Source organism: Pinus tabuliformis, chromosome J (genome assembly GCF_031772625.1).
Source record: "Pinus tabuliformis cultivar Carrire ecotype Pingquan chromosome J, CPIR1, whole genome shotgun sequence".
Taxonomy (NCBI): Eukaryota; Viridiplantae; Streptophyta; class Pinopsida; order Pinales; family Pinaceae; genus Pinus; species Pinus tabuliformis.
Genome location: NC_142295.1, coordinates 70043100 through 70115188, shown reverse-complemented (window position 1 = coordinate 70115188; position 72089 = coordinate 70043100). Strand labels below are relative to the sequence as shown.

General features: G+C 37.8%; 1 protein-coding gene across 3 annotated transcripts; it reads left to right on the top strand.

Moving 5' to 3' along the window:
• Positions 1–32050: 32050 nt before the first annotated feature.
• LOC149225562 (transcription termination factor MTEF1, chloroplastic-like) lies at positions 32051–54934 on the top strand. Of its 3 annotated transcripts, none has more exons than XM_089377143.1 (2): positions 32051–33283; positions 54454–54934. In XM_089377143.1, the coding sequence occupies exon 1, from the start codon at positions 32180–32182 to the stop codon at positions 33278–33280; it is 1101 nt and encodes a 366-aa protein (XP_089233269.1). In that variant the 5' UTR covers positions 32051–32179; the 3' UTR covers positions 33281–33283; positions 54454–54934. The 3 variants fall into 3 exon arrangements, with proteins under 3 accessions (XP_089233269.1, XP_089233268.1, XP_089233267.1); XM_089377142.1 differs by lacking the exon at positions 54454–54934 and adding an exon at positions 33368–33501; XM_089377141.1 differs by lacking the exon at positions 54454–54934 and adding an exon at positions 35715–36299 and having other exon boundaries at positions 32052–33283.
• Positions 54935–72089: the final 17155 nt, after the last annotated feature.

The following is a 72089-nucleotide window of genomic DNA, read 5'->3' as shown; positions in this document are numbered from 1 at the left end:
TTGTGCTGTTATTTTCTTCAATTGGGTTCCCCTCATCCTGGACAGCCCACTCCCTCCATTCCTGGTCGCAACTGTTAGGGTTCCAGTAGTGGTGGACTGTGAATTTTCCCCTGTTTTGGCAATCTGTTTTGAACTCTTCTAGCTCTGGTTGTTCTAGTTTTGGGAGCTGCTGCCATGCATCTTCCCAAAAGAGGGCAGTTTCTCCGTTGCGTATCTCCCAAAAGCTATGGTCCTGAATTAAGTTGCGGTTTCTTCTGGCTAAGTTCCATATTGGAGAGCCCTCCGGAGTTTCTTGTATCCTGATTAGGTCCTGATTGTTGTAGTGGGGAGTGTATTTCTCCTTCCAGTGTCTGGCCCACGGAAGGTTGGTTTCCTTCAGCCAACGCCACCATAACTTGGCTCCACATGTCTTGTTGACTATATGGGGGTCAATTAAGTTTAAACCTCCAGCTACTTTCGAGGTGCAAAGCTTGCTCCAGGCCACTAGTGCCCATTTTCTTTTTTCCGCATTACCACTCCATAGAAAGGATCGTTGGATGTTTCTAATCTTCTGCATGATGCCGCTAGGGGCTGGCATTATGGACATCAAATACTGCGGGATGGCCTGCAAAACAGCTTTGGTTAGGACCAGTCTCCCTGCTAGGTTAAGCGCCCTGTGAGTCCAATGCTTGCATTTTTTCTCCAGTTTTGCTAAGATGTTTTCCCAGTGAATTTTTTGCCAAGGCTTGGTGGTGAGAGGGGCTCCCAGATACTTAGAAGGGAGAGAGCTTTTTCGAAACCCCAGGATATTGGAAAGATGAATCTGGATGGCAGGATGAGTGTTGAAGAAGAAAATGGTCGATTTGGCCTGGTTTATCTCCATACCTGAAGCTTTACTAAAGAGATGGAGGATACTTTTGAAGGTCGTAGCCTCTTTGACAGTAGGGGAGCCATGTAACATTGTATCATCAACAAATTGCTGGTGCGTAGTGGCAGGAATGGAGGGGAAAGGTCGTAGGCCAGAAAGCTTTCTCTCCTCTCTTGCTTTGTGAATGAGCCTACTGAGCCCTTCCATGAGGATTACAAAGAGGAAAGGGGAGAGAGGGTCTCCTTGACGAATACCACGGGATGGGGAGAAAGGAGCAGAGGGGGATCCGTTTACTAGGATGGAAAAGTTGGAAGACTTGATTAGGGCGAGGATCCATTTGATCCATTGCGTGTCAAAACCGAAGGCCTTTAAAATGGCCTCCAAGTAATTCCAGTTTACTTTGTCGAATGCTTTTGAGAGGTCTAGTTGCATTAGCATACCTGGAAGTTTCCTTGTCTGCAGGGTGTGGATCATCTCCTGAGCTAAGAGGATATTGTCTAGAATCTGCCTACCTTCCACATACCCTGATTGTTCTTCTGAGATGAGGTTAGGAAGAACAGGCTTAAGTCTGTTTGCAATGACTTTAGAAATGATTTTGTAGATCACATTGCAGAGGGCTATAGGCCGAAACTTGTTAGGGGAATTGGCTTCTTCTTCCTTGGGGATAAGCGCTATGAAGGTGGCGTTCAGGGATTTGAGAATAGAGCCTGAGCGTCTTGAGTCTTCGACAATTTCCCAAACCTCTGTTTTGATGGTTGACCAGCAAGCTTTGTAGAAGTTGATTGTAAAGCCATCCGGTCCCGGTGCTTTATCCATTGGCATGCTTTTGACAGCTTCCTCCACTTCCTCCATTGAAACTTTTCTGAGCAGTGCAGAGTTTTGTTCTGAGGTTATGGTGCGTGGTATTGCTTTAGTTAGTTCCTCTATGGCCTCGGATCTATCTTCTTGCGTTTCCTTAGCTATGTGCTGAAAGTGCCTGGTGAGAAGCGTTGATATGTCCTTGTGGTTTTGAAGGATTTCCCCTGTTTCATTTTTGAGTCTAAGGATTTTGTTTGCTCCCCTGTAGTCCATAGTTGATCTGTGGAAGAATTTTGTATTTTTCTCTCCCTCCTTCAGCCAATGGATCCTTGATTTTTGTTTCCACAAGGTTTCTTCCTGTTGGCAGCGAAGTTGCCATTGCTGCATCAGAACCTTCTCCTGTTCTTTTGAGTCTTCTTTGTAGGTCCCGGAAGCCCATTCTGTATGAATTTGATTTAACTTTCCTTCAATAATGTTCTTTTCCTGGAAGATGTTTCCAAACTTTTCAGTGTTCCATTCCTTGATTCTGTGCTTGATGTGTTTTAGCTTGCTTTGAAACTTGAACATTTTGGTACCTGTTAGATTCAATGGTTCGTGCCACCATTCCTTCAGCAGATTTGGGAAGTCGGGATGAGTTAACCAAAACTTTTCAAATCGGAATGGCTTGTTTCTAGGGGTGCCAAGAATGGCTGCTTCCAAAGCTATGGGCCAGTGATCCGATCCTCCACTGGGGAGGATATCAGAATCCACAGTAGCTCCTCCGAGTAGGATGCTTTCCGAGATCAGAAATCGATCTAGCCGGGAGGCAATCCTATTGTCTCCTCCTCTTCTATTGTTCCATGTGTAGGAACCATTTTTGGGGAGGATATCTACGAGCTTTGCAGCTTCTATAAAATCAACAAATAGCTCTGAATCTTTGTTGAGCTTTCTGAGACCTCCCTTCTTCTCCAGCAGGGATGTTATCATGTTAAAGTCTCCCCCCATGATGATCTTAGAGGTGGGGTATCTTAACTTTAAATTCATAAGAGAATTAAGAAAAGAAAATTTGTCCTCTATTCTTTGCGGGCTATAGACATTAATGCATAGGTAGGTATCAGAGTTACCTGTTATTTGAACTTCAGTGGCAATAAACGAGCGTGCAGCCTCCATTGAGATGATGTTTATTGCTCGGGTGTCCCAAAATGTAGCTATGCCTCCTTCCCATCCGTGACTGGCTACCTCTATATATTTGATTGGTTTGCCAAGTCTCTTGCTGATGATCTCTATTTGGTTGGTGGCGCATTTGGTCTCCTGGATGAACATGATATCTGGCTTTTCCTGTTGGAACTTTCGCTTGAGTAGTCTCTGCTTAGCTTGGCTATTTAGCCCTCTTGCATTCCATGAGATGACCTTCATTGGTAACTAAAGACTTATTGGTAGGTCTGGAAGGCATGAAGAGCCTTCATTTTCCCAGAGTTAATCATTAGAATCCCTAGGTCATGCAATACCTCTCCGCTGGTTCTTCTGCCTCTTCTTTTATTTGGCTTTCGGCCTGTAGGGTTGAGAGCTATGAGTTTTGATTGCTTACTTGTACCTTTTGCGATGCCTAATCTTCTGTTTTGCCTTTCGATTTCCACTTTTTGTCTTTCTATGAAGAGATCACTGATTTTCCTGATTTCTTCTTCAGGTATGTTGTCTAGCCCTTGGGATTTCCAGCTTTTTTCCAGAGCTGGGAGGTTGACTCCTTCTTTTTCTAGGATTGCATTGAGCTCTAGATCCTCGCTTCCCCCATCGCTGGTTAACATATCAGTGTCTTCATCATGTACCTCGTCGTGCTCTTGCATTTGCTCTTCTGTTCTGAGTGTATTTTCCTCCCCATCCTGAATAGTATGTTCTGTCTGGTTGTCTGGTGCTTCAATGCGTTTTGTGTCTCTGTTAGTGCCTTCTGAGTCTGTGTCCGTTTCCAGGATGCTGAAGCTGTTAGTGATGATGCCATGTCCTGTCTCTGCTCTGTGTATTCGTTTCCTGTTGGCTCTCTGTCGTAGTTTTGGCCTTGTGAAAGCCTCTTTATTCTTTGTTGCTTGTTCCGGTTTGTGTTCATCCCCTGCTTTGTTGAGAGGGCATTCTCTGACTAGGTGTCCGTGCTCATGGCACTTCCTGCAACGGAAGGGGATCTGTTCATAGTCGATGGCCTGATAGTAGTCTTCATCTCTGAATTCCAGCCACAGTCCTTCATGCAGGGCCCCCGAGACGTCCATCTCAACACAAATGCGCGCACAGGAGGTATATCTTCGTTGCACTGTGGCTTCAGATGCCTTGATGAAGGTTCCGAGCCGGTCTCCAATCTGCTTGAGCGTTGCCAGTCCCCAATAGTCTATGGGTAGTGAAAATAGCCTGATCCACACTGGAACTTGTGTGAATGTCTCTTGTTCAGGTACAAAGTTTGCCTTCCATGGCCTCATGTAGAGTCCAGCGGAGGCAAAGAAGTAAGGGCCGCCATCGAAGATTCTATCCTTGTCTTCTAGGTTTGTGAAGACAACCGTGAAGAAGCCTTTAGCTCCAAGGTGGAGTTTAACGTCCCCTTTTGGCTTCCAGTGCTGTTTTATCCATTGGCAAAGAGTGCGTTCTGTTGGCCATAGTCCCATAAATTTGCAGATAACTGCGTGCTCCATCATGTGGTCTCTGTAGGCCTGAATATCTGGATCTGAGAAAACGACACGGAGGGTTTCCTTTTTCTTAGGTTTGCAAGCCCCTTGAGTTGGCTGTTTTGAGCCGGGGTTGTCTGTTTTTGCTTGCTCCTTTTCCGCTTGTGATTGCGGCTCTTTATCATTTTCTTTCCCGCCTTCATTGTGGGCTGTTATTGGTACTGTGTTCCTTTGCTCTGCTTCCGGTCTTTTACCCTCTGTCTCCTGTTCATTATTGACTTTGCCCTTCATCGAGGGGTTTTTTCCTGTTTCTTTCTGCAGCGGCTGTGTCCTTTCTCCTCTGCTGCCACTGCCATCCTTACGGTCTCCAGAGCCATTGATTTTAAACCCTTCTAACGTTTTCTGCTTGTGCATGACGACCTGCTTGAAGGTTGGGGTCCCAGTGGACCCCTCTTTTACCATTTGTCGGGTCAGTCCTCGACCTCTGTGGAGTAGATCTGCTAATCTGTCCCTTTGTGCTGCCAGAACTGTTGCTGAGGTTACAGGTTGCAGCTGCAAACCCTAGGTTGCTCCCGCCATTTCCTGGACTCGCTCAGGGCTCAAGAAACATCAGGCTATGAATAAGAGGCTTAACTTGTAGACATCTTCCTAATTAAAGTTATTAGGATGCTTTTTTATTTCAATGGCTTCTCAGATGATTCGAGTGGAATATAAGGGAGCGAGGGTAAGGATTTTAGCGTGATCAAAACATATAAGGTGCTTTGATTTATAGGAGTGATCAACAACAATTGATTTAGAGAAGTGATTGTGAAAAGTATCGGCTTTGTGTTCTTTTAGATGAGATTTTGTTGTTCTACCAATTTGACCAATATAAGAATTACCGCATGAGCATGGAATTTTGTAAACTCCCGGGTCATCAATGGATCCAATTGATCTTTGGGAGATTTGAATAATCGATTTAACATCTTGTAAGGTTTTAAGAGAGTTTTAATATTTTTCTTGGCTAAAGTTTTGGAGATGTGATCAGTGGTTGCTTTTATATATGGGAGTGAAACCATAGCTCTAGGGGGGAGGGATTGATCGGAATCTGGATTAGGGGCAAAAATTTGCTCAAAAGTCAAAGTGCTTGAAATTTCTCAAAACTTAAATGACCGCCTCCGTCTTGGTGATATGATCCCAACACAAATTGTTTCACTCAAAACAGAGCTTGTATGAGAAAGATATCGCATTTTGTCCGCTTTGCCAAATAGAGGAATTTTGAAGAAAAAAATGTACAGTCATTGCATAGTCAATAGCCCGTACTACTGACGTGGTAGGTGACTATGCAGGTCAAATGTTTGGTCAACGGCCAATGAGGTCACGCCAAGTGGTGCATTTTGGTTGGTCTACAGTTTAATGAGTTGGCTTTATTTCATTGGACAAGGGGGGACCAATGAGAAGGAGACATGTAGCAAGCCTAGAGGCCACCACGTGTCCCTCCCCAAAGGTCTATGAGCATCAGCGCGTAATGGAAAATTTTTATTGGCAGGCCAGGGAATCAAACTCGCGACCTTGCCCACACAAGACCAACGCTCCACCGTTATGCCGCCACCATGTTACTTAACATATGGTGGGCCCAAATTCAATTTAAATTTTAAGCACCGACGGTTTGGGGAAAGAGATGGCCAACCCCCTCCCATGTGACCAACTTCAAAAACCGGAGGCCAGCGCTAACACTAACCGCGCGGATTAATGTGATAAGTGGAGGTTATTGCTAATTAAACCATGATTATCACTTAATTAAGTGTGGGTTTAACTTGTCGATGGTTTTGGCGAGTCTGACAAATCCGGCGCTAACTCCAAATTTGGCGGGGTTAGCTGGAGTTTCTCCAATTTTGGTGGAGTTTCCCTAGGGAAAACTAAAGAGGCCATAACTTTGGCATATCTCGACCAATTTTGGCTCAGAAAGAGTCATTCTTAGATGATTTGGATGCTTTGAACACAATAGATCAGGTTGCAGAGGTGGAAAGACACTTATTTACATGATTTTTCTACGTTGAAGTTTAAGGAAGCCTAGGGCCACCAGGAGAGGAGGTCAAGCCTAGATCAGTTGAAGTCTAATTGCAGAGCTTGGAAAGTCATTTTTGGGGTTTTTGGGTCTTCTAAATCCAATGGAGCAGGTTGCAAAGCCATTGAAGCAGGTCCAAGGAGATGTATCTTAGGAGGGGTGAACTCCTTTATCAACTCTATGTTATGATTTTGTTGTGTTTTATTTCTCTATATTTTACTTGTTGTATATGTGTTTTAAACAACTAATTAACCTCATAAATTGTTCATAAAAGACACTCAATACTTGACACATAATTCCTCACATTTTGGTTAATTTTAGATCATCCTAAACACATTTTTTAATATTGATGAGGGAGCTTGCATAGCATTAACGAGTTTGCCCAACATTCAGATCAAGTTGGTATCAGAGCATTATTAGCTCAGTTTAACCCTGAGATGGTTTGCCAAATGTTAGCTAGAAAATTTAGCTATTGGTTTTGTATTTGTGCAAGGAGAATTTAACTGTGTGCAAGTTTATGTGTGTAAGCTGAAGAAGGGAGATGCTTCTTTGTTGAGAAACTTTTTGAAGATTTGTGAAGCTTTTTGATGCATTACAAGTGTGAAGGCAACTTCAACAAGTGATGTTTCTAATCCATCTTCCTTAGACAGACTCTTTGATTTAGAGATGTTGCAAGAGCTTATCATCATGAGAGATATGGTGCCAGAGATTAATGAATATAGGAAGGAGAACACTATACTTCAAGAGGAGTTGAGGGCCATGAAGGAGGAGAAGCAAGAGCTTCTTGAAAAGATGCATGACATGGAGATTCAACTCCATGATGCCAAGGAAACCCTAGCCAAGTATGTGCATGAAAATGAGGTATGCAATTCAAGTTTATCTTCAATTTCCTCTCAAAATGAATGTTTTGGTGTTTTTGAAAGACACACTAGAGGAATAGGGTCCAAATTATTGATGAAAATTGGCAATGAAGGTAAAGGGTTAGGCAAACATGCACAAGGCATAGTTGAGCTAATTGTTGTTGATGAAAGGCCTAGGTATTTGGGTCTTGGTCATGGACAACATGATGGATAATGCTCCAAAGCCAAGGAGGCACATGAAGGTGTTCCAAGAAGGAATTTCATTACATGTTCATTACCTCAAGCTTGTGAAGTTTGTGTTCACGAGGAATGCAAAAGTTTTATACCCACTTTGCAAGAAGATGCTCATAAGCATGTAACTAGTGGAAATGGCAAACAAGAGGATGTTGAAAGATCTAAGGTCATTGAAACCGTTGTTGGTATTCCAAAGAGAGCCAATACCTCATCAAATACACCTCCTCAAGAACGTGACAAAGTTGAATGTGCAAGGTATTAATCTGCCTTTATTCAAGTTTATTTTGATTATGATAAACATGGTAATCTTCACATAAGATTTGGAGAAAATTTACATGTTCCTTTTGTGGTTTGAATAGCCATATTGTTTCGAGGTGTTAGAAGAGGATAGAAATACACATGGAACTTTCAAAACAAAAGAGATAGAAAGCCAAAGGTCCATTGGATAATGGAAACCATGTTGAAATGAAGATGCAGTTATTTTGCACTCATTGCCATAAGCAGGGTCATCTTGTCGACAAGTGTTGGACTTTGCATCCAACAAGTCATCCATGACATTTGAAGAAGGTGGAGAGAGATTTTGATAATTGATTAAAATTGTGCCTTATTAATGCATTTCCTTGTTATTTGGATGCATTTGTTTTCTCCCGAAAGTATGATGCATATTTCATGAAGCAAGATGTTGGAAAATTAGAGTTATGTTGACTCACTTAGATGCAACAGAGATGGAAATTTGCAACTACAAATTTGTATGCATGTTGCATTCTTGAACTTGCATGTTTACGCCACGAAGGTGTTCTAAAGTGGAGTATGTTGACTCACTTTATTGCAGCAAATTTGGTCATTTCAGCTCTTTAAGTACTCATACATACCAATGGGATTCTTGTACTTGTGATTATACTTGTGAGAGAGTTGAGAATTGTTATACATGCATGAGAGTTTGTGTGTGTGAATAGTGGAATTCTTAAAAGTTTCATTGTGCTTGAACATGGATGAGTGTCGGCTTGTGTGGTTGATTGATTGTTACATGTATGTTGTCAACTTGAGAATGTTGATCATTTGCACATGCATGAGTGTCACCTTGTGTGTTCAATTGATTGTTACATGTATGTTATATCAACTTGGAATAGTTTATTTTGTCTCCAAAGATGAAAGGGATATGTGATGAATGTTTCATGAGAATGTGGAATTCTTGTTGTAAATCATCAAGTTGTTGTCAATGCTTATGCTTGACTTGAAAGTCAGTTGTTTGAAGAAGCATGTTTTGTCAACTTGTGTTTAGTCGATGGTTTATACACCAAAATGTAAGAGTACATGGCGATGTTCATATGATGTGACATTTGTTGCTTTGAAGAAGCAAAAGGAAGAGGTCATCAAGTTATATTCTTGCATGAGTGTTTTTCAAGGTTAATGGTGTTTCTTGTGACAAGATGTTGCAGGATTTTGGAAGGTCCACGCTTGAGCAAGAGGCTCGTGATTATCCTTCATCCTCAAATCATGACATGAGCAACATGTTAATACTGGAGGATGATGGAATCAAGAAGCGAAAGTGGACAAAAATGCTAAAAAAAATTGTAGCCATTATAGACCAATTGATGTGTTGACGCCAAGAAGCGAACGAGATGGCGAATGCATTCTTTGAGATGTGGAATTTGGAACCGTGGAGGTAAAAGAATGGTCATTTATTTTCTTGTTATTACTGATATTGGAACTCATTGTTGTAGTTCACTCAAATGGGCTTAACTTGGAAAATTGGTTTCCAAGGAGAAGCTTGCATTGAATGCATGTGTTGTAAAGGAGGAACATGACTCTCAGTGGGAAGGCCATCAGTCAACTTTCCAAGCACTGAAGGATCACTTTGGTACAACAGGGTGTTTAATCAGCAATCAGCCAACAAGTGTTGGATTGGGTCAGTAGAAAAAGGAGAACATTGGTTGAAGTGCAAAGCCATTTGCAAGGAAAGGCATGTCAGTGAACCCAAGTGGTTTTCATGGAGATTTTTCCAAGTAGAATCAATTGATATAACTTGGGAAGGAGAAGAGTATTTAGCTCTCATCAGATAACCAACTTTTGTGGGTCCAAAAGCCTGTCAGTGGGAAGGAGTGACATGAATATGGATTAGGGGCAAAAATTTGCTCAAAAATCAAAGTGCTTGGAATTGCTCAAAACCTGAATGACTGCATCTGTCTCAGCTATACGATCCCAACGCAACTCATTTCACTCAAAACGAAGCTCGTATGAGAAAGATATCACGTTCTGTTCACTTTGCCAAATAGAGGAATTTTGAGAGGAAAAAAAGTACAGTCACTGCACAGTCAGTAGTTCGTACTACTGACGTAGCAGGTGACTGTGCAGGTCAAAGGTTTGGTCAATGACCATTGAGGTCATGCCAAGTGGCACATTTTGGTTGGTATATATTTTGATGAGTTGGTTTTATTTCATTAGACAGGGGAGGACCAATGAGAAGGAGACATGTGGCAAGCCTGAAGGCCGCAACGTGTCCCTCCCCAAAGGCCTATGAGCATCGACGCATAATGACAAAATTTTATTAGCAGGCCGGGGAATTGAACCCACGACCTCGCCCACACAAGACCAACGCTCCACTGTTATGCCGCCACCATATTACTTAACATATGGTGGGCACAAATTCAATTTAAAGTTTAAGCACTGACGGTTTGGAGAAAAAGAGGCCCAACCCCCTCCCATGTGACCAACTTCAAAAACTGGAGGCCAACGCTAACGCTAATTGCATGGATTAATGCACTAAGTGGAGGTTAATGCTAATTAAACCATGATTATCACTTAATTAAGTGCGGGTTTAACTTGTCAGTGGTTTTGGCAGGTCTGACAAATTCGACGCTAACTCCAAATTTGGCGGGGTTAATTGGAGTTTCTCTAGTTTTGGTGGAGTTTTCCTAGGGAAAACTGAAGAGGACATAACTTTGGCATATTTCAACCAATTTTGGCTCAGAAAGAGTCATTCCTAGATGATTTGGATGCTCTGAACACAATGGAACTGGTTGCAGAGGTAGAAAGACATTTTTGTATGTGATTTTGCTACGTTGAAGTTTAAGGAATCCTATGGCCACCAAGGGAGGAGGTCAAGCCTAGATCAGCTGAAGTCTAATTGCAGAGCTTGGAAAGTCATTTTTGGGGTTTTTGGGTCTTTTGAATCCAATGGAGCAGGTTGCAAATCCATTGGAGCACTGCAGGTGCATGCAATCATAGAAATTACCATTAATCCAAAGAGGGCCTAGCCATTGAAGTGGATCCAAGGAGTAGGAGGGGTGAACTCCTTTATCAACTTTGTGTTACGAGTTTGTTGTGTTTTACTTCTATACATTTTACTTGTTGTATATGTGTTTTAAACGTCTAATTAACCTCATAAATTGCTCATAAAAGACACTCAATATTTGACACATAATTCCTCACATTTTGGTTAATTTGAGACGATCCTGAACACATTTTTTTAATACTAATGAGGAAGCTTGCATAGCATTAACAAGTTTGCCCAACATTCAAATCAGGGATGGAGTATGTTTAGGGGAAGAAAATTGAGTTGCTCAGTAATTTTTATTGACTAAGTTGAAAGAATAACCATTGTTTTTTAGGGCTTTTTTGAGATGAGATTTTTCTTTGGAAAGAAATTGGGGGTCAGAAATGCAAATTTCCCTAGTAAAGAGGGTATTTAATATGGTATATTTTGTTCTGGATGGTGATGGGAAAGGGGATGGAGGTATTTGATCAATTTATATCGTTATAGTCTTGCAAATACTCAATCCCCCACTTCATATTCCCTTTCACTACGATGTTGATCTGCTTGTTATTTCATCTTATTTTGTGCCATAACTAAGTTGTCTTCACTAATTTGAGAACCTCTTGTTGGTATCATATGTGGTCCTCTGTTGCTAGAGCCTTTATAGTACCTTTGAAAAGTGATGTGATGGACGAAGGATGATATGCATAAAGTAACATAAATGGTGACATTTTTGATGAGGTATGGAAGGATGTGTTGTATCACTATTTTTCCAAGGTAAACCATTTGACCCATTGTGTTTGTTTGTTATATGTAAAGCAATGCATATATCCTTCTAAACATTTATTCACAATCTTAGTTTTCCCATCAAATTAAGGATGGTAAGATGAGCTGTGAGCCAATTGAGTACCCAAACAAGAAAATAATCTAGTCCAAAAATTTGTTATGGAAATTGGATCTTTGTTACTTACAATAATATTTGGTATTCCATGTGGCTTTTGGATTATTTTCATGAATGATTTTCCCACTGTAATTGCTTTAAAATGATGAGAAAGAGAGAAAAAATGGGCATACTCACTACCATAATGATACTTTTTCCTTTAGATTTTGGTAAACCTATAATAAAATCCATTGAAACTTCGTCCCAACACTGGCTTGGTATGGCTAATGGGCAAAGGAGCCATGGGGTCTTGATCGTCTCTCCCTTGCTTTGTTGGCATACCACACATTCCACCATGAAAATATGCACATGTGTCATAATACCTTCCCCAAAAAAAATATTTCTTAATCCTATGTTATGTCTTCAAGAATCTCGAATGTCCTCCTATAGGAGAAGTGTGTGATTTTGAAAGGATTTTTTGTTTGAGTTGTGAATTCTTACATAAGTATAAGCAATCTTGATACCATAACAAATCATTTTTCCACATAATATTTTCTATTGCATAGTTGTTGAATGATCTTGCATATCTTCTCATCTTGCTCCATTCTATTGTTGCTTCTTCCACCCAATCAGATTGTGGAATGGAAATAGCACACAATAAACCATTTGTGTCTTCCTCTTTTCTTGAGAGTGCATCTACCACAATATTTTGTTTTCCCTTTTTGTAGATAGTTTCAAATTCATAAACCAAAATCTTTGTGACCCATTTTCTTTGCTCTTATAAAGACTGTAACACCCTCCTCACACATCTACCCAACTAACCAACCAACCAGGGTAAACATGCAACAAGAGGCTAATGTGATTAGATTTGACCTCTATGAGACATTAAGGAAGTGGAATCAACAGAACACATCAACCAACCTTTCCACATCATCAACAGAACCCTCAGGAGACATGTCAGCCACTCAAACATCCTGTCATTGGGTCTCACTGATGTTCTAGACATTTTAAGCCTCAGTCGCTCCCATGCTATAGGCATGAGAGAATCCGGAAACCAAAAGTCCCTCTCACATTCTTGCCCGCCAGCGACCAGAGACCCAATTTTCCAATTATGTGCCATCGTCCCCAGGATTTGAACCACTTTTCGGGCCCATAGCCCAGGTCACTGCCCAGAATGGAATGATAGCTTAAGATTAGTCAAAGAACAGGGAAACAATGATGAAAAAGAAATAAGTTAAACAAGACCTTAATCATACCCCTACTAATCATGACAAGCATTTTGTCAAACATATCGTCAACATTTAACCTACAGGTGTAAACAACATAATTAAGTGTAGGAATCTCATACTTATCTGAGAATCGATATGAACCATTGTTCCCTCATGTCACTTGTTGCATTATCATCTATTAGGCCATAGATAGATTATCCATTCATTTACAAGTAAAAACATGCTAAGAGCCATACATGGTTGTTGTCATAAAACATACATATAACAAACATAATAAGGACATAAATATCATAAACATATCAGCCATAAAATCCACATATACATCAATACATTTACACGCGAAAATCATGGGAATGAATTTCTCATTAATGAATGCAATAAACAAACCGAAGATGGGACTACCACGTTCCACCGACCATAGATTGGCTAAGCCAAGTCTCTCTTCATCCAATCACGCTTGTGCCATATTCCAAGCATGAATTTGGGACTCATATAACACACCAAAAATAACCAATAAGTCTGGATGCCACCAAAGTTCTCTGCCTACACCATGAGGAATTTTAGTGCCTACTAGTCTCTCATGCTTTACCGTAATCCACAGTCTGATCCAGGTATCACTAGGCCCTACATCGAGACACGCTCTCCAGGATTTACCGTACATACCATCCCATGACTACTGGGCCCAATGGAGAGAAATCCACCTCTTGGATTTACCGTATATCCTGTCATTCACCGACAAGGATTCCTAGGCCCACCGAGGCACACAATCTGGCTTTACTACAACCCATAGTCCAGTCTATGGGTTACTAGGCCAGTGGATTTACCATGATCCACAGTCTGATTCAGGGACCACTAGGCCATGTGTTTTTCAGTTTGAAGATCCACCCCACTCAGCTTCGAATCCATCCGACCATCCCACATTAACTGAATATGAGAACCCATCTCATCAAATCTATAAGGAAATAACAAGGCTAGGCTAAAGAACATTGTCACACCTGGCAAAACCCATGCCATGATAGAAAAGAACCACATGAAATCCCATGCATGCCAAATCTAGTAAGGAAAATACACATGCAAGTTGATACCTGCAATGAAGCCTGTTGTAGCTGCTTTATCTTGCCTTTCCCTGCTTGATCTTTGCTTCCTCTTGCCTTCTTTGCCTTTCTTGCTCCAATGCCAAAGTTCTCCAAGAAACTTTGTGTCTAAGAGAGAGAGAGAGAGAGAATAATGAGAGAGCTCCAAAGCTAAACTGACAAAAGGTCAACACTGACTAAGCTTGAGCCAAGAGCTTCCACTGACTAAGAGCTTGCCAACTGATCCTCATAAGCCTTTTTATTAATGAGGCCTCTAATTTCTTCATTTTCCATTATTTTCCTTCAATTTCCTCCTCACATGCAACCTGTGACCTTTTACCTTCCTTTTCTCCTATTTTCCTTTATTTTCATAAATAAATGTGCCAAAAGTGCCTTTGCCATTGCCAATTTCCTTAGCCAAGAACACACATCCAGTGATGCCCACTAGGATATCTTTGCCCAACATTCATCTTGGAATACGTGTCCCTTACCCATGGTCTTATTTTGTCTTTGTTTACTTTTATTACAGGAACTTTTCACCAGGGCTATTACAAAGATAGTATTTTCTCCAAGTACTTTAGACTATCATTATATGTTTTTACTTTGAAGTGTCTTCCTATTAGGTATGGACACCATTTCTTAATTGCATGTAGTTTGAATGTCATTTATTTTTCATAGATGGGTCTAAACAAGTTCTTTCCTTTAAGTTTGACACTTTCAAAGGCAAGGGACCTTCCTTATTGCTTCAAACTTGTACAAATTCCATGGCCCGAGGCACCACACTCCACAATGAATGTTTTTGTGAAATCAAGTGTCACCAAGATGAGAGTTGTATGCATAGCCTCTTTAAGTTCTTCAAAATATTTGGTTGCTTCTTTAGTCCAAGAAAATGCTTCCTTCTTTAATAATTTTGTTAGAGGTGTTGCTATTTGATCATAATTCTTGACAAACTTGTGATAATATTTTGTTAATCCTAATAATCCCTTGAGTTTATTCAAGTTATTGGGGATTGGTGATTCCCTCATAGATTTGATTTTGTTTAGATCCACCTTGACACCCTCATGTGATACAATATGACCCAAATATTCTTCTTGAACCCAAAAGGAACACTTTGAAGGATTTGTATATAGTTTTTGCTCTTCCAATAATGTTAAGACCCTGCCAACATGTTGTACATGCTCTTCCCAAGATTTGTCGTAGATCAATATGTCATCAAAAAATAAACTCAAACTTTCTAAGGAGGGTTTGCAAATAGAATTAATCTAAATTTGAAATGTTGAAAATGCATTCGTAAATCCAAATGGCATAACCAAAAAATCATAATGACCTTCATGCATTGTAGAGGCTATTCTGGGAATTCCTTCTTACCTCATTATGATTTGATGATATCTATAATGAAGATCCAACTCGGTAAAGAAACTTACTCCATGCAATTCATCTAATAAGTCATCAATGATAGGACTAGAAAACTTATATTTGATTGTCATTTTGTTGAGTTGTCAATAACCTAGACACATATGCCATAAAGCATCTTTTTTTATAACCATCACCATTGGTGAAGATAAAATACTATGGCTAGTTTGAGTGATGTCCACCTCCAACATTTCTTGAACTATATGTTAAATCTCTCTCTTATGTGCACGTGGATAAAGGCAAGGCCTAATGTTAGGTGGTACACTTCCAAGTTGCAAATGAATAGCATGGTCACGATCTTGAGCAAGTGGAAGACCCTTTGGTATCTCTCCAAATACCCAAGAATGCTTGTTGATAACTTTTCTGGGATCCATTGGGACAAAGGATATAAGTGTTTGAACATCTAGTGAACACAATTATGCAATTACACTTTGGTGTCCCCTTTTTAGCAATTTTATCATGTTATTAGAGCTTATCACTTCACTAGGTTTCCCTTGAATACCTCTAAGCTCAATTTCCCTTCCTTCTAAGAAAAATATTATGAAAAGATCTTGAAAATTAAGGGCCATTATTTCCAATAACTGTAACCATTGAACCCCTAATACAACATCAACACCACCCATATGTCAAAGCTTGGAAGTGCAAATAATTCACAAAGCATTCCTCAAATATAGGCTACAAATGTTAGGAGAAACCTCAGGTATGTATTATGCTAACCCCATCTTGGAGTGCATATTCATTCCTTTTAAGATCATCCCAAACTCTCTAAAGAGGATAAGAAAAGGGGTTGTAGAAGAAACATGTAGCTTCTCCAAGATCTAGGACAAATTCTAGTCTACCTAGGTTGTATAATGCTCATTATGAACACATTCTCCTTTAGACATCCTAATCGCATTGAAGATAATCCCATGGAATATCAAGGGCCTAAATTGTGAAGGTAAGAAAAGGCTCCTTGGAAATAGGTGTAGAAAGGATCAATCGACATCTATGATGATACATACCTCCTCCATTGAACTTCATCAAACTAAATTTTGATGGTGCCTCAAAAGGTAAACTTGGTACAAGAAGTTATGGAGGAGTTTTTCATAAATTCCATGGCCCAAATTCTACATATTTATGTAGGATCAATCAGACATAATACAAACAACACAACTGAGCTATGGGCCCTACAACTTTTAATTTCCATCTGCAACAAGTATAATAAAATTATCAGTGAGGGAGAATCTCAACTTATCATCTCCACTTTTCAAAAAATTCAACGTGGCACCAATCCTTCTAAAGTTTCCCAAAGTTGGCTTATGACAAACAGAATTATGAAAGTTTCTTCCCTTTAATCTCTCATTCAAGCACCCTTGTCGACTCATGTTCGACGCGAGGGCAAGAAAATCACAGACAAGCTTGCAAATTTTGGTCTTAGCATTGGAGAATCATCTCTAGACCTATCTTGGGATAAAAACCCCCCCCCCTTTATTGCGATCAACTTTAAAAATCTATGCTTGGTAGGACTTCTTTTCCACAACAAGTGTAAATACATGAGGATCCCCAAACAACTACCCTCCTTAGTAAGCTCTATGCATCAAGACTATAGCTTTTTTCCATACTTTTTATCAGATTATCTTTTTGTTTGTATCTCTTGCCTATCATCTTGCAGATATGAAAATCTGGTTAAGCAAGGTCTCTACAACCTCAAGACTATTGAAAATGCAACAAGAGATTCCTAATTTAATTTTTCCTTTGATTAAATTAGGAGAAAATCAAAATTTCACATCCCTAGACAACTTGAATGAGTTAACTCAGTTGAAATAGTTTTAATCACTTAGTTAGCTTAGTTAATTCGAGTTGAGGGCATGGACTTAAGTTGTGTACAGTGATTCCTAAATTTTAGGAGCCTAGGTTGAGTTTAAATTGAGTTGTAATAATTTAATTCAGTTAAACTGAGTTAAAGTTAGTTAAATTGATTCCAACTGTTGAAGGAACTAGGAGGAGGTCTACCAGTGGGGTGCAACTTCAGTGTTCAACAAGTTAACTGATAAATCAGCCATAATTAACTCATGCATGCATGAAATTTGAGTTACCCAGTTGATATTGGAGTTCAAGGGAAGTTATGGAAGGGCCTATAGGGATTGTACAATTATGGATGAGGAACTTCCCTAAATAATAGGGGCTAATTCCCAAGGAAACAACTCAAGGAAATAGGAGCTTGGCAGGTAGCAAAATTGGTTAAGTATTGACTACAGGCAGCTTGTGTAGTAGAGATATAGATTACACTTATGCGAGATAGATTATACTTGTACAAATATTTTTCAGGCTTGAACAAGTATTATATTTCTTCTCTATTTTTTGACTAATATAATAAATATAGGAAGGGGTTTTGAGCAATTTCTTTCCCCTTAGATAAATCTCTGAGCATATGTGATTGAATCTTGTCTCATGTTTATGTTGTGATTTCTCGATTGATTAATTTTTTCCACTGATGAGTAGAGTAGATTCAAGTATTTTTGTTTTAGCATATTACATAAGCAATTTGAATCTACAAGGAATTTCTACATGTTATCAAAGCTAGAATCATAGTAGACAAGAAAATTTGAAGTTTGTGCAGGAGGTTCGAATTACAAGATCAGTGTTGCAGGTTTTCTCCAAGATTGAGAAGATGACTTCCACCAGACTCAGGCTCGAGTATGCTCTGGAAGGAACCACAAATTTTGTGGCATGGAAGATCTATATGGAGGCGATATTAGATGATAACGGGCTACTAGATTACATCAAGACAGATGTAGTAAAACCCACAACAACTGATGCCTAGGATCTTTCTCAATGGAAGAAGGATGTAACTAAAGCGACGAGGATCATATTGGAGGGAGTTCGAGATCATATTGTCTCAAATCTCCATGGGAAATAAACTCCATTTGCAATGTGGAAAACATTGACGAATTTGTTTGAGAATAATAGTGACCACAATAAATTGGCACTAAAGGACAAGCTTCAAAGTATCAAGATGCATATGAATGACACAATTCCGTAGTACCTGAGAAAGTTAACACAATGTTGTGATGAACTTGGTGGGGTTAGTGTGACTGTCCCTAAAGAAGATTCGGTAGCTCTAGCTTTGTTGGGTCTTCCCAAGAGCTTACACAAATATCGGGATTTTGTGAATGGTAGAGACAAACTACTGAGTTGGGAGCAGTTATGGTCTGATCTATTGTAGGAAGAAATAAGGCGGGACAACCGAGGTGGGACCTCATCCAAAGAAGAAGAAGATGACCTTGCATTACTCATCAAAGGAAAGAAAACTAAGGGAAAGAAGTACCAAGATGAGGAGGGTAAGAAAAAATACTTGTCCAACATCAAGTGCTTTCACTGTCATGAATTCAAGCACTATGCCACAAAATGTCCACAGTAGAAGGCAAGCAAGAAGGAGCTTGGATTAGCAGCAACAGATGAAGCTCTAGCTTCACAATTCGAGCTTGATTTTACTCTCATTGCATGCATGGAAAGCACGGTAATGGGAAGCATGTGGTATCTCAACAGTGGTGCCTTATTCCATATGACAAGAAATAGAGATCTATTTAGTGAATTAGAGGAGAAAGATCTCAAGTAGAACATTGAGTTTGGAGATGACGAGAGGTATAACACTACTCGTATCGGTACAATTATTTTTCAGAGGGAGTCTGGCTCCCCTCTTAGGCTCAAGGATGTGATGTTTGTTCTGGGTCTAAAACATAATCTTGTTTTCGTTGCAGTATTAGAAGACCATGGCTATAATATGATATTTAGCAAAGGAAAGGTTTTCCTTAGACACATCGCCACAAGACAAGTGAAGCAGATCAGTGTGCGAGTCAAGAACCTGTATGCACTTGAGGTCGAAGATGCATGAAAATCCTTGAGGAGCGAGGAAAAGGTTAGAGAATTGGTGGTTGAGAGGGAGCATAATTTACCTCTCAAAATGGAGCCTCAGAAACCACCTCAACAAGTTGTGGAGCATCCACAATTGGAGACGCAGAGAGGAGACAAAGTTGAAACATCCACTCAAGCAGAGACCTCCAGTAGGGGGAAATTTCGAGCTTAGTGGGTAGACGGAGCAAATGCAACCATACCTCTAGGTGTGAGGTGGGGTGATTTGAAGCAATAGTCCCAAGAGTTACAGAAAATTGGGTAGGGTCCATTGAGGTGCTTTTGTCTCATGGATCATTACCTTGCTACGGGTTCCCATAATATTCAATAGAAGGAGGATCAATGTCATTCAAATATTGAGGAGTGAAGAGCAGTGTTGACAATAGAGCAAGAGGCTCAGTAGTAGAGTCAGCAACAACACATTTTTCCTAGCAGACGGTTGCAGATTGATTCAATGATTATTATTTTTATGCTTCTCAGTTGCAGATGTTGCAATAACAGTGACAACAGTGAGAGGTGTTGCATGTAGTACATTCCACGGGTGCATGATATGGGTGGTTGATAACCCCTTTCTTGCTGAGAGGGAGTGTTGAAAATGCAGCGATAAATTCCTAATTTAATTTTGCCTTTGATTAAATCAGGAGAAAATCGAAACTTCACTAGACAACTTGAATGAGTTAAGTGAGTTGAAATAGTTTTTATCACTCAGTTAGTTTAGTTCATTCGAGTTGGGGGCATGAACTTAAGTTGTGTATAATGATTCATAAATTTTAGGAGCCTAGGTTGAGTTTAATTTGAGTTGTAATAATTTAATTTAGTTAAACTGAGTTAAAGTCAGTTAAACTAGTTCCAACTATTGGAGGAACTAGTAGGAGGTCTAGCAGTGGGGTGTAACTTCAGTGTTCAACCAGTTAACTGATAAATCAGCCATAATTAACTCATGCATGCATGAAATTAGAGTTACCTAGTTTAGATTGGAGTTCAAGGGTAGTGTACTACCGATTGTATAATTTTCTGAGTTGTACAAGTCGTGCATGTAGTCAGAGAAGGGCCTATAGGGATTGCATAGTTATGGATGAGGAATTTACCTAAATAGTAGGGGCTAATTCCCAAGGAAACACCACAAGGAAATAGGAGCTTGGTAGGCAACAAAATTGGTTAAGTATTGACTAGAGGTAGCTTGTGAAGTAGAGAGATAGATTATACTTGTGCAGAGATTGTTTAGGCTTGAACAAACATTGTACTTCTTCTCTATTTTCTGACTAATGCAATACAAAGAGGAAGGGGTTTTGATTAGTTTCTTTCCCCTTAGATAAATCTCTAAGCATATGTGATTAAATATTGTCTCATGTGTATGTTGTGATTTCTCGATCGATTAATTGTTTCCGCTAATGAGTAGAGTAGATTCAAGTCTTTTGTTTTAACATATTTCATAAGTAGTTTGAATCTACATGGAATTTTTACAAAGACTCTAAATTTATGATATTGATGTGATTTCCCTTCAAGCAAACCAAAAACAACTCATTTTTCCATATACCATCTCTTTGAAGTAATATAATTGCCTAGCTTTACCAAAAAAAAAACATTCATGATGATACATGAAACCAAAAGTTCTAGTGAAAATATTTTATCGACAACCCCAAAATGTTGGAGTAGTTGTTAGTCAATAGCAATAGATGCATAAGGGTGGTCAAGATGATTGGAAATCCTTGTTGCATATTTTGAATATGTTTGCATCTTCCAAAATGTTAACAATGAAGTTTCAATCTATTAATGTTGTAGAGGTTTGATTTCTGTCCAATGTATATGGGCCTTCATTTCAAAGGGACAAAATGAACTTTCTTAAATCTATCTGCAATCTCAAACCCCTCATTGGGGATGTACTTTGTATTGGAGGTGACTTCAACATTATTAAATCCTTGAAGGAAAAGAAGGGACGTATTATGCGCTTGGATGACAAAGCAGGATATTTCAGGATATTTTTAGGACTATGAAACAACTATAACTTCTAGACCTAAATATTATTAATGGGGTTTACATTTGGAAGAATGGAAGAGGAGGTATCAACAAATAACATCACGTTTGGAATGCTTTATAATCTCAAAGAATATGATGGAAAGATATATTCATGGAAGCCTTGATTCTGTTGTGTGGGGGTTCTTATCACTAGTCCATTAGTCTAGACTTAGAAATTAAATCCAACCGAAGGAACAATATCGAGGGATGTGTCATGTATCACTTCCAAAAGAATTTGAGTTATATGTTATGTATTGCTTTAAACAAAAATTAAAGTATGTCAAGGATAAGCTAAAAATTTGGAATAAGGAGGAATTCAGTCACATATTCCTAGCCCAACAGGAATTGGAGGACCGCATGATTCAAGTTCAGCAAGTAATAATTAGGGAAGGTAGATTAGAGGAATTAGTTAAGGAGGAAGCCCCCATATTATCACAATTAGAGGATAGGAGAAAGCGATAGGAGCTACTTTGGAAGCAAAATTCACATATTCGATCGCTGAAGGAGGGTGAAAGGAATACATCCTTCTTCCACAAATCAGCGTTACAACATAGGCATCACAAGCGGATAACATTGTTCAAAGATCAGAATGCTCATAAGTTCTTAGATCATAAGGAGATGGAGAAGGAGCTTGTTTGCAACTTTAAAGATCTTCTCTAGGATCCCATGTCAAACAAGGGGGAAGCCATAACTAGGGTAACTAGGCATATCCATGTCCTACTTTCATGGGATAAAAATGAAGCATTAATGCATACAATCTCTCTAGAGGAGGTAGAAGCAACTTTTATGGAAATTCCTAAAACAAGGTATTTGGGCCAGATGGCTAGTAGGGGAATTTTGAGATCTAAAATGGACCTCCTAAGGGAAATAATAGTAAAAATAGTAAAATAATTGTATTTTCTACTTATCTCCTTATAGGTTTACCGATATTTCAAATGCAAGCATTAGTTGGATGTAGAATTAGATTCCACATCCAATGAGTACCCACTATGCATAATTTTGAGTAGACCCACACCAAGAAAAATGAAATACATGAAAAAATATGTTTATTTTTTAGTAGACCCATGCGAAGAAAATCGAAATAGATGCACACTAAGGAAAATTAAAATACATGAAAAAAATGTTTCTTGAAAGAAACATAAATTGTTTGTTTGTTTTTGTTTTTGTTTGTTTGTTTATTTGTTTGTTTGTTTGTTTTTTTTTAATGTATTTCAATTTTTCTTGGTGTGGGTCTACTCACAAATATGTAGAGTGGGTACTCATTGGATGTATAATCTAATTCAACATCCAACAAGTGCTTGCACTTAAAATTTGAGTAAACCTATCAAGAGATAAGTTGAAAATATGATTTAAAAAAGTAGTTTTTCTCGTTTCCCTCCAAAAATATTTACCCCTGGGGATGACATCACCATATTGAATCTTAATGGATCTTTTCAAGTTGATTTTGTTGGTACATTTTTCATTTTGAGGCCCATTTTTTACCTTGAAATTCCCCTAATGTCTTACAACAAATTTCTCCCAACCCTGATGGTCAATCATAGGTGAAGAAATTTGGGAAGTGGTTGAGGAATCAAGGAGTATGTCATTAGTCCTCATAGCAATCAACATCACCTTCCTCACATTGGAACCTAAATAGGAAAGAGTGGATGATCCACGTAGCTTCAGATCTATTGCTCTTTGTAATGTGATTTATAAAATAATTACAAAATTTATAGCCAATTGCTTAAAATCTATTCTCCCTCATTTGATTTCTCTAGAATAGACATGACATGTAGAAGGAATGAAGATCTTAGATAGGATAATGGCCGCTCACGAAGTCATATACTCTGTCAAAATCATTCAAAAACCTGGTATGCTTATTAATATGGATCTCTCAAAAGCTTTTGATAGGTTAAATTGGTTATTGATTCTTCAGTCTCTCTTTGCTTTTGGCTTTGCAAATGAATGGGTTGGTTGGCTTAACACAATAATATCAACAACCTTCTTCTTGTTGCTGATAAATGAATCTCCCATGACCAATTTTTCTCCATTGAGAGGAACTTGCCAAGGGGATCTCTTCTCCCTATCTATTTTTATCATAGCAACAAAAGCTCTAGGTAGAGCCATCAAAGTCATTGTTTCAAAAGGAAATATGAAAGGTATTCTAATATTTTTAGAGGACCTCCCAATCTCTCACCAATAAAATATTGATCACATAATTTTTATGGGAGTCCCTATGGTCAAAGAGATAAGAACCCTCAACAAGGTACTAGATGAATTTATGGATGCATTAGGGACATAAATAAATCAATCCAAATCACAAATGTTCTTCTTCAACACTCCACTAACATTCTAGACTCATGTTGTTGGACTATTCGATTGTAAGCATAACACCCTTCCTTCAAATATTTGGGTGTTCCTGTAACAACCCTGGTGAAAATTCCATGTAATAAAAGTTAATAAAGACAAAATAATAACCACGGCTGATGGGACACTTATTATAAGTTGAATGTTGGACAAAACATCCTAGTGTGGGTGTTCATTTGGTTTATTATGGCTAAGGAAATTGGAAAAGGTAATGGCTAAGACTTTGGAAAGGAAAAATGACATTTTTGGCACATTTATTTATGAAAATAATGGAAATTAGGAGAAAAGGAAGGTGAAAGGTCATATGTTGCATGTGAGGAGGAAAATGAAGAAAATATAGGCCTCATTAATAAAAGGGATTCTCAGGATCAATTTGTAACCTTTTGTCAGTTTAGTTTTAGAGCTCTCTCATTATTCTCTCTCTCTCTCTCTCACATTCTTGGACACTTAGAGTTTGCTTGGAGCACTTTGGCATTGGATCAAGAAAGGCAAAGAAGGCAAGAGGAAAGAAGGAGTAAGCAAGGAAGAGCGGGATCAAGCAATTACAACAATATTCTTTGCAGGTATCGATTTGCATGTGTGTTTTCCTTGCTATATTTGGCATGCATGGTATTGCATGTGGTTCTTTTGTTGTTATGGCATGGGTTTTGCCAGGTGTGACAGTGTTTTCAGCCTAGCCTTGCCATTTATGTATAGCCATGGTGTGATGGGGTTCTCATGTTTTGGTTGAGATGGATTGTCGGACGGATTCGAAGCTGAGTGAGGTGGATCTCCGAATGATAGAACACATGGCCTAGTAACCCCTGAACCAGAATGTGGGTTGCGGTAAATCTAGATTTTGTGTTGCCTTGGTGGGCCTAGGAATCCTTGTCAGCGAATGGCGAGATATAAGGTAAAGCCTAGAAGTGGTTTCCCTTAATTAGGCCTAGGAACCCTTGCTAGTGAATGGCAAGATATACGATAAAGCCTAGAGGGTGGTGTCTCGGTTTAGGGCCTAGTGATCCATGGATCAGATTGTGGATTGTGGTAATGCCTAGGAGACTAGGAGACATGAAAATTCCTTACGGTGTAGGTGGAGAAATCCGGTGGCATCCATGCTTGTTTTTGCCTAGTGATCTTGTGGAGATCACGGTAAAGCACATTATTACGTGTTTATTGTGTTGACCTAGTGATCTGGGATGGATTATGGTAAAGCCTGGTTTATATTGATAAGGGTGAGGTGGTTTAGCCTTGGGATGCCTTGGTTAGTTCTTTTGGTTTGAGTCCCACATTCATGCTTGGAATATGGCACACGGGTGAATGGTTGAAGAGAGATTTTCCTCAGCCATTCTATGGTAGAGAGGAACGTGGTAGTCCCATCTCGGGTTGGATTTTGCATTCATTAATAAGAGGTTCTCTCCTTGATATCTTATGTATAAATGTACTGGTTTATATGTCAATTTTATGGCTGATGTATCCTTGATATTTATGTTGTTATTATGTTGGTTATAAGCATGTATTATGGCAGTGATGATGTATGGATTTCCTCTTTTTATTTGTAAATGAATGAACAATGTATCTATGACCCAATAGATGATAATGCGGCTAATGAAATAAGGGAACAATGCTTCTTAGTGACTTTTAGATAAGTATGAGACCCCTATGCTTAAATCTGTTGTTTACACCTATAGATTACATATTTGTGATATGTTTGACGAAATGCCTGTCATGGATAGTAGGGGTCCAGTCAAGACCTTGTTTAAGTAATTGCATTTGTATCATCATTACCTTGTTATATTTATGTTTTGAAGGTGTCATTTAATTATGGGCAGTGACCTGGGCTCTGGGCCTGAAAAAGTGGCTCAAATCCCAGGGAAGCTGGCACAACACTAAGAAAAATAGTCCCTGGACGTTAGCATGCCATGCTCTGGGAGCATCCGGAGCCCTCTAGACATAGGCATGCCAATGTCATGGGAGGATCAGGGGGTTAATCGGCCTAAAAACTCAGTGGGACCCAGGGGCTAGTGGTCGGAAGGGTTGGGATGGTTCATGGGAATCCTCATGTTGATGTGGAAGGTATGTATGTTGTGTTTCCGTCAATTCCACTTCCTTAAGGTCACATAGGAAGTTGAATCCCATCATAGTAGCCTCTCATCACATGTTTACCCTAGTTGGCCGATTACTTGGGTAGATGTGGGAGGAGGGTGTTACAGTTCCAATGGTGGAAAACTCTCTGAGAATAGGTTCATGTTTAAACTGACTCATCAAAATGAACAGAAAGCTTGCTAGTTTGATGTTTAGTTCTCTTAACATCATAGGTCATGTCATGTTCCTCAAATAATTTCTTCATGCTCTCCCTTCTTTTCTCTTTTTGACAAAGTTGGCCCCCAAGACAATCCTTAATTCAATTTGTAGCCTTCAAATATCCTTTCTCTAAGGTGGAATTGTGAAGGAAAAAATTGACATTAGTGGCCTAGTAAAAGTTATGTTTACCCAAACTTACAAGGGGACTTGGATTGAGAGACCCAAAAACTCTAAGCACAATTATGGGAGCAAAAAGATGGTGGCTTTGGATCCAAGGAGGACAAGCTCTTTAGATACAAATATGGCATTGAAAATATAGAAGTGGAGCTTCCCCATACAACTAATTTGTATGCAATTCACCCAACCTAGATCATCCATTTGGACCCTTGTAAAAAAAGTATGCATCTCATACAACAACATTGCTTCTGAGAAATTAATAATGGTCAAGAAGCCTTGTTTTAGGAAGACTCATGGTAATAAATTTCAATATTCAATCCCCGAGAACCCTTTTGGGAACTATGAGCTTGTATGATAGTTAGGGATAAACACAAAGTAGTAGATTATTAGTTACAAGAAAATTCAAATGGTTAATGGAGATAACGACTTCAAATGGAAGTTTGAAAACGACTACAAGAGATTGACAACCCTTTTGGAATTTTCTACAAAAATGATTAATTCCATTTTCTAATGAACAAGACAAATTATGGTGGGGCTACAAACCCAAGCACAATTGACAAGTGCTAAAATTGACAATTTTTATTACTTGTCTAATACCTTTCTACACATATTTTTCCATTTCCATGCCACTTCATCACCCTTTTTGCTTGCAAGAATGTGTTTTTTTTATCAAGGTATAGTTATCTTTTGATAATGCCATTTTAATGTTTATTCTTGTGCATTTAGGGAACAATTTGCCTTTTTGTGCTAACTTGTGGAAAATCATGCGGAAATATTTCAAGTAGGTTGTGCATGTATAGTTGTTGCAATACCTCTAGCATTGTTGCAACACCTTCATGTTGCAACAACACCCTCATATCACTACAATGCAAAGTGTTGCAACACCCCTGTGTTGTTGCAACTCCCACAGGTTTCCACGAAATCACTAAGACTCACTATTGCGACACCCTTGTGTTGTTACAACTCCCTTGAGCATATTGTTGCAACACAATTGTGACCTTGTTGCTGCAGCATGACAGAGTCCAGAAGCCTTGCTACAACATGCCCTGAAATGAATGCTACAACATGCTTTACTCAGTGCTACAACATGCTTGTCCTGCTTTGTAACTCGCTTGAGGTTTGATGTTGCAACTCACTTTGAAATCATTGCTACAACACGCAGACAGTTAATTGTTGACATAATTGTTGCAACTTCTGAGTAGCTGGAACAACTTAGTGGTTGGTCAACATCCAACATAGAAAAGCTTACCACATTAGGAAAGCGACCCATATACCACATGTCGTACAACTAAGAGAGTCAACATTGTTTAGTCTTTCGTATATTTTTGGACAAAACATTGTAATGGAGTGAAACAACTTGAGAATATGAATATTTTCATGGTTGCTCCTCAATTTCCTGGATAATTTAAGATAATAAGTGACAATTATAAAACCCATCTCCACTCAAGCCATGGGGGAGGAGGATATAGATGGAGAGAAGATAGGGAGAAGATTTTGATTGTAATATGCATTTTGAATTCTTAATATAAACTCATGTCCCATTTCCATTTCATCTACTTGAATGGTGTGTTGATTAATTAGCATTTTGTTACTCTTATAACTAGTGCCTTGCCTAAAGAGGTAGGCCCCCCTCCTTATCTAGGTTAACACTGTAACTATATAGTTTAGTTTCCAATATTTATTTATATTTCAATTAGCTCAAGAACTATTATGTTTCTTATTTCTTACAGTGCTATGACTCACTAATCATAAAAGTATAATACTCTATTTTCAGGATTAAGTTTATTCTATTTCGAGTACTCTATCTATTTACTTTTCTTTATAGGAATCAAAATTATTATTTATGTCTATTATTGGATTCCTTACAACATAGTTGTGGTTTGAATCTTTTACATACAACTTATGGTTTAATTTCTTTATATTGCAGCTTGCTAACATTGCATCTCATGTGCATTTTGTTACAAAATTCAAGATCATCTAAACCTTGAGCAAGTCACCTCTTTGATGCCTTTGTGATTTACTTCGTACCTATGTGATGTGTTCTACCTGTGTTGGTGGTTACAACAATAAGCTTCCTAAGCCCATTAGGTAGAGGAGTGACATTTTCTTTCTTGAAACTTAGATTAGTAATCCTACTTATGTTCAAGGTTACAACAATAAGCTTCTTAAGCCCACTTGGTAGAAGTGTGCCATCTCAAATTAGCATGCGTGGTTTGGTTTTGTTGGTGACATGTGAAAGAAATTTAATATCTTGCTCTGTGACATTCATTTAGAATACTACAACCTCATCAATTATTAACAATATTATACTAGCATATGTAGTGCACAACAGTTCACAAGTTCATATGAACATTAGATTGACAATCAAATGAACAATTCCTTAATTATCTCAATTCTGCTTGTCTGGTTTGGTTTTGTTTGTGACATGTGAAAGAAATTTAATATCTTTCTTTGTGACATTCATTTAGGATACTACAACCTCATAATTTATTAACAATATTATACTAGCATATGCAATGCATGACAGTTCACAAGTTCATATGAACATTAGATTGACAATCAAATGAATAGTTCCTTAATTATCTGATAGATAATTAAAAGGTAATTGAAGAGCCCGTTAACACCCTCACAATGAAGGAATCCTATTATTGAGAGGCAAGAAATATGGACCTTCTAAAGGAAGAAATTTGGAAGGTATTTTGGGGGGAGAATCACTAACCGAAAATATCTATCTTCCTCTGGCTCATGATCTGAGGTAAATCCGTCACACGGGACAAACTTGTCAAGCACGACTTTCATGGCCCCTCTTTCTATCATATCTAGCATTGAACCAATGAGGAGGCAGAGCACCTATTCAACATTTGCCTATATGTGAACTTCTTATGGACATAAACAACAACACAAATTCATAAGTCAAACTGAGATAAGGCTAACATCTCCACCATTACTAAAAATTGGTAAAAATTGCCTTATTAAAATCCCATTTTCAATAGAATTTGGACTCTACTACCAGTTTGTATACACTAGGAACCGTGGAAAGAAAGAAATAGGAGTATTTTTCACAATAGTACATAAATGTTGTCTGTCATCTAGGAAATAATCTAACGAAATATCAAGGAGACGATGCTCTCTAAGGTCTAGGTGGAAAGTGTTTGGTAACCTAATGATTGGGATGCCACTATCTTCTGAGCATGGCTCTCACTCTTGGTCCTAACTCAAAAATCATCCCTCTATCCACGCTACTTGGTAGCCCCCTCCCCGTAATTTCATAAAATTGAACTTTGATGGGGCCTCAAAAGGAAATCTTAAGATTGCTGGTTTTGGAGGGGTATTATGGGACCACTATGGAGAGATCACTCATTTGTATGCAAGCCCCATGGGTTTCAACAATAATAATGATGCAGAGCTCAAAGCCTTGGAATTTGGATTACAGCTAGCCCAAACACAACACTATTCTAAATTAATTGTGGAAGGAGACTTGCAGGTAGTCATTTTCATTAATTTATTTTCACACGGAATTACCAACAATAAAGTCTCTATGAGTTGGCTTCTAGAGAGCAGTTTGGAAATGTGACAAACGTCTTCCCTTTTATCATAGTGATCATCCCCTCGCACATATGATATACGAGAAATAAATTAGCAAATATTCTGGCCAATGAATGATGTAAGAAAGACACAACACTTCTCAATTCTTCACGAGAGACTATTCTAGACTCATCTTTGAAATGAGAATGTACAGATTTAGTGCAACAAGACATGGTCTCCTCATATTGAGGGTGATGAGATGTGCCAGCTGGGAGGGTGCATGACAGTGGTCCCGCTGAGAAAGAATAGGTGAGGATGTACCATGACAACTTCCCTTGGGAATGTAGATTAGAAAGAATATGAGGCATGATTCACTGTGTGCTTTGATTGCTCTATGGCATTGCACCACCCTAGTTATGATACTTGTGATTATCGCTAAATGATGTGTGAGATGATGTTGAAGATTATGGTTTTAATGGAAACCAACCTTCAAATTTTGGAGTTGTTTGTGGGCACCACCCTTGCCAATCTCTCCATGTTTGGCTACGATGAAATTCAGTCGCTATTAAACGAAATTATCTCTAGCATTGTGCGTGGGGATTTATTCGATTCAATTCAATGCGTGATAATGGAGTTCTTACATACAATTGCTATCATGGCTCTCTTCCTTCCATTTTCACTACATAGAGGAGTAGAAGGCTCTTGGAGCGCCTTAAGGAACAACTTTGGAACTCATAAGCTTTTTTTGGTTGTTTTGTCCCTCTCTTTTATGCAAGTTGGCTAACAGGAATTTGGCTTATGCTCTTTCCATTCCTCACCTTGCTTTCTCCCATCACTTATCGTGTTTCTCTATTGCTTCTCCATGGGCAACATGTTCTTGTCTTTGTCTCACTCTTGAAGCCACATGCTCCTCTCTAATCATTTGCAATGATTGGTGCATTTTGGTTTCAAGGTAACAACAATGCCACAACAAAGAACATGTTGTCGTCGGGCATCTACTTACTATAAGAATAGAGGAGTTCATGCTTTCCAATGAGTGAAATCCTTCGCCCATCATTATCATAAGCAGACTCCCTAGTGCATTCAAGAGGATCTCAACGATACATAATGAGATATCATAGGTGAGCGAGGGTGTTTTTCAAAAACATATATCATGGTAGGGGTGGCCTCCTAGATACATGACATAAGTCGTACCAATACATGTGTGTAAACAATTTTAGACATTGGATCATAATTTATAGAGAATCGAGGACCATCTGGGCCTCCGATCAAACCTAGGAAGCTCCAATTCGCATAACAAGGAGCCAATCGAGGTGCAGCCTTCAGATTCATCCTAGACCCATGTTATATTATTGTTGCTTGAATTTTGTTCTTGGTTTTTAGTTTAGTATGGACAGTTGGTTAGAAAGCATCCACTTATGGATAAATACTTTTTCAATTTTGGACATTCATTTTGATTACTAAATTCAAAAAGTTAAAATTTATAGGTTCTACCATTGGTTTGGTTTCTCGAGTAGTAGACCAGGGAAAACCAAGACCATGAAGCTTGTAATTTTATGATGAATAAAAATAATATTAATTTCACACACACACAAAAATCAAGTAAATTGAAAAGAATTGAAATTTGTATCAATGGAAAAAATAAAAAGTTGACCATACAATAATAATAAAAATTAGCATTGCCCTATCTTGTCATTTGATTTTATTTTTGAAGCTGATACAATGTAAGGCATACAAGGGGGAAGAAAACATTTTAGGTACTTATAGGTTAACATCTTGTATTTCGTTTGATTCCTCTTACTGCTTATTAGCTTTAAGGTTAAGATGGATTTATGTTGATAAATTGGTAATGATATTATAACATTACATAGGCGAGGATAAAAATAATTTGCCATATGCTAAAGGGACATGAGATTTATGCATTGAGGGTACATCAATGCTTAACAAGGGGTATACAAATATGTACATGCACTATGACAATGGTGTAGCAATACACCAATGTGTCATACCAACATTATACCCTAACTTATATGTAAGAAGGCACACCTTGTAGGCATACAACATATGAACATGACTATCTCCTTGTAACTCTAGAGTGAGAGTGGACTATATATCCTTGTTTTTATTCATCAACATAACCAACCACTAAATTCCATACTACTTTTGAGTACATTTCATTGAAATTTATTCTCCATCAAGAGAATTAGGTACTCAGTAAGTCTATGGAATTGGTTTAGATAGGGTTAGTTTTCGTTAGGACATTGGTTCAAATCTCATGGAGATGGGTTGAGAGTGAAAACCACTTGTGTGCAATAAAAAATGTCATACAAGGTAGACCCTCATACAACCTTAGTGACAATATTCAACAAATAGGTAAATCATTCTTTTATCCAAAATTAAAATTACCTCAACTTAATAAAAACACTAATTTGTAAATCTAATCAAATAACCAATTTGCAATTATATTTCTTACAATCGTGGTAGGTGTACTCATTATCTTAGTGAAGATTTTTGAAGGATTGTGACATTTCAACGAAATTATTCTCCAACATAAGATTTGGGCACCCGATAAGCCCATGGAAAATGAGGATAAGTGGCGCGTCCATGACCCCAATCAAACCAATGTTGTTTAGTAAGAGCCAAATGCTTGGATCAATGTACCGATATCAGTCTGCGTTTCATGCGAAGGAGCATGGCTCCGGCAGAACTTATCCACCTCCCCCGTCTCAGACCAATGATTGCACCACAGGTCCACTCTATCACAACCAAACTGCCATTCTCCCCATCCCTACCATACTTTCTCGCAGCATCCAACTCTTTAAAGGCATTTCACAAAAAATTTAGTACCAGTACACACAGCTTCCTTTCAAAATCCACAACGCAAGCACTTGCAAACCCGAATGCCTCAAAGCCCAATGCTGATCTCAGAGACCCAAATGATCCATTTCGCGAAATAACAAACCCCACAAACCCTACTCTCCATTTAGCAGAAAACAGTCCCCTACTACTTGGGTATAGATCAGATTATGGACGTGACAATTTTAGAGAAAAGCTCTCATGGCTTGAGCTCATGGGGGTGGACTTCAGAAAAGCCCTCGAAATCAACCCTTCTATTGGTTCCACAAGTTTGCAAAGCATGCATAATGTGGTACACTTCTTGCAGCAAATGGGTATGCAGCACAAGGACCTGGGAAGAATATTTGATATGTGTCCACGTGTCCTAACTTCCAGCATTGATCAGGATTTAGTGCCAGTCTTCAATTTTCTACTTTATGAGGTGAAAATCCCCCAAGAACATATCAGAAAAACCATCAACAGATGCCCAAGAATATTAACTTCCAGTGTTAAAGACAGGCTTAGGCCAGCCTTGTATTATCTGCTGAGATTGGGATTCCCAAACATACGTCTTGTAGATTGTTCAAATACCATTTTATTGGTTTCCAGTGTGGAAAATACCCTTATACCTAAGCTCGAGTATTTGAAGAGTCTGGGCTTTTCACACAGGGATGCTGTGAAAATTTTAAAAAGGTGTCCTCGGCTTTTTACATACAGTATTGATAATAGTTTACGGCCGAAGTATTATTATTTGATAAATAAGATCGGGGGCAGTCATCGGGATTTGAAGAAATTCCCACAGTACTTTTCTTTCGATTTAGAGAAGAGGATAAAGCCCAGGCATAGGCTGTTGCTTGAGTACAATGTTTCCTTGCCTTTGCCTACCATGTTGAAGGCAAGTGATGGGGACTTCTGGGATATATTACAGAAGCTTCACGCCGGCTAATCTGTAAGTATCATTTCTAAGTTCTTTTGTACATATTGTTGCTTAAAAATAAATCTGACCAAAGACCATTGGCATTCTGAATTTCAGCCTTTGGGGGTTTTGCCATCGAACAAATTATTAATAATGATTTGTGTTAACTTCTAAAGTCGCGGAATGTTAAGCAGTGGTGATTAAACTCGCCATATTCAGCATGTTTGTCCTGAACCTGTTTCATTCACATATTTCTATTATAAGAACTTTTAATCAGATATTAAAATGTATTTCTCATATTTTATAGTTTTTTTTTTCTCTTAAATTAGCATTTTGAGATAGATATTAGAGAGTAGTTAAATTTTTATCTGCTTTTAATATAGAATCTCCACGAATCTGAAATTTAATCACATAATTCTCTTTGCTGAATTGAACGGTGAATAATAACATTTTTTTAGCACAGGCAAAGTTTGTTTGAATTTTCTTGTTGCCAAGTTCGAGCACAGACACGAACGGGGTGATTCAGATCATTAGTACCATTGCTAAAGAACATATTGCTTTTGATATGTCCCTGTTTGATAAGCTGAAGCCATGGTAAGAACGTGAATGCCTGATAAGCATGAAGCTGCCTTTTAGCCCTTACCTTCACCAGAGCAAAATTAAAAAAATTCATGTCCAAACATTTACTTATAACCGAGTCAAATGTTTCACAACAGCACTAACTGAAATTTAAACCAGGATAGCTGCAACTAGAATCCAATGTCCTGGATTCACCTTATTTCTTTAATAGTCTGATACTGTACTGACCAACTTATGTAATCATATGAATGGTGCAAAGGTAAACATTATCTTCACAGGAACTTTGCATATATGTTTTACATGTTTGGACAATATGATTGATTTATGTGACAAATTATTTCTTCTGATTAGAGGCCCCAGAATTCACAAAATTTATATTACAGCAAATCCCAACATCACAGTTTGTCAGTAGCGGATGTAATTAGGGTGATACAGGCTTATACTTTTTTTAACTTTTATTTTTCCTAAATTGTGTTCTGGACTTTTGTTCTAGTTTCTATTCCCGATGATTAAACATGCATGCTCTGTCTTGGAATCATCTTTGTTTGTTGATCTGTAGTGTATGCATCAAGAGCATATATTTCCTCAAATGTATCGTTTCCATCAGTGAAGCGAGACTCTTTATAACTCAGTGAGTACTCCTGAATTGAGTCCACCATCCAAGCTGGCAATCCAAGTAAAAACTCCATCAAAACTCCTAGTCAAAATTGGTCAGACTTGGTATTGGTCAATAAGTTTTCCGATTTTTGCTGAGTTGAGTGTATGCTCTGTTTGTTCGTATCAAGAATTTCGGATATGAAAAATGGTTGACAGATCATGGGCACTGTGCATAGATGTGCTGCCAGTGCAATTTCTCAAACTTATACTTGTTTCATACTTCTCACCTCGATGGTCACGAATCAGTGATTTGCAATTGCAGTTAAAATTACTCCGAAATAATCCAATTTGTCGTAATGTATTGTAAATAGATAAAAAATTCTATCCAATTGAGTCACACAAATTACCAACTACGGTGCAGCTCCTAACCTCAAACCAGTTATAGCCACATGAGTTCATGGTTGCAGCTTAAGGCACACGCTTGACCCACATCCAAAATACATGCTGGTGGCAGCTGTGTACTGTACAGTAGTTGCATCTCCAGTTTGTACATCAGTTGACACAGTCTATTATACAAAATATCATCTATGTTTCATAGCAAAGGAAAATGAATAAGTAGGTATACATTACACACCCTATTGAGTTGTTTAAGCTTTGATTCCCCAAGACAGGTACATCTTCTTATCTATGTACTTTTGAACAGAGACATGGTGCCCATGCATGTCTGTGCAGGTGATATTATATTCTCAACATGGATATTCTGCCTTATGGTTAAAACATAATATTTTCTATTTCATGATTGCTTATGTGTCCCTGTCCACATATAAGGTTTTACCCCTTTTTCAAGGCAGTTCTACTCCCAATATCGGGTTCAGAGATAATGTGATCCTGACCAAAAACTTAGGGGTCAACAATTGCACTTGAAAACATCTCCAAGTCATGATTCCTGTTGAATAGTCAGTATTTCAATCGGATTGTCCAAAATGGAGAACCTGGCCCTTTCTAAAGTATGAATATGTCACAACCTATCTAATCTCATTAGTGGGTTCTGACGTGTTCAGGACACAGGTTGTTGAAGGCCTCGAAAGCCCGTCATGGAGCGGTTAATTTGATTTTTACATATTCCATAAGGTTTAGCCACAAACAAGTGATAATAATGAATATTGAGAGATTATGTATTGATAAAGGTGTACTGGTTAGATTTGAAATGCTAGTCACTATTCATTTAATGGTTGTGTATGTTTATTTTGCATAGGAATCTAATTCTTTTTAGTTTGTTGTTAATTAGGTATCTGGTGTGCCCCTCCTCTCTTTAAGATGGGTTGTCTTCAAAACAAAGTAGAGCAGAGTGATTGTGCACGAAAAGCCACAACATATTTCTTCTAGACAGTTTCTTTATGTGATCACTAATTAGGTAGGCAGTGATTTCTTTGACTGTACCAATTTAAGCCTGTGCAGGTTATCCTCAGATCTAGAAATTACCAGGTCCTTTATCTCTTTTCAATGGTGGTATGCGTGTCAATATGGCATGAAAATGATGAGTGCTACTCCTAGCTTAAGTTTTGATTGAATAATTTATCTGCCATATAGGTATTATATGGCTTGATAGTGGTGAGTGCTACTCCTATTTATTCTTCATATTGTTATCCATCCTTTTATTTGCTACCAAGGAAAATCTCACAGGAAACCCAAAGGATGCTTCCTCACATTCATGGGTGGCACCCCTAGTAAACCCATTGGTATAGACTAGTATGCCTTGCTCACGGGGATTTGCACTGGGCACCTGTCAGCATGGAACTAACCAAATGACAAACTACATTGGTGATGAGTGTTGAACTAACCTCCTGGGCTCAATAGCATTATCCATCTTCCATATAGGTGACATATGTTTTGATAGTGCTGAGTGTTTCTCTGGCTTTAATTTTGACAGTATGGTTCAGTTATTGAATATGAGATATGCTGATTGGAAGATCTTGGAAATGTGGAATATTTGTCCTCAATTTTTATCATATGTTCCTTTTTTCAACACTATTTAGTGAGCTCCAACAGTTTAACATTCTTTCTTTATGAAAGTCTTTGATTTTTAGTTTGTTTTTCACTTCACGAACATAACATTTGGCTATTTTTCCTGAAGCATCTATTTTAATCTTCCCTATCTTGTCCGACAAATTGAGTTGAGTCAAGGAGGATGGAATCAATCAATTTTTTTATCCTTGTTCATTTTAATTCAAGATGACAATGTCTTGGTACTCTGCCAAAATTTGCAGTAACGACATGGGCATATGAGGATTATAATCTTGCACTGTGTGTGTAATTGAATGGTATTTACTCTCACTCATAACTGAAGATGACAATATCTTGCCACTCTGCCAAAATTCATTTTCAATGGTAGGGCCTACATGGGTATATAAAGAGTATAATCTTCTACTGTGTGTTTAGTTCTATAGTATTTACTCTTACTCATTATTGTACCTATGTCGACAACTATTGCTTGGAATTAAAGTCACGTATCTCAGACTTGTCAATGATGACGATCCAAAACAGAGAGTCAATTCAACAGCTCAACCAATAACCTTTCTAGCTAGTTAATGTAAGTAAGATCATTCATGAAGAACCCTTTCCTATGCTTATCCTTACATGAGTTGTAGGGAGGTGGCTTTAACTTTGCTATTCTCAGGTCATCCTCACATACCTATTTCCCTTATATAGATAGAGGGATAGAGGTCCTATATTGTCTTAAGGTTATCAATTTTCCCACTCCTCTATTGGGAAGAAAGGAGGTAAAACAACAGGCCTTGAAAAGTGAAGCTTGATCTCTACAAAAGTAAGTTATTCAAAAGGGCCAAGGTATATCGAATTAAATGGGTCGAATTTTATCAAAGTAAACTTGGCTTGGCGAGTATAACAAGTACTTGCCGAGTCTTGCAGATGTGCTTGGAATTTGGATTGGAGCAGGTATGACAATTTAGTCTCTGTACTACATATTTGTCAATCAAATTTTAGGTGGTTTTCTGAGTCAGTGGGAATCGTTTCCTTGGCCTTCTTGATGTATCATTGGATTTTAAACTTTTTTGCCAGAGTAATTTCCATAGTTATTGCAAATTGCAATGAATAGCTTGAAAGTTCTTCTTTATGGATATCTTGAGTGGTGATTCTGACTCCCTTGTTTGTAGCAACTTCTTCCTCTGTATCTTTTTCTTCCTAGATAGATGTAGTTTTTCTCACAATGTTGATGTCTTTGAGTCTCTCTGATTTTCTGTATTACAGAATCTTTCTTGTAATGATCAACCAATCTCTACGGGATGCGTAAATAAAATTATTTGAAGAAGGTTTTTCTCCTTTTACGAACACCTTCCATGGTCGACAGTCAATCTAGATATAGATCATTAAATGTAATGTAAATTCTGCAAATATTTTAACTAAACTCCATGTCAAACTTACTACCTCTCTCCTATAATATGACTTGTCGAGGAATCATATGCTTCTTTTCTCTGTACTTTGCCATATAGTTAAGATTTGTTGCTTCATATGTTGTAAAAATTAAAGGCTTCATAGGTCTACACTCTCTTCCTGATATATCCAAGACTCCACATCTTTTGGAAAAATAAAACGATATTTAAGCATGCCATGTAGGGGTAAAAACAATCCATTTCTTTGTGATCTGCTTCTGTTTAGGGTAATGCATCAGTAACTTGTTTCTTACTGATCCACAAAATTGGTTCCAAATCCCATACTAATTGAATATCCTGTGGTAGATTGTCTTACATCAATGCAACCTGCCTAAGTCAAATCTGTGTACTCTATCAATTTGAAGTAACTTCCCTGTAACTATTCAAGTCCATATTGCAAGGTAACTTTTGCATACCTTAAAATTCTCTTTGTTGCTTTTCAGTGACCATCTTGGGGACTTACATGAATCATGAGACGATCCCAAGTGCATAACTTAAATTTGGCATAGTAATAGTAACATAGATCAAACTTCCTATTGATTACATCTGCTCTCTGCGAATCTTCATGAGTTCGTAACTTGATTGCTAGCTTCCGAAGAATTGCCACTAACTTGCAATCAACCATATTGAATATTTTCATCATCTCCTGTGTATACTTAGTTGGATCATGAAGATGCTACCATTCATAGACCAACGTCTTTCCTATTTACAAAAGACTTGCTGCTAACTTGCAATCAAGTCATATTGAATCTTTTCAGTATCTCCGATGCATACTTAATCTGAATCACTAAGATGTTGCCATCTATATACCATACTTCCATTTCTAAGCAATAATGGATTAGGCTGAACTCTTTCAATTCGAAGACTTTATGTATCATGATGTTTTGTTCTTTAATCATCTTTGTATGTTACCTATATAATTAGACTATTAACATATGACACTATTTTCAGAATATCATCATGTTTAATTTTGTGAAGATTTGGATTTGATGGACTTCTCTTAAACCCTTTTAATCTAAAGTGTTCAATTATCTTTGTAGTCACTCTTTTCCTTTTGTAACAAGCCTTGGGGTTTTTATATCTAAACGTCCTCTTCCAAATCTCCATTTAGAAAGGCACATTTGGATCTGGCTCACCAATGGTCCACTTGAACTGAGTTGCCATGGCCAAACATGATGTGATTGTGTTCATCTTTGCCTAGGTGCAGAGGCTTTTTCATTACACATACCTTCTTCCCATGTAAAATCTTTTGCCACCATCTTGCTTTCTGCTTGTCAATTGAACTGCCTTTAGATAATACAAACCTACTTTATACTTTGCCTTGAAGATCCATTTGCATCTCATTGCAATTTTCCTCTTTAGTAATTCTGAAGGTTGTGAGACTCAGACTTGATAAAACTCGGCCAGTCTGGGACTTGGTGAAACTTGGTTCAAAATTTTGTGAAACATGACAATTGAAAAACTCAAAATATAGGAAATTTTTCCCTCAACAAATAATAAGTGAGTTTCAGAAGAGCTTTGCTATGTTTTGGCGAGTTTCAGTTTTAGGGTGACATTCAGGTCAAGATTTGACTAAGTACTTGTTTCAGGATGGACTTGGCAAGACTTGTGTGTCTTCACCAGGTCTCACAACACTGATAATTCCATAAGTTCCCAATTTTCCTTTCTTTGTTTGGAATTATATTTCACTTTATCACTTTGTCCCATTCCTTTGCATATCCTCAATTAAAACAAGGTCCTACGAGATCAAAATTGTATTCATTAGAGATATAGTTATGACTTATTGCATCCTTCCTTTCTTTTAAATAGTTCTTGTAGCTTTGAGCCATTAATATTTGCAAATATCACTTTTAAAACATTTGGGCTTTGGTGACATTCACACTCTACTACCTTTGTTGTCATTATCACCCTACTCTCTAACCCATGGGCTCTGACCAATTTCTTAAACAACCTTATTATCTTTATATTCAACAACCCATGACACTTCAAAGTCATAGGAATCCCCTTGGCTGTGGTCTTCATCAAACATAACCTCTTTGTTGACAACTATACTCTGCGTGTCCTAATTAAAGAACCTAGTGTGCCTTAAACTCTTCACTATAGCCTATAAAATACACTTAATATTTTCATTTAGCTTGTGCCATTTTTCTTTTGCAACATGGACATAGGCATGTTAATTTTTTATAACAATGGTATGTTCTATGCTTAGAGCAATTTTACTGCAATTTCTTTATTAGTCCAATATCAATATCCAGTTTAGCAATCACATCATCATGATAGTAAAATGCAAATAGAACATAAACAATAACAGTAGAAGACAATCCAAGACAAGATGACACAAGATATGGCACCAGCCAGGGACAAAACCCAATGTGGGGAAACCCTTAATTAATTCTTCTTATAATTCTTCAAAAGTTCAGCAGAGAGAGTACAATATACAATATTCACTTGCCCAATCATAGTGAAATATGATCAATCAAAAAGCAGAAATAGAAAGCCCTAACGAGAAAGTCAATGCTGGTCAACATGGCAGATTTTGACCTCCAAAACAACTCAGTCAAACTTGGTCAACTCGGCCTCCAAAAACAAGTCAAAAAGCCCAAAAACAATTCAAAAATATCCAGTCAAACCTGGTCAACAAAATTCAACGCAACAACAACCCCTAGCATAGTCAACGCTAGTCAAACAGAGGTCAAACAACCTCGGATTTCGTGCCTTGAATTGCAGCCTGCCCAAACAAAAACACACCTCACAAAACTACCATCAAAGATGGTCAACGCTGGTTAATGCTGGTTAAAACAACCTTCTACAATTTTCGGTCAAGTCTGGTCAACACAGGGACAACAAAAGAATAGTCCCTTCTTCGCATGTGTGGAGAGAGAGAAGCCTCATAAATCCGTATCCAATCAAGAAGAGAGAGATGTATGAGTCAGTGAAGTGTCCAAACGAGGAGGATGCTCCTTGTATTTATATGCAAACATTGAGGATGAATAGACGTGACTGTTGGGCTTCTGAGCCTACATGAGTTTGCTGGCCGACCTTGACAATTTGTCCATAATCAAAATAAATTCATAATTCCATTTGTACATGTCAGAATGGGATGATCTTTAGATCAATCCTACACCTCTCGGAGAGAGGAATCCAATAAAAATATCAACTGTCTCATATGGGCTGTCCAAGGTGAAGTTTGGCCGTAGTTCCCAAAATTAACACTCCCTCTCAACTAGGGAGAACTCCACTTACCAAACTGTCTGACAATCTGTACCATCATTGTCTCTGCTCTGCTTTGCTGAACCATGAAGAAAGAAGAAATGATCGAGAATGTATCATACCATTCTCCACTGACTCGAAGTCAGTCTCCAATAATAGAGAGTGTGTCATACCACTCTTAACTGACCGGAAGTCAGTTTTTATTGATCCCAGATCAATATCAACATCCTAGCATAGAGAGTATGGTAGTACACGATGCGTCCATCGGTAGTACTATGGTCCTTATTCTCATTTCACTACTTATTGGCCAGATGAGAGGTACTTCCCATGAGTCTCGGACTGCATGGGTAGGATGTGCCGACAGGAGAAGGTGAACCACTCATCTTGCTCATATGACATAGGAGAATGTGAACCACTCAACTTATGCATATGTCACCACGAGGTATCACAGGGGAAGGTGAACCACTCACCCTATGGTCGCTCATTGCTCCAAGAAGTACCCCTCCCAGAGCTCAACATCCATCTCATACGGGACTTTCATAAGAGGGTCTCTCCATGACTCCAAGTCGTTCACGAAAGGTTAAGAATTTGACCTTCCCCAGGGGCTTCGTAAGAATATTGACGATCTGATCATCAGTCCCAATGTGTTGGAGCCTTATTTCTCCCCGTTGTACCATATCCTCGATAAAGTGGTACTTGATATCAATATGTTTGGAGCGGTCATGAAACACGAATCCCACTCTAGTTGTCGCAAAAGATCATGGTGTTATCCAACACATGTCCAAACAGCTCACTAAAGAGCTTGCTCAACCAAACAACGTCACAGGAGGCCAAACTAACAACAATGTATTCAGCCTCAGCGGTGCTCAAGGCAATCGACTTCTGCTTCCTTCTCATCCATGTTATTGAAGTAGAACCTAGAGAGAAGCAACATCCAGATGTGCTTTTATGATACACCACACTGCCAGCCCAGTGTGCATCAGAGTAACCATGGAGCCTCACATTCTCGACAGTGTATCTTAGTCCATAAGTGATTGTGCCCTGAAGATATCTCAAGAGATTCTTGGCAACAATCCAATGTGTGTGATGAGGTTCGACCATAAATTGACTCAATGTATTCACTGCAAAACATATGTCCGGACGGGTGTTCACTAAGAACATCAAGACCCCCATGAGTTGACGATATTCAGAAGGATTTCGCAAATCGGATCCAACAACACTTCCGCATAACTTCTTGAAGTTAAGTTTCATCAGAGTAGTCGCGAACTTGCAATCCACCATCCCAAATATTTCAAGTATCTTCACAATATATTTTCCTTGAGAAAGGAAAATCTCACCTAGCTTTTGCCCGAACTCCAACCCTAGGAAGTAATGCATCAATCCTAGGTCCTTCATCTCGAATTCAAAAGCCAACTCCCTCTTACATTGATGAATAAGAGGGTTTGTACCTGTCAGAAAGAGATCGTCCACATAAAGTACCAAGATGAGAGGTCTATCATTCTCAACCTTAAAATAAAGGTTTGGATAAGCTTCACTTCTCGTAAATCCCAGCTTCATTAGATAGCTATTGATCCTCTCATACCAAGCCCAGGGTGCTTGCTTCAACCCATAGGGGGCTTTCTTTAACCTGCATACATGTGTTTGATGATCTTGAACTTTGAACCCTTCAGGTTGTTCTATATAGATTTCCTCCTTAAGTGAACCATGCAAGAAGGTAGTCTTGACATCCATCTGGTGAAGATTCCATCCTTGCAAGGCAGCAAAGGCTATAATTGAACGGATGGTGGTGTAGCGGGCAACCGGTGCGAATATCTCATCATAATCTACACCTTCCTTTTGAGAGAAGCCTTGAGCAACGAATCTGGCCTTGAACTTTTCAGCACTTCCATCAACTCCATACTTGATTTTGTAGAGCCATTTCGAGGTGACAACGGATTTGTCCTTGGGTCTACCACATCCCAGACATCATTCCTCATAATCAACTCATACTCTTCGTTCATTGCATCCTTCCAAACTTGGTGCTTAGCAGCTTCTTCGAATGTGCAAGGCTCAGATTGAACAATAGTGCTCATTGCAGTTAAGTACCCTTGGTACCTATTCGGCTTCTTGCTTTCACGAAATGTCCCCCTAGGTGCAACATGTCTCTTGACATCTTGAGAGTCTCCCTAAGCCATGAGGGTCTCCTTTTTGAGGAGGAGGGTTCATGAGGGGGTGGATCAATGGGATCCATTGGTCCTTCAACATTGGGCATTGGCGCATCCTGCGATTCTCCTTGATTTCCTGAATCTACTTCTTTGTCCTTCCTTGGAAGAGTGATTTGAAATGCAGAAATTAGATCATCCACTCTAAAAGTGCAAGATTAAACTGATGGGCGATTGTCTTTTAAACAAAGCTTTGAACCATGAATTGCATAAATGAGAAGTGCAAGCATAATATTAAGTCGTCTTTATGCTTTAAAACATCATAATTAAATGACGCATAAGCAACAAATTAAAAGATGCAAACTCAATAAGAATTTGTTGACGAAGTTCATCCCTCTTGGACTACGTCTCCGGGTCCGCTTCAAAATGGGCGACCATTCTATTAAAAGAGCTTCAAGAGTTTCTTTACATGTGGATTTACCAGCTGATCTGTGCTCGCAGGCACTGCTGGACACTTGTAGAAAGAAAGCCATCTATAATAGCTTTCCAGTGCCTGTCTCCGTTCCTGAATTGGCCCAAGGATGGCCAGGAAACGCTCCAAAGAGCATCTGCAGACAAATGTCGAAACTCTGACCCTGAAGCTTCTGTCGCCTGAAAACTGAAGCACAACCTCCTTCTTGAAAGGCTTCTACAATAGAAAAATACTTGATGGGCTCCGGACTGCCACTCTTCTTCTTCTCCTTTCCAAGACCTCGAAAGCTTGTCTTTAAAGAAACTCTGCTTTCTTTAGATTGCTTCCTTCTAGATTGCTTGTATAAAGGATGGACTTCCACCTCCTTTTATACTAAAATCCCAAACTAAATTTGGAATGTTGTTTTAACAAATTATTTTTGGTCCAATTACAAATCTTGGTGCTTGATACATTATGAATTTAGTTTCAACAAACTTTATCATAATTATCAATATAGCGCAAACTATCTCCTATAGTTTTTAATTGGCCAAAACTTAATTTGCAACGCAATGTATGCGGTCTTAGTGCATTTCTATGTTTACAAACCATATAATATATGTCATAACGCATATTTAGGTTTTAGTTTTCAATGTATATTGGTGGTGCAATTTGGTTGGATCGACGACAAGACTCCGACGGTGATGACGTACCAAAAATTGTGGCATTTGCCTATACCACTGTTTCGTTGGATTGCCTCTGACCTTGCCGCATTGTAGGACTGCCACCTTCGCACCGATGGATCCAATGTGTTGACTGGGCATACATTACAAACCTGCAAAGTGGCTTCCCGATGGCTTGCAAACTGCGTCCAATGTCTGGTAGTCATATTGATCTCCGCATTGTTTGTGCTGACGTAGCCATCTCTCGTGGCATACCCTTCGCATAGTTGGCTTCACCGAATGGGCTGCCATGCAATCTCTTGAATCCGCTGAATGGGTTGACGTAGCCACCTTGGCTCTGTCGAGCTCTCACTCGTGCTATGTACCTTCGGTAGTTGAGCTGGATCCCGTGCCTTTGGCTATACCTCCATGGCATGGTAACTACCCTGCTGTGGCTTGAGCTGTTCACAATCCCCGGAATTGACCAGATCTGCAACAGATTTGAATGTATGTGCTTTGTGGACCGATTGTTCCACCATTTCGGCAGTCCACAAAACCTGTGGCACCTAAACACCGCATTGTGGACGTGTATTGACTCCGCGCCGAAAGCTCTGCCATAACTGCCGATATATCCATACTCTACGTGCCATGGACTTTCTCCGCCGGTGACTGGACCTGCTCTATATAATTATTGTGCCACATAACCGTCACATTTTTGGACTGCTACCTCGGCATCATTAACTTCGCGCCACTAACATGACCCATAACATGTGATCAGTGGTCTCGGCCTGCGGTTTATTTGTAATAACTTTCTGCTCCAAACATCGTTATACCATAACCATATGTTGTAACGTTGTAATATCTTCGTCTTATGCACCATAGTTTTCACCATAGGTTTTTCGCATTAGGGTATATATGTTACATAATTATTACAACTATTATATGCGCCATTAGCTCTTAGGCAATACATGTGCCCATCTTAGGTTTAGCAAATGCGCAATAGTGTAATTCAACCATGCACTATTAGTAATTAATATATTACTTTGACAACCATAGCATTAGGATATAATACACTTTAATGTAGTATTTGACATCATTGAACATCATATGACCCTTGTAACTTGCCAAATATAAATGTGCCAAAACATTAATCGACATCTGTTTCTTACCATCATTCTTTTGCAGGAACTTGGGAATTAATTTTGTGCCTTAAGGAACTGCGACAAGTCACATAGTCAACAAGGCCTTCTTCGACACTTCAACTTTGACAGATGCTTTCTCCATCACCGGGAGGGCAAACGGAAATCCAAAGACATTCGAAATTAGTGCGTTGAATCCTTTGTTCTGGCACTAGTTTCACAATCAATTGAGTCAATCAAACTATGCACAAGTCAAGAACAACTTTTCCGCCTAGGACCATCTTGGTCGTCAACATGTGGTAATATTCTGACTTGACCTATAAGATCCATTCTGGATCAAAGAGGAAGGTTACTAATCTTCCCAAGGGCAACATCGTCATCGAAGGTGACATCATGACTTATCTCCACTTCTCTTTGACCAGGCACATAGATTCTATATGCTTTAAAAGTTTCACTGTAGCCCACAAATGTTCCTTTCTTCCCAGAAGCATTCAATTTGCTTCTCTTTTCTTTCGGCACATGAAAATATACGGGACTACCAAGAATTCTAAAGTGAGAAACATCAGGTTTCTTACCGATGAAAACTTATTTGGGAGTTTTGGAGTCCAACGCTTGATGAGGGCATCTATTTTGAACATACATGGCAGTGTTTGCAGCTTCGGCCCATAAGAACTACAAAAGGCTTTGATCATAAAGCATGGCATGAGTGGCTTCTACGATAAAACGGTTCTTCCTTTCAGCAACACCATTTTGCTCAGGAGCATATGTGGTAGTAGTCTCCCTCTTAATGCCAGCTTCTCTATGATAATTTTTGAACTCATTTGGTTCATATTCGGTTCCATTATCAGTGCTCAATATTTTGATCTTCTTCCCGGTTTGATTTTCGACCAAAGCTTTGAAAGAACGGAACCATGAGAATACTTCATCCTTCAAGAAATATATCCAAGCCTTGCGAGAGAAATCATCCATAAAGATAGCATAATATAAATATCCTCCTAATGAGTTCACGAGCATTGCACCAGATAGATTAGAATGAATCAGTTGCAATATGTCAGTAGTCTTGCTATCCCTTGAGGGGAATGGTCCCCTTGTATGCTTTCCTTCGGCACAACCCTGAAAAACACCTTCATGTTCTACTTTAAATTCGGGCATACTTGTCACCATCTTCCTCACATTGGATAGAGCCTTATAATGTAGATGAGAAAACCTCTGGTGCCATAATTCGGATTGAAGTGATGTGTCACAAGACATAGCTTCCGATGGGCTTCCTCCAACTTGATATAGGCTATCAACCCTGAAGCCAAGTGTATCTTTGAAATTTTTATTCCACACGCGTACCTTTCCATCGATGAATGCCACCTTGAATCCTTTGTCCTCCATCGCCGAGATAGATACCAGGTTCTTCTTTAGATCGATACATATAGTACTTCTTGTAGATGAATGGTGTTACCTTGATTCAATTGAAGAGTAACATTCCCAACTCCCTTCATGGGATAGGTGGCATTGTCTCCAAGGATAATTTCCAAATTTGTATCCTTTTCAATCAGATTTGAAAGAGCTTCCTTATACCTAGTGAAGTGCCTTGGGGCACCACTATCAATCAACCAATTTCCCAAAGTGTCTGGAGGAGATGCAGTGGAGAGGGCAGATATAAGATAAAATTGTTTTTGCTTGTTATTAACAACATTAGATTCATCATACCTGGTGTTTCTTGATCTCTTAGGAGGGTGACCATTTCCTTGATGAGGAGCGGGAGCATTCATTTTTCCTCAGTTGTTGAATTTGCCATTCCTTTGATTGTTGTTGCTCCTGAAATTGTTGTTGTTGTGGTTATCATCATCATGAGGTGTATCCCTTCTATGAGGACACTCCCTAGCATAGTGGCCAAACTTGTTGCAAATGAAGCACCTTCCCTTCCTTCCATTTTTGAAACCTGGCCTTCCTTGACATTGCTTCTTTGAACCTGCATTGTTCTTCTTTTTAGCATGAGTGGAGAATGCAGTAGGATCATTCCTATTTGAAGGCATATCTAGTTCCATCATCCTTGTTTCTTCTTGAGAACATCTAGTCAACAATTCTTCAAAACCTGGAATCTTGTCATTATTAAGAATAGTAGTGTTGAACACGTGTCATTCACGAGGGAGTCCTCCAAGGGCAATGAGAGTAAGCTCCTTATCAGCAATAACTTCTCCAATCGAAAGAAGATCATTTTTTATCTCAGTAATCCTCATGAAGTAGGATTGAATATCTTCATTTCTTCCCTTCTTTATATCCTTCAGCTTGTTCTTAAGGAAAAGAATTTGGTTTGCGTTGCTAGATTTGAACATGCCAACCAACCTGTGATATATATCCTTTGATGTGTTCAAATCGGAAATGTAAGCAACCAAATGCTTATGAATAGAATCCTTGATGATCTTCTTGGCTTTGACTTCACCCTTCTTGTACTTTGTCTTAGCAGCAGTTGGTGCATTTGAAGGAGGTTCCAAAATCTTTCCCTGCACATAGTCCATAACATCTTGCTCTTCTAAAGTCAAATCAAGAGACATATTCCATGCATGATAATCAGACTTATCATGAAGCTTGTCATCAGACTTGAAGTAGGATGTGGAGGCCATTGAATCTTGTCCTTGATCAGTGATTTCTCCTCTTAGTGATTGCTCTTCTCACTCTTGCTTGGGCTTTGTCTTCACCTCAACTCTGATACCCTGTTACTTTTTTATAACAATGGTTTGTTTTATGCTTAGAGCAATTTTATTTCAATTTCTTTATTTGCCCAATATCAATATCCAGTTTAGCAATCACATTATCATGATAGTAAAATGCAGATAGAACATAAACAATAACAATAGAAGAAAATCCAAGACAAGAGGACACAAGATATGGCAATAGCCATGGAAAAACCCTAATGTGGGGAAACCCTTGATCAATTCTTCTTATAATTCTTCAAAATTTTAGCAGAGAAAGAGAGTACAATATACAATATCCACTTACCCAATCACAGTGAAATCTGATCAGTCAAACAACAAAACATAAAGCCTTAACCAGAAAGTCAACGCTGGTCAACAGGGCAGATTTTGACCTCCAAAACAACTCGGTCAAACTTGGTCAACTCGGCCTCCAACAACAAGTCAAATCAGCCCAAAAACAATTTGAAAATATCCAGTCAAACCTGGTCAACAAAAGTCAACACAGTGGCAAGCCCTAGCACAGTGAACGCTGGTCAAACAAAGGTCAAACAACCTCGGATTTTGTGCCCATAACTGCGGCCTGCCCAAATAGAAATACCCCTCACAAACCCGTAATCAAAGACGGTCAACACTGGTCAAAACAACCTTCTGCAATTTTCGGTCAACTCTGGTCAACGCAGGGACAACAAAAGAATAGTCCCTTCTTTGCATGTGTGGAGAGAGAGAAGCCTCATAAATCCGTACCCAATCAAGAAGAGAGAGATGTGTGAGTGAGTGAAGTGTCCAAATGAGGAGGAGGCACCTTGTATTTATATGCAAACGTTGAGGATGAATAGACATGACTGTTGGGCTTTTGAGCCTACATGAATTTGTTGGCCGACCTTGACTATTTGTCCATAATCAAAATAAATTCATAATTCCATTTGTTCATGTCAAAATGGGATGATCTTTAGATCAATCTTACACCTCTCGGAGAGAGGAATCCAATAAAAATATCAGTTGTCTCATATGCGCTGTCCAAGGTGGAGTTTGGCCCTAGTTGCCAAATTAACACATTAGAACCAAAAAATTTGAGATGAATTATATGTGGTTTCACCATGGATTTTTAGGTGCAAAGATCTTCATTACTTTTATTTGATTACTTATATGTGGTTTTTACCATTCCATGGAATTTTTAGGTGTGAAGATCTTCATTGCTTTTGTTGGATTTATGTTTCTTTCCAAAGGAAAAAAAAACTGTAATTTCATTCATTTGAGAAATGCTTGAAACTTACGTTCTGTATATATACGCACCTTGTGTGTATGCGTTTGTGATAAAAATTTGTTGCGTGAGCTCATAAAAAAGAAGCTCTCTTGTCTAGAATATACATCCATTGACCAGAAATTTAAACCAAAAAACGTGTTGTTAAATACACCTGAGATGGGGTGAAAAATTGATCCACCCAACAAGAAAAATGTTGAATGATATAGTTGAAACAAAAAACACAAAAATAGAACAATGATTTGGAGCCTGTGGGTTTTATGCTCGTGTTGTCCCGAAAAGATTGTCCTTGTATGGCCTATGAAAATACTCGCAGGCCTGCCATTATTCTGCTCTGTTATACCCCATAGTCCTTGGTCCATATCAAGGCCCTCTTTCGAGAGGTGATCTGTTGCCCTATTCCTCTCTCTGTAAATATGAGAACACGTAAAAGAAGTGAAAGAGTCAGTGTGCCGTATGGTTTCCTCCAAAATAGGCATAAGTAATATGTTCTTGCATACTTGTGTTTTATTGAGCCAATTGATAGTAAGCACAGAGTCCCCAAAAAGATGAATTTGAGTGCATCCCTTTTCAAGAGTGAAAAGCAACAAGTTTTTACAAGTCAAGAGCTTTGCCTGTTTGTTGGTCCCTTGGCCAAAACCCAATTTTACCTGAAAAGAATGAGCTTTAGAAATAAAGAGGACAAAACCTCCTCCACTTTGTTGTTCGTCATTGCTAGAGTTTCCATCAAAATAGGCTCACAGCTTGGTTTGATAGATAATTTTTTCCCTAACCACTCTTGGGGGTAGGCGGGGCATAGCCTTTTTCCTGTGGGTAATGACTTAAAAATAGTGGCCTTCAACGACTATATGCTTAGGAGTTTATCATGAAAAGTGGCCCTGTTCCTAGCCAACCACACCCTCCAACATATAATTAGGAGGAGAGCTTTTAGAGCACAACATCTAGGGTTTAAGAGCCATGCCTTCCAGGTCTTCTCAAAATCCTCTCCTTCCCATGGGCCTATGTGACCTTGGGCACTTTTGCACGCTTTCCATTTCTGTTGATAAAATGGGCATGTCATGAACATATGTGTTGCATTTTCATCATTATTTTTACGTAAGAAACACCATCCCATCCCAATCATAAATCCTCTTTGTAGGACATCCCAGGTGGGGACCTTCTTCTCCATAATACACTGCACGAGCAATTTTGATATGGTAGGACAATTAGATTTCCAAACTTCTTTCCACCACTATTCCAGATATGTTGAAACTCAATTAGCCATCTGGGAGATACATTCAAGCTTGGGGGTGTAGATACGTATAGGGGAGATGCTGGATTTATGTTATGAAGATATATTATTGGTTTAATTTCTTTGGTCCAAAAGTTATTTGTTAGATTTGTATCCATAAGCAAGCTTATGATGCATGTTTTGTTCTTCCTCTTCACAACAACATTCTAGTGAGTATATGAGCAAGGTAGTTGTCTATGAATGCCATGAGACATTTCAATTTTTTTTCGAGGCTAAGCCTTTAGTTGGAAGAAGAATTGTTTGAGATGAGAAGTCAAATACTTCTTCCTCAATCCAAAAACGATCTTCTCTAGATCCTCAAGCAAATGACAAGTTATTTGTTTAAGGTGTCTTAGTTTCCTTTCTAAACAACGTTGGGCACAATGTATTCATTAATATATGCCTTGATCACTTCAAAGGTTAAAAGACATGATGATAACAAATAGAGACATCATGCTAATGATGTGTTACTTTTGGTGGCTATTTGCCTTTGTGAAATCATTTGATTACCACTCCCAAAGGCCCCTTATAATAATGACGTGTTAATGACGTGTTAAATGATATCTTTTATTTAATTGTTGCAACCTTTTGTGGGCTAGATAATAATAGTCCCTTCTTCAAAAGAAGGATGCCCATATTGGAGAATGTTGCAATGACTAGGTTTTTGTTATAATGCTAGATCTTGATTGTAACAAACTAACTTCTCTTTTTTATCAATAAAGCCCACTTGGAATATATGTCTACCTTAATGCAAGTTGTTATGACCACTATGTTGGAGGAGTCTAAGGATGTTTCAAAACAATTGTTTACTAAAATGCTAGCTCCCTAAAAACGAGAAAGGGAAATTTGTCCAATGGATTTGTTAAGAATGTAATTATGTTGAGAGTAGTGAGGTGCATATACAACTCAATATGATAGAGATGTTGTCATGTATGTAGATGACACTTACATGTTGGCTTAAAAAATATGATACCTATAACAAATAATAGCAATATTATAAATTAGTGAAATATAGACATCAAATGAAAGATCTATATTTACACAAAAATAGAAATACTATAAATATGATATCTACATAGATCCATTTTAAATGATAAAAAAGTTTACACCTCAAGAGATTTGATCTCTCTTGGTGCTTGATAGGTCTAGAGTTGGTATGGATCTATGTTGGTGTAGAAATATGCAAACAAGCTTGAACTATGAGAATTGCAATAATGCTCACAATGTCAATGAAGGAAGATACTAAAGGTAGCCAAGTATCACATTAACAAAGAAGCATTGAATTTTTCTTTGTTGTGTAGCTTGTGAAAGGAATTGAAGAGATGTCCATATAAAAGACAATCAACATTGTATATACCATTGCACCAACATAGTCAAACACCACATTTAGATTATGAGAAAGAATTAAAAGAGTTGTTGGATTTTGTGCTACAAAGAAAAACCAAGGAAGCATATCCTAAGAAAATTATGAATAGCTCCAAATTCAATGAATAAGGGAGAGATAATACTACATATGATGAAAATGCTAGGCTAAAAATACCATGAGAAAATATGACAATCAAGACAATAACTAAGAAGTCTAAGAGACAGGATGACAAAGACCTATCTAACATCTCACTAGTGACCGTTATAGTGACTCTACACCCACAAAACTTAAACCTAAACTGGTTAGTGAAACACATATATATAATTGTACTTGTACATTGTAGAAGTACTCACAACCTCATTGATATCAATGCCACAAAGAACTTGAATCTCTTTGATATCCAGTGAAGGACCTTTAGTAGAAATCTCAAACAACTAAATGAATACAAAGGTTGGAAGATCACCATGTGATGTTGCAAATATAGAAGTTCCAATGTGGACATGGTATTAGGAGAAGAATGGTTAATGTTATTAGGTGATTACACAAGTTACACTCGTTAACATCTTGATGGACATTTTGCTCTTCTTCTTTACAACACCATTATATAGAGTTAGAAATTGGGGCCATTTTTCACCAAAGAGGGAGATGATTAGAACTTGTAGTCTAAAGTTTTATTTTAGCTTTCACTTTTATCTCTATAGTTGAATGACTTATCATGCACACACAACAAACTTATTTTTTCACTATTTGTATGCTTGTATTTATTTTGACATATAACAAGAGTGTAGATGATATGGACAATGGCGACTACTTTTTTACATATTCTCTCTTATCCTCTACACTTAGGTGCATATACATACATAAATTGGGATTAAAACCTTGTTCTAGCCCTCACCTTTGTGCACCCAAGGTTGCTTGTCTTTTCCATTCACATATATGTACACATCATTTGGTATTCAATCATTGTTTTAGTTCTTACGCTAGTTCTTATTTAAGGTTGCATTTGCACCTAGGTTTGTCATCAACCTAGTTATCTTTAGTGTTTGTCTTTGCACTTAGTTTTAACACTTGCATTTGCTTTTATTGTGCATTCATCGTACCCACTAGAAGGCTTTACAAAAGGATTTGAAGATTGTGATGTGGATGCTTCCGAAAATCATGCATCTATAGAAAAGTTGTGGCAATCAACATACATGGGTTATTCACCATAATGGAGGTGTTTCCTAAAGCAAACAATATGAAACATGTTCAAGGAGGAATCAAGGCCATAAAATGTTGAGCAGGTAAGGTAAGTTTTGAAAGGAGTTACCACTGTGGGGATACTAGGCAAGGCATAAGAAAGCCCCATTGGAAGATGGAAGTTTCATTGCGGCCTATCTCAAGCTAGATTAGTTAAGAATGAAGATTATAAAAGTATACTCACTAACACAATCAAACAAGCCATTTGTTGAAGCAACTCTAAATATTATGGATTGCTAAAAGTGTTTATAGCGGCATAGTGCTATGAGTGGAACCAAGGAAATAAGAAGCAAGCGATAGAAAAGCATGCAAAGGATGAAGTACAAGAGGAAATCCCTATACTTGGATTAATCAAACTAGATATAGAAGCCTTAAAGATGAAAGATGATATGGATGTTATTTTCACCAAGAAAACAAGGCATAATAAAAACCTTAGAAATCAAAACAAGAAAAGGGATCATGAAATCATGAATGTTGTGGAGTACCTAGGGGTTTCTAACTTTATGACTTTTATGGCTACACTCCTTAAATTGTGTGGAGGGATAACTCTCGAAGTCATAAGTTTGATGTTAGGTGAAACATTATTTCTATTTCTACATATTTAATAAAGTTTCCTTAATTATATCAAATGGAATGAAATGAACATTGGCATGATAAAAATAAAATCTTGAAATCAAACCCCAATTTATGGAAAAGTAAATATGAAAATTCTTATTTTTATGGAGAAAGTAGTCACTAAATGAAATAAAGAAAAGCAAAATGATGTAGCATATAGGAAATGTGTTCATGATAAAATAAGGGATATTATCTTTACATGTTTAATGGGAAATGATGTGACATGCAATGAAGGTGTTCTTCCATGTCTTCAGTTCAAAATTCTCCTCTTGTTGTAAGTATAGAAGGAAATAATTAGATTGATGAAACTAAATTAGCAAAATAATAAATATTATGAATATAATAAAGCTAAGCTTCACTCAAAATGTTGTTACACTTCTTGTATGGTATTCTTTAGGGTCATGGTCATGTTAAGATTTCAACGTTTGGTCTTTAATGTTGAAATTGTAGCTATGGTCAGTCTTCATAAATTATTTATTTTCATTGTATTTGAGAAAAAAAAATATTATTTTTATTTATAATTTCAAGTGGTTCCACAAGTGCTAGGCTGACTCTTCTAGATGATGAAGTCGACTTTCTTTGAAATTTTCTCATCCATATCACATGATGGCTAGTTGGCTTGCCTTGAAACTCTCTCATTTAGATCACGTGACGGCTATATAGAGAGGTTAATTCACTCTCCTTGTGAAGCAATTTGAATACAAATACCTTACTCCTCTGCTCTCCTATGTGGAGTGGTCTGAGATATGTAGATTTGCTCATAACATTTATGATATGAAATTAGTGATTAGAGATATCCTCATTATACTTATGATTTGAAGTCAGAGGTTCAAAATCTGCTCATTATACCTATGATCTGAAGTCAGAGGTTCGAGATCTGCTCATTACACTTGTGATCCGAAGTCAGTGGTCCAAGATCTGCTTATTATTATTATGATCTGAAGTCAATGGTCCGAGATATGTTTAGTATTATTATGATCTGAAGTGAGAGGTTCAAGATCTTCTTATTATTATTACGATCTAAAGTTAGTGGTCCGAGATTTGCTTATTATTATTATGATATGAAATCAGTGGTTCGAGATCCTCTTATTATTATTATGATTTGGAGTCAATGGTTTGAGATATAAAACTATTGATTTGATCAGAATTTTGGTGCCTCCACGGATCTATTTGTCGAGATATGTCTTGTTGGAAAATGTAACTAGGTTTGGTCTTCATAATTGTCAATGTACTTATGTGATTATATACTTTATGTAAAATGCAAAAGAAAAGAAAAGAAAAATATTGTTTTTCAACCTTGGGTTTCATGCTCAAGAATTATTATTTTATTTAGATAGACATGCTTTTCATGCTTATAAGTTTCGTTGAGTCAAAGAGTCAAAGTCCTATTTGCACCTATTGTAAAGAAAAAGGAAAATAGTTTTTTAAATATGTAATTTGGGTCAAAAACCCCTCTAGATGCCAAGTCAGCCTATTGGTCAAGTCGGTCCAACCCCAATGGACATGACTATTCACACCCCTCTAGACAAGTATAAATAGAAGAAAGTTGGAGCTCATTTTGGACACACAATTCGCTCAATTTGATCTGAAAAATCGCAGAAGAAGAGGAAGGTTGAATTCTAAAGTTGATGAAGAGTCTCCCTTGAAATATGATTTGTGAAAGTTTTGCTTATTATATCTCTTGTTGGAAATTTGTTGTTGGTCTCTTACTGACGAATTTGCTGTGAAGAAGGAAGGTTTGATTTGGCATCTAGAGGGTTAAAGTATTTGGTCATGGGTATTAAATATCTCACTTGATTTGATTCTTAAGAAGATAATTTTCCTGGGTTTTCCTTTGGAGGGGTTTGCCCTAGCTTGGAGCCTATATTCTATGTTCTTTTGTTTCCTGTGATATTCATGTTTACATTTTGGTAATTGTTTGATGAAAAAATACAATAAAGATTAATAAGAAGCCAATAAACATTCACAAGCAGTTATCAAAGAAATGAAAATCTAATCTAATCGCAAAGCCTCTGATTTTCCAACATGGTATCAAAGCAAATGTTTGATAAAAGGAGGCTTGGAGATCACACTTTATTGACATTTGGATTGATACATTCTTGAAGGTCTTCAGATCTCTCTCAATGGTTTGAATCTTCCTTTATATATGTAGTGGATATAATCCTCTTTTAAGATACAATGATCGCTGTGTGGTTTATACGTCTCATAGCTCACACAGTGATTCGTTTTATGTGACATATCACAATCCCATGTGGCACGTATTGTATTCACTTCTCACTCATATACTATATTTTGCGTGACTCACACATGATGTGATTACAGAGAGACACTTATGGTGTGAACTGTTAAACATCACCTTAACACTGCACTGAAATACGTTCTCAATAGCCATCACATTAGATCACGTCTCTATGGATCGACTTAATGTTTACAATGGCCATAATAATTATTATAAGGCTTGATTGAATTTTGAGTAGCATCACAACTCAATTCTATGGCATTGCATCTATGATCTTGTATGGCATATCATTTCCTTATTGGTTTGGCGTCTGAAATATAGTATCACCACACTCATCTTCGAGTAGCATCACATGTAGGATTCTCATTTATTGTAATAGAGGCATTATTACACAGTGGTTTCATTCATATAAATTTGTATAGTGACAACGTATGACATCGCTCTGGCTCGCTACAAATGCAGTGGCTACACTCCTTTGGCTCGCTACTGTGACTACAATTCTCTGTATAGTGATTGACGTCATAATGAATCGAATGTCTTGTAACTCAATAATAACTCGTTGATTTATAAAAGGACTCAATATGACTCATGACATGGCCCGTGTATGTTCTCTGTGTGGCAAACGCTTATCACAATCATGCTCGCTCATCCTTTTGGAACAAATCTACTACAACTCTGACATATATTCAATGATGACATCATTTTTGTTATATAAATTGACACCTGCAACATCACTTTAGTAGTCTATGGCTCTACTACACTACAATGGAATTACGTACTCTGGCTATGCCCTATGATTCATCACTTATGATGAATTTCCATTTACAATGACTTGGACTTATAAAAATGACAATGATTATATGACTTGAAGGAATGACTATCACAGAGAATTTTAAATATCAATAACCATGATAGTGATCTTCATGATGGCCAACCTGAAAGAAATATTTTAGGATTAGATTACTGTTGTGAGCACAGAAATTTGTATCATCTAGAGGAAAGGATCAAACCTACACCAAAGATCGAGATATTAAAGAACTATAAAACAAAGGACTCTGCATCTATACAAATCATACTCTAGCTTGAAGAGCGATGAGCTGAGACACCTATGTTATCCAGTTGCTAAAGTTTGATTGAAGAAGAACCAGATCTTCACAAATAAGAGATAAGGTAAAGTTGCAAAGAAACATGATGGAAGCAAGATGAGAAGGATGGAAGGACAAAGTAATGTAAGATTCGTGCTTGATGATGACTTCTTGATAATGGTGAGCATAATGGAAAGAGGGAAATGTTATTGTTCATAAAAAATAAGTGCTATATCTCTCTTCTTGTACTATTATTGATTTCTTTAGTAAATCTAGTCTCTTACTTTAATTTCATTACTTGATTGTAACTACTCTTCTGTGATCTACCTAAATAGGATTGCGAGTACATGCTGAAAATTGTCCGGGCTAGAAAAAGTTATAGTATCGACACAAAACTCTATGACAAGTCCTGGATTCAGAGGTCAGAGGGAGCTTTGAATCTTGAAAGAACTATGAAGTTAAAAGAAGCTTAGATTCAGAGGGAGCAGTTCAACTCTCAAATTTTAAGGTATGTCTTTAAGTATTATCTTTAAATAATATTTAAAGACTAACGCTGTGGCAAGCCTCTATCCTAGATGAAGTACATGTACTTTAGGTACAAGCTTGGATTTTTTTAAGTTTTCTCAGTAAGAGGGAGCATTAATAAGATAACAATAGGGGCATACATTCTCCAAATTTAGGAAGAATGGCCCAGACTATTGTTGAGGGCAAACATTCTCCTAGTTTAGGAAGAATGGTCCTTAAGGCCCAGTTACTCAGAAGAGTAGGTACATTTTTGTGTTGGCCCAATCATTCCATAAGAGTGGGTGCCTTTGTCAGGGTCCGTTACTTGTTGAGTGAGATTTTTGGCCTAGAGTGAGACCTGTAATGTTAGGGCTTGATCGAGATAATGTCAACCATGTAGTATGAGGATCCTTTAGGGTTTTGACCCTTTGGTGTGTGGAGTCGAATGTCCTTTAGGGTTTGGCCAACCCTGTGTAGTTGGAACATGGACGTTCATGGAGGTTTGACCTGGGTGATGGAAAACCTGTACTACTTTGTATACCATGAGGTTGAGGCACCGACTTGATCATGGTGACTAGTTGTTATACCTTAGGTTGAATAATCTGTATGATGATACTTAGGGTTGGTACATTGGCAATAGCCTAGATGGTACCTAGATCCCTATAAGATAGGTTAGTACCTTGGCAGTAGCCTAGATGGTACCTAGATCCATGAAAGATGTTGGGTTGGTACCTTGGCAATAGCCGAGATGGTACCTAGATCCCTAAAAGATCTTGGATTGATACATTGGTAGTAGCCTAGATGGTATCTAGATGCCTGGAATAGTATATGCTAGTTATGATGTTGATCCGACTCTTCTTATGAGAATATTTCAATTTGAGAAGTATCCTTGTACTCGTTATGAAATAATGAATACCTCCCTAGTTAAGAGGGAGTGTTGGAAAATGTAACTATGTTTGGTCTTCGTAATTGTCAATGCACTTATGTCATTATATACTTTATGTAAAATGAAAAAGAAAAAGAAAAATAATATATATATATATAATTTTTCAAGAATGGGTTGCATGCTTAAGAATTATTATTTTATTTAGATAGGCATGTTCTTCATGCTTCTAGGTTTTGTTGAGTCAAAGAGTCAAAGTCCTTTTTGGACCTATTGTAAAGAAAATAGAAAATTAATTTTTTAAACATGTATTTTGGGTCAAAAACCCCTCTAGATACCAAGTCAACCCAACCCCAATGGGCATGACTATTCGCAACTCTCTGGACAAGTATAAATAGAAGAAAGTTGGAGTCATTTTGGACACAAAATTCGCTCAATTTGATATGAAAAATCCTAGAAGAAAAGGAAGATTGAAATTTGAAGTTGATGAAGAGTCTCTCTTGAAATTTGATTCGTGAAATTTCGGCCATATTATATCTCTTGTTAGAAATTTGTCGTTGGTCTCTTACTAATGAATTTGTTGTGAAGACGAAAGGTCTGATTTGGAATCTAGAGGTTTGAAGTCTTTGGTCATGGGTCTCGGATATCTCACTTTGATATGATTTTATAATTTTTTTTTTTTTTTGGGTTTTCCCCTTGGAGGGGTTTTTCTTTGGCTTGGAGCCTATATCTTGTGTTCATTTGTTTTTTGTGATCTTCATTTTTACAATTTGGTAATTGTTTGATGAAAATAATACAATAAAGATTAATAAGAAGTCAACAAACATTCATAAGTAGTTATCAAAGAAAAAGAAATCTAGTCTAATCATAAATCCTCCCGATTTTCTAACATGTCTGAGATTTGAACCTATACCAGAATTGTAATTTGATCAAAAATTTTGTGCATCTGCAAATATGTCTGAGCCTTAGAGTGAAGAGATCCAAACTTTGTTTCTGTGATATGGTGAGTGGATCAACCTCTCGTTGGAAATTATGTAGCAAACAATTGGGAGGAGATCTTAGCACTTGTAGAAGCCATCTTGTAGTCAATATTATCCATGTCTTGATGTATTGTTAAGGGTATCTATAAGGAAATGTTTGATTGGGTTTTCACCTTTGTGGGGTTTTTCCCTGGTCTCTAACCTAAACACTGGTGTCTCTTGTTATTGTTCATTGTGGTCTCTACTTTCTTATCACTGCTATTGGTTGAATTTTTTTATGTATAACTGCTTGATCAAAATTGACTAAGCTAAACTAATGGTAAATAATATCACAAGTAATTATCTGTAGATCAGAAATGGTTTTTCAAGATGGTATTATAGAAGTAAGATTGGTTTGTCTTTTGGTACTGGCATCAAATAGATTTGTATGCTTTCTTTTGTTTTGGCTAAATTTTATTTGCAAATCTGAGGAGATATGTGTTTGAGAAGTTCTAGAGGTTGAGCACACGGGGCCAAGTACTCAACATGGACTCAAAATTTGTGTTTTATTCTAGCAGAAAGCCTTTAGAATCAATTTGCATAGATCTATGGTAGCAGATTTGTAGTCTAGTGAGAGGTATGAATCTACTTGTTACAGGGGTTGAAATCTAACAACCTTTGCACATAGTTATCTAGAATATTTTACATTGTTTGCAGAGTTTATGCACATTACATTTGATTTGCTAGAGATTTTTTTTAATTGTTGGAGGTCCCTTAAATAGTTGTGCACCACATGATAAAGAGTGATTAAAAACGTCAGTGTTGAATCTCTTACATCATATAGATAACTTAATACTCAACAATATATTGATTTGGTTAAGTTTAAAATATGCACACTTGTAGTTTTTGGCTTGCAGAAATAAACTTGCTTTATACAGTGGTTATGAATCTATTTTGGGAGTTGAATCATCAGAGGTTTATGGAAGATCTAATGCTTTATCTTGCAGAGACCAGAGATCATTGGTGACTGTAGAGCAATAGTTAAGAGAGAAGTCCAATGTTATAGCATCAAGTTTGTAGCAAAGGTTAAAATATGCCTGGAAATGATACAACATAAGTAAATCTGCTAGATGCTAAGTAAAAAGGGTGATTGTATACATGTGAAGTGCGCAATGTTGATAGGCTAATGTATTTGTGTTTGTAGGAGTATTTAACTAAGTTCATTTTCCTTATATGCCTGGAGATGGATTGATCCCATATGTATGTTATTGTGTCTATGGCTCAATAGATTATGAAGAGTATGGTTTAGTGATCATGTATATGAGGGCATTTTATTAATTGTAGAGTAGAGTATATATAACAATGGTTGCACAATGAAGGGAGAATTTCTTTTTTTTCCAGAGATCATTATCTTGGTAGTTCCTAGACATAGATCCAGATGTGTGCACTGAGATCATTATCTTGGTAGTTCCTAGACATAGATCCAGATGTGTGCACTAATGGTTCTTGAGTAAATATAGGTTGAATGTTTTTCATAGGTTTACATTGACTTATCTTGAGTGCGCATGTCAAGAGAATTAGATGTTTGAACAAAGATTAACATGATTGATAGGGTTTGCTCTTGAACTCACTGTTGTTGATTAATAACCGTTAGCCCTCTTTTATGTATGATCGTGTATGCCTAAAATGTTGAAGAAAATGTAACTAGGTTCGGTTTTCATTATGACTTGTGATTATAATATTATGAAGAAAATGATTATTCCTTGCATCATGGATTTCATGAGCAAGATGTATTTACCATAGGTCAAAGACTTCTTCTTGATGTCTTTAGGATTTTATGTTTCATCATAAGTATTATGAAAGTCATAAGGTCAAAGGTTTACGCTCCAAGACAAGTGTCACTATCCTCGTGCAAAATCCACTCTACAAAAATGCAGTGATCTCCTTGATGATATGTCGGCCTAGATTCAAGACACTCTTGTCAGCTCAATGCACCATCGTTGACCCATATATATAAGGAGTAACATGGAGTCAAATGGAACAAGTTTTTGAATCAGTTCATATTACAGTCAACGAAGAAAGGAATGCATACATAGTGAGCAGGGTATTATCTCAGAAGTCTGCCTACGATATATATACAACGTGTCAAGATCTCAGAAGTATCTCAGAAGTCTATAGCCATTCACTGTGATATATCTCAGAAGTCTCTCGGAAGTCTGTAGCCACTCACTATGATATATCTCAAAAGTCATCGAAGGATTGTGTATATATATACACATCGATTGCATTCAATATAACTCTCAGTGGGGGCATATCTTATCACTATTATAACCAACGAAGAGTATGAAATAACATAATCGAAGAACTGTGGCAGTCGAGAGAAGGTGGTGTCAAAGACTGTGACTGGACAACGAATACTTAAGGAGAAGGAGTACATAGATATCAAGACAACGAATTATAGACCAAACAGAGCAGAGGATAGTGACAAACATCTTGGAGGTAACCTTGTGTATATTTTGTCAAGGGTTTTTGTATTCATCATCTAAATATTTGTAAGAGGAGATTCAAGGGTTTTACTCTCAAGAGGAGAGGTTTTGCCCTGGCTTGGAGCCAACATCTTGTGTACTTGTTTTATTGTTAATCTTATATTTTGATAATTGTTTGATGATTGAAGAACACACTAACATAACAAAGTTAATTGGAGAAGACAACACAAAATGTTATCAATAAGTTTGTGAAGAATCACTAAACCATGAATTGCCCTAGATTCTTCAACATGGTATCAGAGCTATGGTTCATGGAGGGCATGAAGGAGATCAACTATATCATGGAAAAGCTTGTGAAGAAGTGTTCATCTTTAGCTGGCCTAATCAAGCAATACTTCAAAATAGTGTGGAGTAAATTCTTCTCTTCCCAAGATCTCAAAGCTTCAAGAAATGAAGGATTGTTCTCAGCTCTCTCCGGAACATTCCAAGATGAAAACATATGGGTAATAGACAACGGAGCTTCAAGGCATATGACCGGGTATCACAAGCAACTCAAGACCTTGTCTAAAGGAAAATCCTCATACTCAGTGGAGCTTGGTGACAATAAGAGCTATCCCGTCAAAGGAATTGGATCAACATCAATTGCACTGGAAGGTGGAGGCAACATTCATCTCAACAACATATTATATGTTCCAGGTTTGTACAAAAATCTAATTTCAGTTTCATCTCTAGAAGAAAAAGGAGATAGAGTTGCTTTTATAGATGGTAAAGTAATGGTTTGGGCTAAATAATCAAGCATTGAAAAGGCTAGGGTCATTGGAGTTAGAGAAGGCTGACTATACAGACTCTCATCTCCTCAAAATAAGCACTTGTTCACATTGAGATAAGCCCATGTGAATTATGGCATAGAATATTGGGCCATCTCCATTACAAAATTCTACCAATGCTAAATTGCATTGTAAATGGGATTCCAAATCTTAAAGAAGAACATGAAGGAATCTACAAAGATTCCCTTGGAAAGATTGCAAAAAAACCATTTGCAAATAGTACATCTAGAGCTCAAGAGATTTTAGAGCTCATTCATTCTGATGTGTGTGGATCCATGTCCAAATCTCTTGGAGGTCATCTATACTATGTTACAGTCATCGATGATCATTCAAGAAAAACTTGGGTTTATCTACTTAGATCCAAGGATGAAGTATTCACAAAATTTCAAGAATTCAAGACAGAGGTAGAGAATCTTACATAAAGAAAGATAAAGATCTTAAGATTAGATAATGGAGGTGAATATACTTCCAAAGAATTCATTGCTTTCTGTAAGGAGGCTAGGATTAAGAGGGAGCTTATTGTTTCTTACAATCTGAACAAAATGAAGTAGCTGAACAAAAGAATAGAGCTATAGAAGAAAGTGTCAAGGCTATGTTGCATGATCAATATCTACCTAAATTCTTGTGGGGAGAAGCAACAAAAACCACAGTATATATTCAAAATAGAAGTCCTCACAGGACACTTGGCAATGTAACTCCAAAAAAAGTCTTCACTGGGAAGAAACCTAATATTGATCATCTCCGAATATTTGGATGTCTAGTATACATTCACATTCCCAAGGACAAAAGGAAGAAGCTAGATCCTGCAAGAAAGAAAGGAATCTTTGTTGGATATAACAACTCTTCGAAGCCTACAAAATCTACATAAAGGAAGGACATCAAATAGAAGTAAGCAGAGATGTAATCTTTGATGAAAGCATTGCCTTAAAGAAATCCAAGGATCTCCCATCTGATTTTGATGAGGAGGATCTTCCTATTTTTGAGGAAGAAGCTACTAATGAAGGAGAAGTTTCTCATCAAGAAGAAGAAGGTCCTAGTGAACCAATCACTCTCCCTGAAGGAAGGAAAAGACCTAACTGGTTAACAACCACTCTTCAAGAAGCAGAAGGTCACACGACAAATCGAACTTTCAGGGAAAGCAAGAAACCAAAAAGGTACTCAGGATATGCAGCATACATATCAAAGCTCATTGAAGAAGAACCTTCTACCTTTGAAGAAGCAATCAAACATCAAGAACGGAAATATGCAATGAATGAGGAGTACCAATCTATCCTGAAGAATGGAGTTTGGGAAATTGTCCCAAGGACCAGATGACAAATCAGTGGTAACATCCAAATAGTTGTATAAAATCAAGCATGCTGCAGATGGAATCATTGAAAAACTCAAGGCAAGATTCATGGCTCGAGGCTTTTCTCAGGAAGAAGGCATTGCTTATGAAGAAACCTTTTCTCCCACAACAAGGTACACCAAGATCTGATCTCTAATATCTCTGGTAGCATCCATGGGGCGGAAGGTACATCAAATGGATGTCAAAACAACATTTTTGAATGGTACCATAGATGAAGAAGTCTACATCGAACAACCATTGGGATATGAAGTAAAGGATAGAAAGACTCATGTTTGCATATTAAAGAAGGCACTCTATGGCCTCAAGCAAGCTCCTAAGGCATGGTATGCCAGAATGGATGCATACTTGCAAAGATGGGGTTTCAGGAAAAGCACGACAGATCCAAACATTTACATCAAAATAGAAAATGATGAACCTGTCATCATACTCCTATATGTATATGATATTCTAATCATTAGAATCGAAGAAAGAATTCAAGAATGTAAGAAATTGTTGGCAGTTGAATTTGATATGAATGATTTAGGACTCATGCACTACTATTTGGGTCTAGAAGTTTGGCAAGAACCAAATGAAACCTGGGACAAGGAAACTATGTGATCGAATTACTAAAGAAATTTGATATGAGGGAATGCAAACCAATGACTACTCTTGTTAGTGTCAGTCTTGTTAGCATGTCACCTGGATCAAAAAATGATTTTACCATGTTCTTTTCAGGCTTTCATTATCAAATTTTTCTGTTATTAGGTTTATACAGCAAATTTGGTCATTGTATGGTCAGTGCAGAGATGGAGTCATTGTTTGAAATTTCACTCATGCTGGTTGCTTATCATACATCATGAAAATGTGTCAAGTCATCATCATCATCCATTAGGTCACAAGGGTCCCCAAGGTCCACCATTTCCATAAAAAAAAAAAAAAACCAGAAATAAGTCAAACATGACAAAGCAACTGTTGATGAATTGATCATGATTTATTCACACACTTTTCATATTTTCATGACATCAAAGGTTTTAGAAGAAGGAAGCTCCAGCACTCACAAGATTCAAAAAAGCACATTTGCAATAGTAAGGTAAAATCTGCCTTCAAAAAGTGAAATCAATTCACAAAGGAGGATTAGTTTCTTTTCTCTTTTTGAAAAAGTGAAGAAATTATCCCTATATAAACTCAAAAAGACTCAAAACCTTTTCATTCATGTCTCATTCACTCCTCATCATCGAGCTCACTCGCCCAAAAAAGCAAAAATCCTCATTTCTTAGGAGAAATTGGCCAAAAATTGGAGGCGTTGCGCATAGATACACTGCACTGCACTTTGAAGGCAGACGCTACGCGTAGGTGAACGACGCTGCGCTTTGGCACTGCACGTAGGAGAATTGCGCTGCGTACAAGACAGAGTACCCGAAACTCACCCAAATTTTCCCAAAATTCAAAATTTTTGTTTTCAAGATCGGTCAAATTGCTTTCTAAGGTTGAGGAACTAGTAAGTACATCATTTCCCTCTATATTTGCTTTCCCATTTTCATTCCATGTCAATAATTCCTCAAGCTAGGGTTTGTAGCAAAATTTCTATGGGAAATGCTAGGGTAGAAATGGTCATCATAACTTTTCATCTCCAAAACATGTAAAATGATTTTCTACACCTTCACACATGTCTGATGAGTCATTTTCACCAGTTCATCCACCTCCAAACAAAGTTTAAACACTAAAAAAACAAAACCCTAGCTCATTCCTAGAGTTATTTTGGGCAAATATCATTATAAACCTTCTTGGTCTCACTTACAAGCAGCCACATTTGTCCACTATTTTCCTCACTCATTTCCATCTGTTTTTCAAAGTCATCTCATCTTTCATAAAACCCCTCCCATCATTTTGTCAAAATCTCTCACATATCACTTCATTTTCATTCTCACCTCACATCTATTTTCACTTCCTGCTGCTAGGACTTTGTGTCATCATGGAGGTTGAATCTTCACTAGAAAGAAAGATACAACACAAAGGAGGGAGGATTCTCAGATATGAACCATCAGATTGCAACCAAATCAACTCCTATCCTTTCATCAAGCAATGCTTTGAGGATGTTCACTATTTGGAATTTTGTAAAAGAGTAAGTGAAGCAGGGTTTTATGAGCAACTGACAGATTGGGTAGCTACACATTTGAAAGGGGAGATTGCTGTCATTGCTGGTATTGAGTTTAGCTTCTCAGTGGCCTCCATCTCACTAGCAATTAGTTTACCAAACAATGGCGAATATTGGTTCAAGGGAATGAGTCTAGATCTTGAAAACTACAAGCCCTTCTTAAAGACTCCATACAGAGATACACATACTCACCTCATGCCTTTCAGATATTTGCTTGAGAAGTATGCCCCTTTAATGAAGACCATCATGAGGTTCTTTACCTGTGAAGGTAGATTCTCAAGGTTGTATGCCTGTCATATTCGCCTCTTGATGCACTTCACATCTCAAAAGCCACTCAACATGGACAAAGAGCACTCTCCAAGCTTGTTTCATCACAATATCATCAAAACCATTGTCCTTCATCAGTCAACAAAGAGGGGTATGGCTTGGGAAGCCTTTTTAGAAACAAATTTAAAATGGCATGAGGAAAATGCAGCATCTCAGTCCCCAAGTGCACCAAAACAACAAATAGAGATGGGGTCATCTATCAAAACAACAAAGAAGATTTAGCTACCTAGGCCAGAGGTCACCAAAGTGTATAAGAAAGGGCAAAGGCTTGTGTTTTCTTCTCACAAAGGAAAAGAGGCCAAGCCTTCTTCATCGACAAAGCAGGAATCGACAGCAAAGGATAAGGAGACAATTGAGCATGAATTAGAGATTATTGATTTAGAAGAGGAAGATGAGACTTCAATTATGAGGCAGACTATCAGAGACAAGGACTACCAAATCAAGGAGCTGGCAATAAATATGGAAAGAGCAAAGTACATTATATCATTCCTTGAACAGGAGAACCGTCAACTCAAAGCAAAAGAGTTGATCCTAGAAAAGGAAAAAACTAAGTTAATGCAACAAATTGGAAAAGGTAAGGAGGTCGTGACATCAAGTGAGCCTGAAGCATCACAGGTGAAAGGGAAAAGGAAAAGACCAAGAACCAGAGGTCTCAAGGAAACTTTTCAAGAGGAACAAAAACAAATATTGCTTAATGAAGACCTTGACCTAGAAGAAAGGATTGCCCTAGAGGTACATCAAGATAAATAATATTAGCTCAACAACGTAAATGAACACTTAGAGAAGCTCCTGGAGAAGGCAAACAGAGATAATCAAATGCTCAGACACATGGTGCATCATTATCAAGCTCAAAGAATGATCGCCAATGTCAAGGTAAAACAACTTGAAAACAAAATCAAGGAGGCCAAAAAAGACCAAAAGGATGAGGGAAACTTGGAGATGCTTTCTCAAGCATCCATGAAGCTATAACAAACTCATTTTTACACCTTCCCTCCAATTTTGAGCTAATTCTGAGGATTTTGAGTTTTTTGGAAAATTTTGGTCTAAATTCAGAAATTTGGCCTTTCCAGGCTCTGCGCTTTTCCCCCAGGCCTCCATTTGAGGAAAGGTATACATTTTTGGAAAGGTCTTGGCATCCTCTAAAAACCCATTTGCCCAGATTTTGCAGAGGTGGCTTAGTTTTAGAGAAAAGTGCAAAAAAGTGGCAAAAAACTAGCATTCCAGATCATTTTTTGACAGGCGCTGCGCTTCTGGAGTGACCTTGGGAGAATGGATTTTTGAAGGTCTCCCATGCTCCAAATTCAGAAATTCAAACTGTTTTGGAAACTAGACTCGAAGGGCTAGTTGACTGTTCTCTCAAATTTGTATTTTGACCCCTGGAAGGCACCTGAAAATCAGCTCAAAGTTGGCGCTGCGCTTCTGCACTTTCTATGTTTTTATTTGAAAATTTTCAGTGTGTAAAATTTCTAGTTTCTAGTTTGACTTGGTCAAAGTCAAGATTCTCTATGTAATGGCACAAGTTACGAGGCTAAGTGATGTAGGCATGAATAAATGTATATCATAGGTTGTTTGTGATGTTTATTAGGCCTCATAAAAGAAGAAAACTCCTAAACAAACTCTTCATGAGGTGTTTGAGTTGCACCTTCTCACTCTCACCTGTTGGTTGAGAGAATCTTGGAGTTAGTTCCTCCACCAAGGAATTCGACTCCTGAAGGTGAGAAATTGGTGTAAGAGAGTCTATAAGTACTATTTCACTTCAGCAGAAGAGGGTTGAACTTTTTGAAAAGGAGGCTAGCATTGTAATCATCTTTAAGCTAATATAGATACAGGTTGCAACTATTTTCCAGGAACTCTAGCCCAGTGAGTTCATGATGCTTGTACTTCATTATTTTTGTTTTCTCATGGTTTAAACATCTTTATCTACATTATATCTCTTCTTTCTATGAATGCCTTGTGATAAAATACTCAAAATTCTTGTTTTTCAAGCTCTGTTATCTGGTTTTCATAGTTATGTGTTTTATCTTCCTAAGCTAATGAAATCATGTTTATTTATGCTCATTAGTTTCTTCCACATTATATCCTCTATACTACACTGACAAACACTCAAATTACACCATGGCTTCTGACATCTAGCTCCTTATGTTTGCTCCTGTATTCCCACAGCCTAGACCTACTTGTGGCTCCAAACCCTAAGTTCAACAAATCCTTAAAAAAACCAAATTTTCACAAACAAATACACATATCTAACCTAAAATTCATTTGCTTTAAATTCATACCACTGATAAGAGACTTAGAGAGACCCCTCTCATGCTCAACAGGGCTAGCTACTGAGCTGAAGTGGTTTGAGGTTACCCTTGTCGATTTCCTTTTCAGCCTAAGAGATTGTAAGGACTAACATTTTTGGTGCCGTTGCCGGGGAAATGATTGTTAAATTATTCCTGGGTAAAATCTAAGAGCTTTCAAGAAACTGGTTTTGTACCTCTCAGTTTTTAGTATCTGAAGATAGGCTGAATTCATAAATCTCATCAGTTTAGGGTGTATACATTCTGGCTTCCAAAAGGCATACCAGGTCAAATCCTGACCCAAATCCACCCTTCATTGTTGAAGACCCTGAAAGACTGCTCAGAAAACTTACATTACCTATCACTAAAAGTGTAGTTTGAAAAATTAAAAGAACAACTTCTCTGCCTAAAAACCTATTCGCCTTTGAGCAAATTCCATTCAAAGAGCAGATAGAATTATCACTTACAAGGTCTAAGTCTGACTCCTGCATCTCTGATACAACACTAGAACCTTTAAAAGTTGAAACTCACTCACTTTCTTCAGAATCTTTGTCTGCTAAGAGTGATCATGAATTGTGGTTAAACTTTGATAAGCTTCAAAGCCTTGCTGACAAACTCCAGATCACAACCGAAAAAGCTTTTGTTCAATACCAACTTGAATACTTAGCCACAACTTCATCCTCTTTTTCACCTCCAAGCTCATCTACCACATCTCCTAAAGCTTCAATTTCATCATCTTTCCTGCCTCCCCTGTTTGTCCCATCCTTGCCTCTACAACCCATTTTAGTAGTTCCATCATCCTCATCATCACCTATACTTACACAATCCATTGTAACACCTTCACTTTCTCCAACAGTCATGGCAAGATTTGTGCCTCTCTTACTGCTTGCTCAACTTACTGCTTTGCCTCAAAACTATGGTCAAAGACTTCCTTTGTTTGATGGAAGTGCAGAAATTACAGCTCAGCAGCATGTTGACAAGTTAATAGACTTCATTGATTTAGAAGAAATTGATGAGGAGAATGCCAAAATGAGGATTATCGCTCAGAGTTTCTCAGGAGATGTTAAGAAATGGTTTCGAAGTTTGGCTGCAAATTCCATTAACAGTTCTCAAAGATTGATTGAATTATTTCTAGCTCATTGGCAAGAGAAGAAAAATCCATTACAGATATTGGCTGAATATAATTCAATGAAAAGGAACCCCAATGAAATAGTTCAAGAATTCACATCAAGATTTAATACAATGTACAATTCCATACCTGATGATATGAAACCTCCTCCTGGTTTAGCTCTTCTTCATTATCTTGATGCTTCGATCCAGAGATGGCCTACCAACTCAGAGAAAGAGACCCAACTACTCTTGAAGAGATGTAGCGGAATGCAATCAGTGTTGAAGCCAATTTGCTCATTAAGAAGTCAAAATCAAAGCCAGAGAGGGCGGAGAAGAGAGTTGTTTTCAGAGAAGAACCTACATCATCTTCTGATGCAAAGCTTGACAGTATGATAAAAACTATGGAAAGGATGATGGATAAAATATCCGTAACTGATCGACAAGCTGAACCATCAGTGAGGAATCCTAACTTTCGCGGACATCAGCAACAACAATTCAGAAATTGACAGAAAGAGCAGCGAAATCAAGATTCTCAAAGTCAAGTAAAAGCTTCATTTAAGCAAAACTACAGTGAAGGTCAGGAAGAAGATGAAGAAGAAATTATAGAAGCAAATCACTTCTTTCAAGAAGATGAACTGCCTACTTTCCTAACAGAAGAAGATCAGTTTTCTGAAGATTCTTTTATACCAAATGACCAACAATTTGTGCTTGCAAGCGAAGATCTGTGGGCTAATAGGACTGAAGAGTACCAAAGAGGATATCAGAATGCCCTCAGTCATCTCCAAAATCAATACAATTTAAGAAACAGAAATGTGCCTGTTACTCTAATTCAGGAAAGACAAAATTTGCAAAAGGACGCATCAAGCAAAGAAACCACTCCTGCAGGCCAAAATAAAGACAAAGATATTGTCACACAGAATCGAGATAGAACCAATGAAGCCTCCACTAGCAATGTGAGGAAGGACAAAGAATTGCAAACTGAAAGCCAAAAGAAGGAAACTCAAGCTAAAGGCATCGCTTCAAAAGAGGTAGAAAAGAAATCTAATCTTTTTAGTTTGGAAAATGAAATTTCTAAATTAAAGATAGCCATTCCCCTCACTGAATTGGTAAGGAATGACAAATACAAATTCCAGATTGCAAAAATGCTTAGGGTTGATCAGATGTCTGATACAATCAATGTAGCTGATGATGAGCCAGCCATCCTTTTTGGTCCAGCCTTAGAAGGAGCTCCTGAAGATAGTAAAATTTCTCCTTTTTATCTGAGTCTTAAACTTCATGACTTTATCCTTCATAATGCTATACTAGATTCTGGCTCCTCTCATAATTTGATGCCTAAAGCCATCATGGATAAACTAGGACTGAGCATCACCCGACCTTACCATGATCTTTATTCTTTTGATTCTAGAAGAGTGAAATGCCTTGGTTTTATTAAAGACTTGGTAGTGTCCTTAGACCAAATCCCATCCAAAAATGTACTTATGGATGTTGTAGTGACTGATATTCCTCCTAGGTTTGGCATGTTGCTTTCAAGATCTTGGGGAGCAAAATTAAAGGGCACTCTACAGCTTGACTTTTCATACGCCACTATACCTGTTTTTGGATAGCTCCGGAAACTTTATAGAGAAAAAAAAGATGAAATTTATGATCAGCAGTAAGGAAAAGCCAGTCAATCATCCTATACACGCTGTTCATACAGATTTTGACTCTTTCATTATGTTTAGTGATATGGATTTTGTTGATGATGAAAGTCAGTTAGTAGAAATTTCAGAAGTTCCCAACCTAATGGGCAGCATACATGAAACTATCACAACAGAAAGTAAAGAGGTTGGTGAGGAATGTAGACAGCCTGCAAATCCTATTGAGGAGATTCAAAGGATAGTGCAGAAAACAGAAAGTTCTAAGTTGACTGTTCAAAATCCAAAAAATCAAGAAATTCAGTGTTTAGAAATTCTTTTTCCAGACGAAGAAAATGGTCTTTGGACCATGGAATTT

Coding starts and splice junctions, on each gene's coding strand:
- LOC149225562 (XM_089377143.1), top strand. CDS start 32,180: ATGCGAAGGAGCATGGCTCCGGCAGAACTTATCCACCTCCCCCGTCTC.